This window comes from Gadus morhua, chromosome 6 (assembly GCF_902167405.1).
Source record: "Gadus morhua chromosome 6, gadMor3.0, whole genome shotgun sequence".
Lineage (NCBI taxonomy): Eukaryota > Metazoa > Chordata > Actinopteri > Gadiformes > Gadidae > Gadus > Gadus morhua.
In genome coordinates, this window is record NC_044053.1 from 396,949 (window position 1) to 466,580 (window position 69,632).

Below are 69,632 nucleotides of genomic sequence, written 5' to 3' on the forward strand. Positions count from 1 at the left end.
ATTTGATGTTGTCGATAAGTACGACAGCTCTCTTTTACAAAGACGACAAACTGCCTTGTCTTTGTTTGTGACTTTTCCACCCACGGTGTAAAAGCCAAAATGCTTCCATACGCTGCTTTTTATATGTGATGGTGTCGGTATGGTCCGCTCAGCATTGTACTCCTCACAATTCTCCATTTTTAATAGCAATTTTTTAATAGCTGTATCTCGGTTCGCGTTCTCTTCAGTTACGTTTTGTTTCAAAGCCCTCTTGGCCTATCTGTATCGAATGTTGATTCAACATTCGATACTAGAGGTGTCCGATATTATCGGCCCACCGATATTATCGGCCCACCGATATTATCGGCCCGATATTAGCATAAAAATGTAATATCTGTCAATATCGGTATCGGATTTTCTTTGCCTTAAACCGATTTTATTTTATTTTTTTATTTTTTTATAGCTCAAATAAATGTTTTCAAAATTGTGCAGTACAGTGCACATTGTAATTGACTCATATTTGTGCATTTATTCAATTAAGGTTATTGAGTTTTAGTTAAAGAAACATACTGCTATGTTGCATATAGTTGTTCAGGTACAATGCTTTATCATTTGTGAAGTCAAGTTTGCCCTATTTGTTGTGGGCATCGTCAAGATTATCTCAGGGAGAGTGTAATCCAAACTGTTGTCTGAGACCATTAAAAAAATAAAAATAAACATGGCACTTTTCCCTTAAATTAAGTTGAAGTATTTTTCTTATTTTGCACAGACAATGTTAACATTTGGAAAGCCTTGTTGCATTCAAGAATGCATCCAGTGGGGCATCACAATAACATTAAGCATGTTGTGTTAATTCCACAACAGGAGATATGTAATGTTACCTAAATTAGGTTTGAGGAAAAATAACCCAAATATCGACATCGGTATCGGCTGATATCGGAATCGAAAATTTAGAGTTGGACAATATCGCATATCGGATATCGGCAAAAAAGCCAATATCGGACATCCCTACTGTCAGCCCATGATTGATTGACAATGACAAACATCGACCAATAATATGTGTAGATGCTGGCAACACACTGCTAGCCCTCTGTAGCCCATTGGACGGCCCAATTGGAGGGAATTTAGAGAGAGAGAAAAAAACAAAACATAGCGGACCGGACCGCTGTGAGGAGAGGCCACCAGACTGAAGGAGGAGATCCAGCTCAGGGTTAGTTGATCTCAAAGCTGCGGATGAGGACGCCCTTGTTGAGGTTGAAGTCCTTGTACTCAGACGCCCCCATGCGGTTGGGGAAGTGGATCTCAGAGCCATCGCTCAGCAACACCAGGAACTCCGCACGGGTCAGGGTGATGGTGAACTATAGAGAGAGAGAGACACCGGGACACAAAGAGAGAGAGAGAGAGAACAGCGCTTCTACAAACCCACCTAAACTCACCTAAACTCAACCAAACTCACCCAACCACACCCAAACTCAACCAAACTCACCCAAACTCACCCACGACCCAAACTCACCCAAACTCAACCAAACTCACCCACGACCCAAACACACCCAAACTCACCCAAACTCACCCAAACTCACCCACGACCCAAACTCACCCAAACTCAACCAAACTCACCCAAACTCACCCACGACCCACGACCCAAAAACACCCAAACACACCCAAACTCACCCAAATACACCCAAACTCAATTAAACTCACCCAAACTCCCCCGCGACCCAAACACACCCAAACTCATCCAAACTAACCTAAACTCCCCCAAACTCCCCCAAACTCACCCAGACTCCCCCAAGAAAACACACCCAAACTCATCCAAACTAACCTAAACTCCCCCAAACTCCCCTAAACTCACCCAAACTCACCCAAACTCCCCCAAGACCCAAACACACCCAAACTCATCCAAACTCACCTAAACTCACCCAAACACATCCACGACCCAAACACACCCAAACTCACCCAAACTCACCTAAACTCACCTAAACTCACCCAAACTCACCTAAACTCACCCAAACACATCCACGACCCAAACACACCTAAACTCACCCAAACTCACCTAAACTCACCCAAACTCAATTAATCTTACCCACGACCCAAACACACCCAAAGACACCCAAACACTCCCAAACTCACCCAAGCACACCCAAACACAAACTCACTCTGTCGTGCTCAGTCTGCGCTGAGCTGCTTTCCTGTCATGCGTCTCGCGTGCACTGGCGTTCTTTGGCCGCGCACAAAGGTTCTGGATATTTAGGATTGAATTATAATATCTCAAAAGTGAAGAACCGGATTAAAGTTTCAGAGATGGCTGATGGTAAATCAATCAAAACTTCCTAATCCGCCTTCAGAAAGGTTCGTCATGGGCCTCCCTCTCTGAGGTCACCCCATCAGATCTCTCTCACCCCCCTCCCTCCCTCATCCCCTCCCTCCCCTTCCCTTTCCCCCCTCTCCCTCCTCTCTCCCTCCCCTCTCTCCCTCCCCCCTCCAACCCCTCTCACCTTAAAGAGCTCATCGTAGTTGAAGGGGAACCCCCACTCTCCCTCCTCTCTCCCTCCCTCCGCCTCTCCCTCCCCCTCCCTTTCCCCCCTCTCCCTCCCCCCTCTCCCCCCCTCACCTTGAAGAGCTCTTTGTGTTTGAAGGGGAACCCCCCCTGGAAGACCTCGGTCCCCCAGACCCCCGCCTTGAGCGAGTTGTAGACCACAATTGTTTCGTTGAACCGCACGCTCATGTGGAACGCAATGTCAGACCCGGAATGGATGTCAAATGCAAACCTGGAGGAGGGGGAGGAGGAGGAGGAGGGGGAGGAGGAGGGGGAGGAGGAGGAGGAGGGAGGAGGAGGAGGAGGAGGAGGAGGAGGAGGAGGAGGGGGAGGAGGGAGGAGGAGGAGGAGGAGGAGGAAGGAGAGGAGGATAAGAAGGAGGACGGAGAGGAGGAAGAGGAGAAGGAGGAAGAGGGGGAGGAGGAGGAAGACCACCCGGTACTCATTAGTCACTACAGCTGCAGTACAATAACCGCGTCACGCACGGGACTGAAGCTGCTCCAGTCACCGGTTCAGACCCCGATCCATCGATGAGTCGACTCATCGACTTCACGCTGATGTTACTTTACAGCATCTTTAAGATTGTGGAGAGATTACCGTGAGGGTTGTGGATTCACTTTATCTGAATCATCACAGCGAAACAGCTTCAAATAACATTCAACCCCAGGAGAACAGACTAGCAGGTGTGCTTGTGTGATTGATTGATTGATTGATTCTTTTCCAGCCAGGCTGGTGGAATTTGTTTTCAGCTTGGTACAGGTTCCAACTTACAAAACATATAACACAGAAATACATACAGAAATACACACTACACAATACCTAAGGGCCGTGCTTAATCCTTAACGTTCAGAGTTCAGAAAGTTTATTGCAGTTGGGATGAAACTGTTTTTTAACCGGGTTGTTCTGGAGGGAACTGTCCTGTAACCTTTGGCCCCTGCACCCGCCCCCACCATCATGATTAACCTCTGAACTCCAGAACTGGACTTTGAAGGATTTCTATTGCAGTTCAACTTCCTTCAGTAAAATGACAAAAAAAAACAAGGAAACGTTCCAAGCTCTTTGTTTTAAACGTATGGAGGAAAGATTCATGGGCTTTCTGCTCGTGGAGGACACCGCCCTCTAGTGGGTGAAAGTGTTAGCGCGGCGGGATGGTGGATCCACTGATACTCACCGATCAGCACCCGCCGTGGGGACCCCGGTGACGGTCAACGTGTGGCCCACCTTCAGGGGCATGTTATTCACCGTAATGTTCTGTTAGAGAGGGAGGGAGAGAGAGAGAGAGAGAGAGAGAGAGAGAGAGAGAGAGAGAGAGAGAGAGAGAGAGAGAGAGAGAGAGAGAGAGAGAGAGAGAGAGAGAGAGAGAGAGAGAGAGAGAGAGAGAGAGAGAGAGAGAGAGAGAGAGAGAGAGAGAGAGAGAGAGAGAGAGAGAGAGAGAGAGAGAGAGAGAGAGAGAGAGAGAGAGAGTGAGTGAGTGAGTGAGTGAGTGAGGGTGAGTGAGTGAGGGTGAGAGAGAGAGGATTTAAGCAGCAAACTTCCTGTGTCCACCACCGCTTCAGACCAACGTAATGCTCTCCATTAGCAGACAGATTAGCTCTCCATTTGCAGAGAGAGAGTGAGAGTGAGAGAGAGATATATGGTTTGAGCAGCAGACTTCCTGTGTCCACCACCGCCTCAGACTAACATATGCTCTCCATTAGCAGACATGAGAGTGGACCCTCTCAGACAGTCCGTCTGCTGGCTTCCCTGGGTGGGGTCTGGCCTCTAAACTGAGGCCTGCTAATACTGAAACTACTCACTCCTGATTCTACTACTGCTAATCTTTAGTTCTACTGGTCACACTTCCTCAGGTTGTACTGGAAGAAGGAAGGTAGTATGATCTCAGTCAGATGTTGGCAGCTTTTTTTGGGTTTGAGATTAGTACATTTTTATGAAAGGTTAACTTTTACAAACATTTTACGAAATGCATGTCAGTATATCGACATGAGAACGAAAAGGTGTGGCATGTTTTTTACAGTGGTAGATAAAAACTACACTCACTTAAAATACGTATCAGTTTAAATATAACTTTCTCAAACTATCTTTAAAGAGTCGCACAAACGTGTTCTGAGTTTTCACCGGCCAGGTGATGTTTAAGCTGTCGAACCAATGACAAGATTGGATGTCTCGATCAATTGCCAAGCCAGCAAATACTTTGATGATAAAAGGGAATAAAACAAATTCACAAAAACACACCATGTTATGAAAAGTTATGAATGATGCCCCGAGAAGTGATCTCATCACCTCAAAAGACAACTATTGGTTCTGATCCGCGCGTCTGGAGAGGTGCCCACATTTATACCAGGTGTAATGACACGCGTAATGACAGCTGTCACTCCATTCAGAGCAGAGCAGCAGTAAAACCACACTAAGTGAACCAAACACAACTGATGTCCAGAGAAACACTTCAGGGATCAGTGGAAACGCTCGTTTCTTTATACTCACAGCCATGTTGCCGTCTGATCGGTTGAGTTTACGCGCAGGGAGGAGAGGAGGCAGTAGAGCAGAGTCCTGCCTGCTGGGAGGGTATTTATAGAGAGACGCGCTGAGTGATTCAGTGATTCAGGAAGATATTCTGAAAAAAAAATCCTACCCAGCAGACATTTAAACGACCTGTGTCGCAACCCTGTCTCATCAAAATTATGTTCCCAGAGAACTATTCAGCATTCTCAATTACGTTTGTCAAAAAATGTATTTTGTCCGTGATGACGTTTTAATTAATGTATCGCAAATACGTTCGTTCTCAGCCTATTTTTTGCAATTTATTTACCTCTCGGATTATGTTTGGTTGAAACGTATCCCAGATATGTTAAATGTCAACGTATACCACATTATTGTTATTAAGGCATATTTCCCTTTCGGGGAACGTTTCATTTAACGTATTTTATTGAACAACCAACAAGGTTATAAAATACATAAATTCCTGGTTATATAGGCCTACAATGGATGAATTATAATTATTTGGAAACGTCCCATCGCTGCCAGTACGGGTAACTGTTTTCTTGGGTATTCAAAACCCAGCGCAGAAACAGTTGGGGTGTAATATGTATTGTATAATCTTCTTGAAAACTCAGTCAGAAGAACTATTAAAAACCAGAGGATGGGCGGGGTTGGGCAGTGGACACACACATGCACCAACCCGTATCACGCCAAGGCGTGAAATAGATACGTTGGTCCACATCGCAAGGCTTACACGCTTTCTTCTCCATTCTAAATGAATGGGGGAATAGCACCAACAGGGTTCTCCTAGCATTTGGTGAAAATGTTACGTAGCCTATATTAATCTTTAGTATCTGAATTTAGTATCTAAACGTGTTTCTAATAACCTTTCTAGCGAGAAATATACCTTTTCCTTGCATAATAAGTGAATGTGTAGCCTATGTTCTTTATTAATCTTTATTATCTGAATGGGAAATGCAATATTTTAGGACAGATTCACCATTAAACGTGTTTCTAATGACATTTCTAGCGAGAAATGTACTTTTTCCTTTAATAATCTTGAGTCAGTGATTGTGTATGATCTTTAGTTTTATAGTTATTAGGAAGATTCAATCGGCTCGCTCGCATGTTTCAACGACGTCAGGTTGCTTTCGCTAAACTAGCAGCTCACGTGCTTCCTGCGTTTGTGTTATTAAACCGTTAGTTTATGTAACTTTGAATGATATAATCTTGTTAGAAACACGTATATCTGAGAGCCAACCCAGTCGCCAAAATAAAACGTTGACAGTGTACGTTTTCGTGAACACTGGATTACGTCGCATTTCAACATAAAATAGCGTGTTATAAGCCTACACACACACACACACACACACACACACGCACGCACGCACGCACGCACGCACGCACACACACACACACACACACACACACACACACACACACACACACACACACACACACACACACACACACACACACACACACACACACACACACGCACACGCACACACACACAAGGCATTTCGCTGCTAAAACAACAACAAAAAAATATTCCCCTCAAATATTATTACTTACAAAACATTGGCCAAATGGAATATCTGTTTTATTCGGGCTGCTTCTAGGACATTTTAGGTGGATTTTGAACGGTATGTGGGCAGGACGTTTTTTGCAGGACCTGGCAACCCTGCGCTGTTGCCCGAGGCGCTGAAATGCTCCGGAACAGATCTGGATCCACTATGGCCAAAAGACTTGTATGCCCCCGCTCTATGGAGTCAGTTTCCTGCCATAATTCAAACCTGAAAAAAAAAGTTTCAAAGGCTTGTAAGTCTGGGTTTGAAAACTCAACACCTTGTAAAAAAGGTTTTGCAACACTGAAAAAAGAGATTATAACCTGAAAAAAAATAAAACTAAAATTCAAACATCTGTAAACATGATTTTGTGTTCTATATTATCTTCTTCATCATTTTCAGCAACACATTTTCAAAGTTCAAACAATTTCACCAGCGCATTGGCAGAGTTTCAAATCTGGCACTGTTCTAACGGTGTATTTCATTGTTGCCCGGTTTTGAAACCTTGTAAATGGGATTCTGCAAACAGGTGTTCATACATTGAGAAATACGTTTTGAAAGGTTGAATATTTAGTTTTAAAAACTTGTAAAGGTGTACGTTTACGACATTGCAACGTATTTTTTCAGAACTGACTTTTCAGCACTGACTTTTCAGAGATTTGAGCGCAAGCTTTGAGTCACGTGAATAATGGCAGTGTTCTGACGCCACTCGTTTTGAAACTCCTGACAGTCGAATCTGAAAACGTTCCTGGGGGCGGGACCATTTAGCTCTAAACCTATTGGTTGCTCTCGGCTGACGTACATTCCAATCACATGTGCCGTTCACCGGGCTGTTCTTGATCGACAGTGCTCTGCCGATGACACGAATAACAACGGGTTGATTTTGATTTCCATTTTCTGGAACCAGAGTCTCATCTCCATAGGACGCGACTAGCAAGGAAGCGTCCTAGCAAGGTTGCAGCCTTCACTTTGGGAAACAGCCATGGTTCCAGAAAATGGAAATCAAAATCAACCGCGAAAGTCGCTTGTTATTTGTGTCATCGGCAGAGCACTGTCAATCACGCACAGCCCGGTGAACTTCACATGTGATTGGAATGTACGTCAGCCGAGAGCAACCAATAGGTTTAGAGCTAAATGGTCCGGCCCCCAGGAACGTTTTCAGATTCGACTGTCAGGAGTTTCAAAACGAGTGGCGTCAGAACACTGCCAATATTCACGTGACTCAAAGCTTGCGCCTGTGTGGTCAAATCTCTGAAAAGTCAGTGCTGAAAAGTCAGTTCTGAAAAAATACGTTGTAATGTCGTTAACGTACACCTTTACAAGTTTTTAAAACTAAATATTCAACCTTTCAAAACGTATTTCTCAATGTATGAACACCTGTTTACAGAATCCCATTTACAAGGTTTCAAAACCGGGCAACAATGAAATACACTGTTAGAACAGTGCCAGATTTGAAACTCTGCAAATGCGCTGGTGAAATTGTTTGAACTTTGAAAATGTGTTGGTGAAAATGATGAAGAAGATAAAATAGAACACAAAATCATGTTTACAGATGTTTGAATTTTAGTTTTATTTTTTTTCAGGTTATAATCTCTTTTTTCAGTGTTGCAAAACCTTTATTACAAGGTGTTGAGTTTTCAAACCCAGACTTACAAGCCTTTGAAACTTTTTTTTTCAGGTTTGAATTATGGCAGGAAACTGACTCCATACCCCTCCCCCCTTAAATAAATACTTTGGCAGAATAAAGAATAAATTCATGCATTATCATTCAACCTGAACATGTGTATTTACAGTATAGAGCTCGTAAGTCGCCATTGCTCATGGGACCTATGAGACCGAAATGAATGGGAGTCAATGGAGAGAAAGTAATTATTTTCTGATCCCAGTCTTTATATGCCCCGGATTACACATATGTTGTTTGTGGATTTAAATGACAATTTTTCATGCAAAGAAAACTATGATTTAGCGGGTAGGAGTTTGATACAGTTAGTTTTTGTGTGGGGCGCTTTGTGGACTACAACTCCCGCTGCTCTCGACTAGGAGTGCGAACAGTTACAAAAAATTGTAAACGGTTACACGACCCCTTTTTTTTCGTGTACACGGTTAACCGTTTTTTTTCTCTACAACAAAGCATCACAAATGTGTGAAAAACTCAACCTGTCTCCAATTGAAATGCCTCGGGTTCGAAACCCTCCCAAACGCCTGGCTGGCAAGGCTGCTGCCCATGTACCTCCCTCCTCAGTCGACTACTTCAGAACAGAATTTTTCAAGGTTCTGGACACTTGGTATGTTGTTCTGGTGTCACTCCTCTTGCCTGTACTGCTGCTGAACTCCCCATTTCCGACCACATGTTTATATCTTTTACTGTCAACCTTACACTTTCCATTACAAACCTGCCCCGTGTTATATCATTCCGCAACATTAAGAACATTAATTTAAATACACTCTCTACTGGTATCAACTCCCTCCCCAGCACTGACAGTCTGTCCTCCACCTACAATCTGGTTTCACATTACAACAACAGTCTTCATGATCTTCTTAACACCCTGGCTCCCATTAAATCCCGCTCTGTTTCCTTCCCTCACTCTGCCCCATGGTATACCACTGAACTACGCAAACTCAAGGAGAAAGGCCGTCAACTGGAACGCCTCTGCAAGAAAACTGGACTTGTTATACATAAAGAAATATATCACAACCACATTCTTCACTACAAGGACACTCTTTCTACAGCCAAATCTACCCACTACACCAATTTGATCAGTTCAGGTGACGGAAATACACTTTTTCCACTTTCTCCGCCCCTGTCTCCCGTCTACTCTCAAGCTTCACACTTCCCTCCGCTGAGGAAATCTCTGACCTCATCCGGAAATCCAAACCATCCACCTGCCAGCTGGACCCTATCCCTACTGTTTTAGTTAAAGGCTGCCTACCATCTCTTTCCCCCCTAATAACGTCCATCATACACTCCTCCCTCAGCTCCGGCCTCGTACTAACCCTAACCCTAACCCTAACCCTAACCCATACTCAAGACACCTGGTGCTGACCCCAATAACCTCAACAACTTCCGTCCTATCTCAAATCTCCCTTTCATATCAAAAATTCTGGAAAAAACAATAGAATCTCAGGTTCAAGCTCACTTATCCTTCAATAATCTCTACGAACAATTTCAATCTGGTTTCCGCCCCCTCCACAGCACAGAGACAGCCCTGATTAAAATCACCAATGACCTTCTCATGGCAGCAGACTGCGGCCTTCGACACCATTTCACACAACATCCTCCTTGCAACCACAAATCTCTTTCAATATGAAACACTGCACTCGAAACTATGTTCTCTCTTCTCAAAACATATATATATATATATATATATATATATATATATATATATATATATATATATATATTTACTATATATATATATATATATATATATATATATATATATATGTTTTGAGAAGAGAGAACATTTTTAATTTAGAATTTCTATTTGTGTATGTGTATACAATAGAGAAAAACAGCAAATTATATGTATTGTAATTTGCTCAAAAATTACTTAGAGAGAGAGGGAGGCGACAGAAACAGAGACATAGAGAGAGAGCGAGAGAGAGAGAGTGACAAAAAGAGACTGACAGACAGAAAGATAATGAGAGAGAGAGAGAGAGAGAGAGAGAGAGAGAGAGAGAGAGAGAGAGAGAGAGAGAGAGAGAGAGAGAGAGAGAGAGAGAGAGAGAGAGAAAGAGAGCGCACTTCGACTACATTGAGTATACTGTATATCTCATACTATTGGTGGTGGTTAGTGAGGTCCCCCCTTCACTGGAAAGCGTCTTTGAGTGTCTAGAAAAGCGCTATATGAATTCATCCATTATTATTATTATTATTATTGAGATAGTGTTGTAGAGTAGATAGTATAGAATTGACATAGCATTGCATATTAGATATTATAGTATTGAGAGAGTACTGTAGTGTATAGTAGATTTTATAGTATTGAGATGGTATTGTGTTGTATAGTAGATAATATAGTATTGAGCCCTTTCCCTTATATGCAGCTTAAGTTAAGGGTACACAGAATAGAAACTTTCACATCAATGGAAATGCCATTTTTTCCATGCCATTAGGTAAAAAAACTACACACAAACACACACATAGTCACACACACACACACACACACAAAAAATGGTGGACAAAGACAACTTGATAAATAAATCACCAGATGCTGATTATCATTGCTAAAGAAATCCTTTTTAATACACATCAGTTTGACGATTCAAGGATGGGGCTGACGGGCAACAGATGGAGAAGATGGCCCAAGACAGGCCAGGGAGGAAGCGATTCATCAATGGCCGATGTTCCCAAAGGAATACAAAGGCCTAAACAAAACAAATCAATCAGTTTTACCATTGCAGAAAAAGCTTTGTAAAGAACATCTAACACAGGGATGTCAGAGGTTGATGTAGTGAGTGGTTCTCATCTGCCTGTGAACCGGTCTGCTGTGAGGAGAGACCACCAGACTGAAGGAGGAGATCCAGCTCAGGGTTAGTTGATCTCAAAGCTGCGGATGAGGACGCCCCCTTTGAAGGAGAAGTCCAGGTACTCAGACGCCCCCAGGCGGTTGGGGAAGTGGACCTCAGAGCCATCGCTCAGGATCACCAGGAACTCCTCATGGGTCAGGGTGACGGTGAACTACAGAGAGAGAGAGAGAGAGAGAGAGAGAGAGAGAGAGAGAGAGAGAGAGAGAGAGAGAGAGAGAGAGAGAGAGAGAGAGAGAGAGAGAGAGAGAGAGAGAGAGAGAGAGAGAGAGAGACCGGGACACAGAGAGAGAGAGAGAGAGAGAGAGAGAGAGAGAGACCCTAAGAAAGTAAAGTATACAGAGACATCTCTATCTCTGGGGCTTTGAGAGTATAATCAACAACTCAACACAACCAATATTTGCAGAGCAGAGAGCGATAACCACAACAAGCCGTCCCTGAAGTAGCTCACAGCTCTGCCCAAACTCACCCAAACTCACCCAAACTCACCCAACCACACCCATAGTGTTTACATGTGGTCGATAGGGTTTACATGTGGTCCATAGTGTTTAAATATGGTCGACAGTGTTTGCATGTGGACTGTGGTCGATAGTGTTTATATGTGATCGTTAGTGTTTAATTATGGTCGATAGTGTTTAAATGTTCCTTTCCCTCTCTCCACCTCATCCCTCACTCTCCACCTCAAGCTGGTGTGTGGTGAGCGTTCTGGCGCAGATTGGCTGCCGTGCATCACCCAAATGGCTTCCCTTCAGTCCTACGTCTGGGTTTGCTGTATATTCCTGGGTTTTCTCTGTCCAAATTTTGTGCGTCCAATCAGCGAACAGAGGGAGTGGGTGAGAACAATGACATTAAAGTCATCGCTCGTTGACGGACTTCGTTAGCGATAAGCGATAAGTTATGGCAGATCCAGAGTGGCACTGGGCAGATCCAATGTTTTTGAACTTCAACAGACACCCGCCTTCAAGTGAGTTAACGTTTGTCAATTGAGTGAGTCCAGACTCTCTGTGCAAATGAAAGGAAGTACGAGAGTCTGGTAAAATCAGGCTACCCAAATACACCCAAACACACCCAAACTTACCCACGACCGAAGCACACCCAAACTCACCCAAACACACCCAGACACACCCAAAGTCACCCAGAGTCACCCAAACGCATCCAATACACCCAAACTCACCCGAACTCATCCAAACTCACTTAATCTTACCCACGGCCCAAACACACCCAAAGACGCCCAAACACTGCCAAACACATCGAAACTCACCCAAACTCACCCAAGCACACCCACACACTGTCTTCCTCAGTCTGCGCTGAGCTGCTTTCCTGTCATGCGTCTCGCGTTCACTGGCGTTCTTTGACCGCGCACAAAGGTTCTGGATATTTAGGATTGAATTATAATATCTCAAAAGTGAATACCGGATTAAAGTTTAAGAGATGGCTGATGGTAAATCAATCACAACTTCCTAATCCGCCTTCAGAAAGGTTCGTCATGGGCCTCCCTCTCTGAGGTCAACCCATCAGATCTCTCTCACCCCCCCTCCCTCCCTCATCCCCTCCCTCCCCCTCCCTTTCCCCCCTCTCCCTCCTCTCTCCCTCCCCCCTCACCCTCCCCCCTCCAACCCCTCTCACCTTAAAGAGCTCATCGTAGTTGAAGGGGAACCCCCACTCTCCCTCCTCTCTCCCTCCTCTCTCCGCCTCTCCCTCCCCCCTCTCCCCCCCTCACCTTGAAGAGCTCGTTGTGTTTGAAGGGGAACCCCCCCTGGAAGACCTCGGCCCCCCAGACCCCTGACATGCGCGAGTTGCAGACCACACTTCCTAATGTGAGCCGCACGCTCATGTAGAACGCGATGTCAGACCCGGAAAGGATGTTCACCTCAAAGCTGGAGAGAGGAGGTGGAGGAAGAGGAAGAAGAGGAGGAGGAGGAAGAGGAGGAGGAGGGAGATAAGGAGAAGGAGGGAGAGGAGGAGGAGGAGGAGGAGGAGGGAGAGGAGGAGGGGGAGGAGGAGGAGGGAGAGGGAGGAGGAGGAAGACAACCCGGTACTCATTAGTCACTGCAGCTGCAGTACAATAACCGCGTCACGCACGGGACTGAAGCTGCTCAAGTTACCGGTTCAGACCCCGATCCATCGATGAGTCGACTCATCGACTTCACGCTGATGTTACTTTACTGCATCTTTAAGATTGTGGAGAGATTATCGTGAGGGTTGGGGATTCTCTTCATCTGAATCATTACAGCGGAACAGCTTCAAATAACATTCAACCCCAGGAGAACAGACTAGCAGGTGTGCTTGTATGGTGGCTAGGCTAACTCAAGGATTTAAATAGAGAGGCAAACTGAAGGGGAGGAACCTTTACAGCTGGCCCCTGAACCCAGCCCCCACCCTCATGATTAACCTTTGGCCCCTGCACCCGGCCCCCACCCTCATGATTAACCTTTGGCCCCTACACCCGGCCTAACCTTCCCGATTAACCTTTGACCCCTGCACCAGGCCCCCACCCTCATGATTAACATTTGGCCCCTGTACTCAGCCCGCACCCTCATGATTAACCTTTGACCCCGGCCCCCACCCTCATGATTAACCTTTGACCCCTGAACCTGCCCCCACCCTCATGATTAACCTTTGGCCCCTGCACTCGGCCCCCACCCTCATGATAAACCTCTGAACTCCAGAACTGGACTTTGAAGGATTTCTATTGCAGTTCAACTTCCTTCAGCATAATGAAAAAATCAAACAAGGAAACGTTCGAAGCTTTTTTTTTTATCGTATGGGAGGATAGATTCATGGGCCATCTGCGAGTGGAGGACACCGCCCCCTAGTGGGTGAAAGTGTGAGGGCGACGGGACGGTGGATCCACTGATACTCACCGATCACCAATCGTTCACTGTTCAACTCACCGTCCATCACCAGTCTTGGGGATCCCGGTGATGGTCAACGTGTGGCCCACCTTCAGGGGCCGGTTATTAACCTGCATGTTCTGTTAGGGAGGGGGAGAGAGAGAGAGAGGGGGAGAGAGAGAGAGAGAGAGAGAGAGAGAGAGAGAGAGAGAGAGAGAGAGAGAGAGAGAGAGAGAGAGAGAGAGAGAGAGAGAGAGAGAGAGAGAGAGAGAGAGAGAGAGAGAGAGAGAGAGAGAGAGAGGGAGAGAATAATCAATTAGGAGAGTGAGAGAGAGAGTGGGAGAGCGAGGGACATTTGAGCTGTTTGATATAGAAATACACTGGTTTATTACAGGTTGAGATATGGTTTGAGCAGCAGACTTCCACCGGCCAGGTGGAGTTTTCACCGGCCAGGTGAATATACATAATATTTAATATCCCATTTTTAAGATGTCTAACCAATGATAAGACTGGATGTCTCAATCAATAGGCAAGCCAGCAAATAGTTTGACGATAAAAGGGAATAAAACAAATGCACAAAAACACAACAGATTATGAAAAGTTATGAATGATGCCCGGAGTAGTGATCCCATCACCGCAAGAGACAACTATTGGTTCTGATCCACGCGTCTGGAGATTTGCCCACGTTTAAACCAGGGGTAATGACACGCGTAATGACAGCTGTTACTCCATTCAGAGCAGAGCAGCAGTAAAACCAGGCGGAATGAAACAAACACAACCGATGTCGAGAGAAACACTGCAGGGATCAGTGGAAACGCTCGTTTCTTTATACTTACTGCCATGCTGTCGTCCAATTGTTTGAGCATACTCGCAGGGAGGAGAGGAGGCAGGAGGAGGAGGAGGAGGAGGAGCTGTTTGATATATAAATACACTGGTTTATTACAGGTTGAGACATGGTTTGAGCAGCAGACTTCCTGTGTCCACCACCGCCTCAGACCAACATATGCTCTCCATCAGCAGACATGGACCCTCTCAGTCCGTCTGCTGGCTTCCCTCGTGGGGTCTGGCCTCTAAACTGAGGCCTGCTAATACTGAAACTACTCACTCCTGATTCTACTACTGCTAATCTATAGTTCTACTGGACACTCATGTTGAACTGGAAGAAGGACGGTAGTTTGGTCTCAGTAAGATGTTGGCACCTTCTGTTTAGTTTAAGATTTGTACATTTTTATAAAAGGATAACTTTTACAAGCATCACTTATCAAATTGTGTGTCAGTAAATCGACATGAGAACGAAAAGGTGTGTCATGTCTCTTACAATGATAGAGTAATCCTACACTCACTTTAAATAGGTTACAGTTTAAATATAACTTTCTTCAAACTATCTTTAAAAAGTCTTTTCACCGGCCAGGTGAATATACATAATATTTAATGTCCCAATTTTAAGATGTCTAACCAATGAAAAGACTGGATGTCTCAATCAATAAGCAAGCCAGCAAATAGTTTGACGATAAAGGGGAATAAAACAAATGCACAAAAGCACACCAGGTTATGAAAAGTTATGAATGATGCCCGGAGTGGTGATCCCACCACCGCAAGAGACAACTATTGGTTCTGATCCGCACGTCTGGAGAGGTGCCCACGTTTAAACCAGGCGTAATGACACGCGTAATGACAGCTGTCACTCCATTCAGAGCAGAGCAGCAGTAAAACCACACAGAGTGAAACAAACACAACTGATGTCCAGAGAAACACTGCAGGGATCAGTGGTATCAGGCTCTTTTCTTTATACTTACAGTCATGTCGTCGTATAATCGGTTGAGTTTACGCGCAGGGAGGAGAGGAGGCAGCAGATCAGAGTCCTGCCTGCTGGGAGAGTATTTATAGAGAGACGCGCTACGCTTTTTCTTCTTCTTCCAAAATGAGTGACGTATTCAGGAAGATACTCAGAAAAAAATCCTACCCAGCAAGCATTTAATCGACCTGTGTCGAGGCCAACAAGTCCATTAGACGTCGAGTAACAACAGGACTTAATTTCGAGCTTTTGCCGACATGAAAACATAATCTTAGAGGAATGGTGACATTAAGGAAAATTTACCGAATAAACACTCCCAGCTAAATGTCTGCATCCAACAAGTCTAATGTAAGTTGAGTCACAATGTGACTTTATTTCAACCATGTGTGCGACATGAAAACATGCCTAGGGAAATTGTGATTTCGAGGAAAGCTTGTTTGACAGTGTTGTGACTAAAATTAACAAAGATATAACACTGTAACATCAGTGTGAACGGTAATGTTTTACACATGAATTGTGTTATTGAAAAGTGTTATTTCTGCTATCACTATCACAAAGTGCTATCACTGCTATGCTGACGACACTCAGCTATTTCTCTCTTTCCCCTCATCTGATAAAGCCCTGATTGCAACACGCATATCGGAATGTCTGGCGGACGTCAGCACCTGGACAACTGCCAATCACCTGAGGCTTAACCTCAACATAACCGAGCTCCTCCTAATCCCAGGGAAAGATAGCCCACACATGGACTTACTGGTCACCGTTGAGAACCTCACTGTATCTCCCTCTCCAACTGCCAGAAACCTCGGTGTGGTATTGGACAATCAGTTATGCTGCACCGCAAACATCACTGCGGTCGCCCGATCCTGCAGATTTGCACTTTACAACATCTGCAGAATCCGGCACTTCCTCTCAAGGGAAGCAGCTCAGCTTCTAGTCCAATCACTGGTTATCTCCCGCCTCGACTACTGCAACTCACTCCTGGCTGGACTTCCTGCCTCTGCGATTAAACCCTTGCAGCGCATCCAGAATGTGGCAGCGCCCCTTCGTGTTCAACCTACCGAAGTTCTCCCATGTGACCCCCCTCTTCCGGGAGCTTCACTGGCTCCCTGTAGTAGCTTGCATCAAATTAAAGACGATGGTACTGGCATACAAGGCAGTCGATGGAACTGCCCCTGCCTACCTCCAAGAATTGGTAAAGCCACACACCCCAGCTCGATCCCTCCGCTCAACTACCTCAGCTGGACGCCTGGTACCGCCATCGCTAAGAACTAGCAAAGGTCGATCAGCAAAGTCACAACTTTTCTCTTTTTGGGACCTCAGTGGTGGAACGAGCTCCCTGCCGTTCTCAGGACCACAGAGTTGCTCACTATCTTCCGAAAAAGACTCAAGACTCACCTGTTCAGAGTCCACCTAGACTTTGCATAGCCACCCTCCCCCTTCTGGCCACCATTGTACACTGTATTGTATTGTGTTGTATTGTATTATAGTACTTAACTGTGTAGCAACTGCAGTAGCTGCTATCATTGCATGGCTCGGAAAGCTAGCACGCTAACATTAGCTTAGACCCGAAAAGAGACGCAGCTACTTGCAACATCCCGTCTAGGGATGCTATGTTAGCTGTGCGTTGTTGAAAATAAAACACGTGAATAGTCGGGTGGAAAGCACTATTTCCGTGCATTAATCCTGTGAAGTTAATTTTGGGACCCATTCTTCTATTTTTCCGGTGATTATTAATAGCGAGAGCGGTGATAGTTTCTGATGTTGCTAGCTAAATGGACTTGATGTAGCCAACAGTTAGCCCTTTAGGCTGGCGGCCTCGATGTTGAGACTGTGTCTTCGTCCACTGAGCCTAGCACCAGTTAGCCCTTTAGGCTGGGAGCCTAGATGTTGAGACTGTGTCTTCGTCCACTGAGCCTAGCACCAGTGTGTTGTTCAAATGAACAAGTGGTGACTCTGTGGTATCTGTGACAATGGCTTCATGGGGGGGGGGGTTCCTCCCATCGCTCTCCAACTACAGATGAGGCCTACAGTGGTCTTGAGTAAACGGCAGCTCCAGGCTAAAGTGTGGGTTTGAGAGAGAGAGAACTGGCTTCTGGCTTCCATAACAATCTTCGCTATTGCAGAAAATTCTAGTGAGAAATGATTCGGTTTTTATTTTTCAGCTGATTAAGCTCCAAATAGTTAATTACAGATTTCAAAGTCAAGCCTGTACGTACATACACTAGTCAACGTATGTTATAGTTCAAATGGCATTATTAAGAGTGTCCTCTGTGGGGCTTATTGACAAACCCTTGTGTATTTTGGCAGTCAAACTTCTCACCCTTCCCCATCCTGGTACTGGTGTTTTCATGCACAAGATTATCGATGGCAGGAAATCTTTGTTTTGGGGGTTGACAGACTAAACATGCTCCATCATCAGAAGACGTGCTCTGTTGAGATGAATATCATTTTTTTATTGTTCCTTCTTTCCAGCTGCTGTGAAGAGATCAAATTACAAGACCACAGATACAGAAATCCAAGTAGCCATGAGTTTACCCCTGAAACATGCACCCGCCAGGACTGGCGGGGGTGGGATTTTGGTCCCAATAAGGGGACCAAAAATGAAATTTAATTTTTTTTCTTCTTTAAAGAAGATGTAGGGCCTACTTGGGTGAAAATAAAAATAAAATGTTTTGTATATTGCACTTTATACCCTGACATCTGTCTTTTGTTGAAGAGTATTAATGCTTGATTTAGAGTATTAACTAACTATTAACTAACCCTATATTATAGACAGATCTATCCAGCTCAACATTCAGACATGCAAGCGGAGCGCTTTTTGCCGCGAGTCACTTTGTTATCATACATTTTGGGGACCTGTGTGGTTCGTGCAGATCCGAATAATTTTTTGGGGGGGGTCAATCGGTGCGCACGTGCAGGTGTCAGTAATCCGTATTCTGACTCCATAACCACGGAGACCCCTTGAGCCTTCGGAGTAAGGAAAAGTGATTCTGGAAATGATTTTGTTAGGGGACCTATCACAGCCCTTGCCGTCTCTGCTGCGTCGACAGATAGTTAAAAAATATTGGATGTGCATGCGCACGTAGAAATCGGAAAGATTGACACATAAATAACTAGAGGGTGCACTGTACTGTCTGCGCGAACCATTCTGCATCCTCTCTCTCTCTCTCTCTCTCTCTCTCTCTCTCTCCCTCTCTCTCTCTCTCTCTCTCTCTCTCTCTCTCTCTCTCCCTCTCTCTCTCTCGTTTCGTTTTGTGGAGCACGTTAATTGTCTGAGAAATGCATGTTTTGTGGAGCACATTCGTTACAGTTTTTTTTTACAGCTCATTATAATATTGACATATTATAATGAGCTGGGTTGATGAGGTTCTGGTTCTGGTTCTGGTTCTATGAGACAAGTTTTGCAAAAAACGTGTGTAACGCTGTGTAGTGGCACCTGTGGTAAGAACAATGTTGTTGTATGGTCTTTAAGATAACACAAAATGAGCCAAGATAAGACGGGCAATCATAACTTAATCACTGGAGGGGAGGGCTGAGGATTACACTGGCACTGCGGAGGCCAATGTTCGGTGGCATGAAGACCTGCTTCTTCCTCGCCTGACATTGGATTATTTGGGAGGACATGCGGCAGATCATCATGACTGCACATTTAGGGTACAATTACAGTATTTGTTGTTACTAAAGTATTGTGTGTTGTTTGCTATTTGAGTTCACGTTAAATCTTTATAGGTAACATTTTACAGTTTTTCTCAATCGTTTAAACACGTTTCCTGCTACTATGGCTAAATTTCTCAAAACTCTAACTCTTTACCATTTTGTCAAAACTCCACAAATCTCTTTCAAAGTGAAACACTCCACTCAAAACATATTCAAATGTATAGAATTGAAATAACATTATAAAGACTGTTGCAATATCGTAATACAATACTGTGAATATATGATATAAAATATTGCATTGAGACTATCATATCAGAATAGGTCACAATGCTTATTTGTCAATCCAATGAGCTCCAATGGGCTAAACTCAGAATCCCAGATTCCCAGAGTCATACTGTACACCTATAGTTGAAACTGCAACATTGTTGGAGTTCTGAGAATACACCAATGACACCTATGTTGGCAAAACTCACAGTACAGTAATTGGACTGATAAGTTAAATGAAAAACACAACAGTTAGAAAATGTTTAGACTCTTTCAGGGGATGTAATTATGAATTCATTGCACAAGTCCAAAACGGTAACAAAGCAAATATTTATTTTTTACAGTAATACAGTAAAATGTTCAGCTGAACTGACTGCAAAAATGCTTTTCGTAGGCCAAAAAATAAATAAAAAAGAATATCAATGAGGTGAAACAGGTTTAAAATCAGTCTGAATCCCACTTCTGATCCTGATCAGTAGGAGCTCATCTACAACACAGCAGAGCTTACCTGGGGCGCTCTCCCACATGACTGCAGTGTTTTTCCAGTTGAGTTTGAATAGTTGAGAGCTGGGTGAGTCCAATTGGTAATTGGGTGTGGCGTTTGGAAGACCAGCGTTCTCGTGGTGAACCAAGTGGGCTAAATGAAGAGATTTTTTGCTTAGAGTTTTGCATAAAATGTCATTTAGAATTTCTACATGCGTGAATACAATGGAATAGTCCAAATTACTTTGAGAGAGAGAGAGAGAGAGAGAGAGAGAGAGAGAGAGAGAGAGAGAGAGAGAGAGAGAGAGAGAGAGAGGGAGAGAGAGAGAGGGGGAGAGAGAGAGAGAGGGAGGGAGAGAGAGAGAGGGAGGGAGGGGGAGGGAGGGAGGGAGGGAGAGGGAGAGAGAGCACTTCAAATACATTGACGTACAGAATGTGATTGGAGGCCCATTGTGTCAGAGATAGTATAGTTATAGTACAGGTACAGCGATAGTATTTTGTATTGTATAGTAGGTAGTATAGTATTGAGATAGTATTGTAGTGTATATATTCGATACGACAGTTTATAATTGAGAGAGTTTTGGAGTGTCTAGTAGATAGTATAATATTAAGATAGTATTGTAGAGTATATTCTAGTATTGTGTTAGTATTGTATTGTATAGTAGATAGTATAATATTGAGATAATATTGTAGTGTATAGTCTAGTATTGAGATAGTATTGTAGTGTATAGTAGATAGTATAATATTGAGATAGTATTGTCGTTTATAGTCTAGTATTGAGATAGTATTGTAGTGTATAGTCTAGTATTGAGATAGTATTGTTCCCCTACAACACAATCATTTAGAAGATCACCCTTGCAGAATTACACACAGTATGAAACTATGAAGTTATATTATTAGCTAGTTATTGTAAATGGTAATATTTCTCATGGCATGGTCATCGTGTTATTTTCAGGCCAGACAAGCGTGTGAGATAGAGTTGTATCAAGGCCTCGACTCCAGGCTAGGGCATGAACACCAAGGTGCGGGTTCGATTCCCAAAAGGCCAACTCCTGCACTGCATCAAAAATGTATACTGTGAGAAGTATTAATACTATTAAGGAACCCTTTCCCATACATGCAGCTTCAGTTAAGTATGTACGGAATATGAACTGCCACGCCAATGGAAATGCTTATTTATCCATACCATAAGCTACAGAAACTACACACACAAACACACACACATTTACATGCACACACACACACACACACACACACACACACACACACACACACACACACACACACACACACACACACACACACACACACACACACACACACACACACAAAATGACTGCGACAACTTGATAAATAAATCATCAGATGCTGATTATCATTGCTAAAAATAATAATTTTTAATTCATATCAGTTTTAAAATTCAAGGAGGAAGGGCTGACGGGGCAACGGATGGAGAAGATGGCACAAGACAGGCCAGGGAGGAAGCGATTCATCAATAGCCGATGTTCTCAAAGGCAGTGGCGTCTTTGCATTAGGGGCCAGTGGGGCACGGCCCCACCAGAGAATGCTGCCGTGCAGGGCACGATTATACTTTTTTTTTTTTTTTTCAAAAATGTCATTAAGCATAAGTTAATAATACATTAATTGTTAATAATTAATTACATGTCCGCAGTTTTAATTTGATGAACGCAATTGTTGTAGTGTAGTAGTTGTGTGTGAAATAGTTCGTTGCTCCGTCTCGTCTGTTCCGCTCGGTGGGGCCCAGCCGAGATGGCCCTGTCTGCTGCAGTGTAGAAAACTGGTGCTGTTGCGCGAGCAAGCGCGTGCGCAGCGCCCGCTTCTGTTTCGGCGGTGGGGCCAGAAGTTTAGTGCCCCAAAGCTCTTCTCATTGGCTGATTTGTAGAAAGGGCGGGGTTTACGGCGGGAGCCGATCAGATCTTGCTAGCTAGCTAACGTAGTTACTGTAACAGTTAGTTACTGTTACAGTAAATAACAACAAATGGACGTTTCATTCATTGAATGATGAATCGTGTTGAGTATCTGTCTCATGTGAGATTTAGCACAGATTTAGAAGTTGGAGATAAAACGTTTGGGACCACATCGCCCGACGGATTTAATCATTATTCAAGAGGGAAAGGACAAGAATAGATCGTTCAACCAGGAGTGGTTCAAGCGGAAAAAAATGCTTGTGTTTCACCTCAGTCACACAAAGGAGACCAGACAGCACTGTCCTTAAAGCACAGGTAATTACCATCTTAGCCCAAACTTACTAAAATTTTCACCCAGGATTATCCAGGTCTGAATAGGCAACCACTCGATCAGGCTAGATTCATTGTTAATTGTACAGTATGGTGGCCTGCAAACAACTTAAACCATACTTCTTCTTTTTTTGGTATATTGTGAGTGGTGGCTTTGTATATTGATTGCTGTGTAAAGGGTGTGCGCCGTTGTGTTTTTATTGTTGCCACGTTGTTGTTTTCTTGAATTTTGATATTGTGAGATCTTGAACGCTGCCATTTGGTGGTGCTATTGCTATAATAGCCTATTATGTCGTCAGATTCGTGTTTGAGTGATGGCATTATTCAGCTGTAATTTTGGTCCCCTCTGTCACTTGCTACTGTTTTTGTGGTGATGGTAGTAATAGGCCTATGTGGTATTTCTGGATTGCGTTATAATATTTTCCTGCATGGGCCCCACCAGAGTTTCCAAACCAAAATCGCCACTGCTCAAAGGAGTACAAAGGCCTAAACAAAACAAATCAATCAGTGTTACCATTGCAGAAAAAGCTTTGTAAAGAACATCTAACACAGGGATGTCAGAGGTTGATGTAGTGAGTGGTTCTCATCTGCCTGTGAACCGGTCTGCTGTGAGGAGAGGCCACCAGACTGAAGGAGGAGATCCAGCTCAGGGTTAGTTGATCTCAAAGCTGCGGATGAGGACGCCGCCCCAGAAGGAGAAGCTCTTGTACTCAGACGCCCCCAGGCTGTTTTGGAAGTGGATCTCAGAGCCATCGCTCAGGAGCACCAGGAACTCCTCACGGGTCAGGGTGACAGTGAACTACAGAGAGAGAAACACACTGCATTCCAGCATGCACTTTTGCTCCAATTACATGTGACTTTCTTTTCAACATGGACCATTCCCATATCTTGAAGTAGGTCTACAAACAAACCCAAACTCACCCAAACTCACCCAAACACACCACAACACACCTAGACATACCTAAACTCACCCGCGACCCAAACACACCCAAACTCTCCCAAGCACATCCAAACTCACCCCAACTCACCCTCGACCCAAACACACCAAAACTCACCGAAACACACCAAAACACACCTAGACAAATACTCACCCCTGACCCAAACTCACCTTAACTCACCCAAGCTACCCCAAAGACATCCAAACACAACTGCGCTGAGCTGCTGTCCTGTCATGCTTCTCGCGTTCACCGGCGCTCTTTGACCGCGCACAAAGGTTCTGCATATTTACGATTAGATTATGATATCTCAAAAGTGAAGAACCGGATTAAAGTAAACTGCATGTTCACACCAAAAGCTATAAAATATGAAAAATCACTGAATAGCTCAAAACGCAACGCTGTCCAAAATATTTACAGCTCGTATCGCTCTTGCTATTTTGCTTTTCCATTTAAAGGAGCCGCGCTTTTTGCCTGCACGCTCGTAGTTGAGGCAAGTGCTGCTGCTGATGCCGAGACACAAAAACACAAGATAGTCATAAGTTTGGTCAATAGAAAAATAATAAGCAGAAATGCATGAAACACAGAATAACTAATTAATGGAGCGATTGCTTAGATGCTAGATTATAGCTTGGTTGATCGCTAGTGTGTGTGTGTGTGTGTGTGTGTGTGTGTGTGTGTGTGTGTGTGTGTGTGTGTGTGTGTGTGTGGTATTGTTTATTATGGATAAGATCCGCTCAACGAGAGCATTTGTGGCAAGCAGACACACGGCAAACTGACAAATTAGAAATAGATTTTTGTGCGGCATCTCCCTGCTTCTGAAATGCGCGCACATCTCCACCCACCGCTCGTCTGCTGGTTTCCATCAGCGTTCCACTGTGCGACCATCCCTGTTGTGTAATGCGGATTGCGTATGCTCTCATTCATTGTTGAAATCATATGCTGGATGCTTTATTCTTTCTATGTGTTTTTTAGTTAATGATCGGGCTATAATACGACCACGTTGGCTATGCAATCGTGGACAAATACGATGCCCTGCAATCAGGGGCGCCGAAAAGGGGGGGTAAAGGAGACGGATTCTAGGGGCCCATGATGGAGGGGGGCCCAGAGAGGCCCCTAATGATGATGAAATTATAATACAGAAAAAATAATGACACTAAGTAAAGATTATTTTCATGGGGCCCAAAATCCCTAGCGGCGCCCCTGCCTGCAATAGCCGCAATTATTCTCTCACGCACCATGATGAAGGAACAAATGTGTGGTAGGAAATAGGAACTAAAGTTCTCGCGTATGTTTACTGGGGCCCATGCCGGCGAGAGACATCTACATTCCGATTGGCTGGCGGTCATTTACAGCTGAAACGCTACTAGCTCATTTGCATAGAGTTTAGCTGTTTTCAACTCTCATTTACAGCTTTAACGCTATCGCTCAAGCGTTTTGTCGCGCAAGCGTTTTATCGCTCATGTCTAATAGAAAGTGAATGGGCGTTCATCGCTGAAAACGCTTTACAGCTTTTGGTGTGAACGCACAGTAAGAGATGGATGGCTGATGGATAATCAATCAATACTTCCTAATCCGCCCTTCAGAAAGGTTCGTCATGGGCCTCCCTCTCTGAGGTCACCCATCAGATCTCCCCTCTCTGTCTCTCCCTCCCTCATCCCCTCCCTTTTCCCTCCCTCCCTCCCCCCTCCGTCTCCCTCTCACCATAAAGAGCTTGTCGTAGTTGAAGGAGAACCCCCCTCTGCCTCCCCCCTCCCTCACCTTGAAGAGCTTGTTGTATTTGAAGGGGAACCCCCACTCTCCCTCCCCCCTCCCTCACCCCTCTCCCCCCCTCTCCCTCCCTCACCCCTCTCCCCCTCTCCCTCCCCCCTCTCCCTCCCTTACCTTGAAGAGCTCGTCGTATTTAAAGGGGAACCCCCCCTCTCCCCCCCTCCCTCACCCCTCTCCCCCTCTCCCTCCCTTACCTTGAAGAGCTCGTCGTATTTAAAGGGGAACCCCCCCTGGCGGACCTCGGCCCCCCAGCCATCCGCCAGCTCCGCGCTGCAGACCACCTGCCTCAGGACACCTTTGTGGTTGAACCGCACGTTTATGTGCAGTGCTTTGTAGGCCCCGGAGAGGATTTCCACCACGAAGCTGGAGATAGGAGGAGGAGGAGGAAGAGGAGGAGGAGGGAGAGAAGGAGAACAGAGAGGAGGTGGAGGAGGAGGAGAAGGGGGAGAAGGAGAAGGAGGAAAAGGAGGAGGAAGAAGCGGAGGAGGAAGAGGAGGAGGGAGAGGAGGAGAAGGGGGAGGAGGGAGAGAAGGGGGAAGAGGAGGAGGAGGAAGAAGCGGAGGAGGAAAAGGAGGAGGGAGAGGAGGAGGAGGAGGGAGATGAGGAGGAGGAAGAGGAGGAGGAGGAGGAGGAGGCGGAAGACCACCCGGTACTCATTAGTCACTACAGCTGCAGTACAATAACCGCGTCACGCACGGGACTGAAGCTGCTCCAGTCACCGGTTCAGACCCCGATCCATCGATGAGTCGACTCATCGACTTCACGCTGATGTTACTTTACAGACCAACTTCGGAAAACTGTAGTTCCACCATAGAAACGCTAGAGGTCAGCAATAATCCCCGTCGCACAATGACGTCGGTTAGGAAAAGTGGAGTCGAATTCATTTTAAACAGCGCTGTCTTTTTCCTGGAGAAGGCGTATGACCGGGTCCCCCGGGAGAAACTGTGGGAGGTGCTGCGGGAGTATGGGGTAAGGGGGTCTATCCTCAGGGCCATCCAATCTTTGTACTCCCAAAGCGAGAGCTGTGTTCGTGTTCTCGGCAGCCAGTCAGTTTCGTTCTCAGTGGGTGCTGGTCTCCGCCAGGGCTGCGCCTTGTCACCAATCCTGTTTGTGATATACATGGACAGGATATCGAGGCGTAGTCGTGGTGGGGAGGGGTTGCAGTTCGGTGGTCTGAGGATCTCGTCACTGCTTTTTGCAGATGATGTGGTCCTCATTGGATCATCGGCCTGTGACCTTCAGCACTCACTGGATCGGCTGGCGGCCGAGTGTGAAGCGGCTGGGATGAGGATCAGCACCGCTAAATCTGAGGCCATGACTCTTAGCAGGAAACCGGTGGATTGCTTACTCCGGGTAGGAAATGAGTCCTTAGCCCAGGTGAAGGAGTTCAAGTACCTCGGGGTCTTGTTCGCGAGTGAGGGTACTATGGAGCGTGAGATTGGCCGGAGAATCGGAGCAGCGGGGGCGGTATTGCGTTCGCTTTACCGCACCGTTGTAACGAAAAGAGAGCTGAGCCGCAAGGCAAAGCTCTCGATCTACCGGTCGATCTTCGTTCCTATCCTCACCTATGGTCATGAGGGCTGGGTGATGACCGAAAGGACGAGATCGCGGGTACAAGCGGCCGAGATGAGTTTTCTCAGAAGGGTGGCTGGCGTCTCCCTTAGGGATAGGGTGAGAAGCTCAGCCATCCGTGAGGAACTCGGATTAGAGCCGCTGCTCCTTTACTTAGAAAGGAGTCAGCTGAGGTGGTTCGGGCATCTGGTAAGGATGCCCACTGGGCGCCTTCCTTGGGAGGTGTTTCAGGCACGTCCAGTGGGGAGGAGACCCCGGGGAAGACCCAGGACTAGGTGGAGAGATTATATCTCAACACTGGCCTGGGAACGCCTCGGGATCCCCCCGTCAGAGCTGGTCAATGTGGCCCGGGAAAGGGAAGTCTGGGGCCCCCTGCTTGAGCTGCTCCCCCCGCGACCCGACCCCGGATAAGCGGATGACGATGAGGATGATGAGGATGTCTTTTCCTATGTTCGAAAGGAAGCACATTTTCATCTCTCCTTGAACCGATGACGTTTTCCACAAAGGTTAAGTAAAGGAGGCATAAAGGTTAGGAGATTTGACTATTAGAGGAATTGGGACACAGCTAGTCTCACAGCGAGTCTCACCGCGTCCGCCTTCTTGTCGTCACGTGACAGCACTTGGACGTTGGATGTCCATGTCCTACAGGCTGCAGCGAGACTTTACTCCTCGGGTTGGGCGGCCCAGGGGAGAGGTTGTGGAGGGCGTGTACCGCCTATATCCAGCAGATGGAGCCAGAGGACGTCCATTACGTCACCCTAATCGGCCAGATAGAGAACACCTGCGGTGGGTAACGAGGAGGAGGAGGTACCCTTTAAAAGGCTGTGTCACCTGTCCTTAACGAGAGCTGGAGACACGGGAGGACCAGAGAACCCCCAGAACCCCGTATGGACGAGAGGACGACAGGAGTTAACTGAGCCGTTCCCAGGACATCCCAAGGAGGACGCACGCCGACCAAGGACCGACGCCGTAGATCGGAGCCCCGATGAGATCGACCTCCCTCTCCCGGAGAGACCAGAACATTGACCCCTTTTTTCATGGCTCACGGAGTCACCGTATGATTTTCGTTTTACCCGAGTTGGATCCTCTTTCACGCTTTTATCGACCTTTTTTCCTGGCTTTCAACAAGCCGTGATGTGTGGTAATTCCTGCCTGACCGAGACATTCCACAGCGCGCATCCGCCGTGTTGATAAACAAATAACCCCCCTATTGAACAATTTTGCGGTCACGGTGAATGAATGTTCAATCCAACCATAACTTCCTCAACTCTTCTTTCTTGGCCAAGAGGTCTCTCTCTCTCTCTCTCTCTCTCTCTCTCTCTCTCTCTCTCTCTCTCTCTCTCTCTCTCTCTCTCTCTCTCTCTCTCTCTCTCTCTCTCTCTCTCTCTCTCTCTCTCTCTCTCTCTCTCTCTCTGTGATGGACAGTGCTGTTAGCCAATCAACGGTGATTTATTTGCATGTCATGAATATTCATTCATAAATTATTATTTTTTTCCCACCAAAACAGACTCGGAGTGCATTCATTCATTGCTATTAGTGACCATCACAAAATTAATGAAAACGATGCAATGACACCTTTTAAGCAATATAACATGAGTGTGAGTGCGGTTAGCTTATTTATTATGGGGGGCGCTGTCATGCCAAATTTGTACCGGCTGCCAAATTTGTACCGGGCGCGTCATCCATACGTAATCCATTCCAAACCTGCATGGCAGCAGATGATCGCGTCGTCCGTTGCCGGGCAGGTTTCAAAAAACATTCGCGCTCATTAACCCTAACCCTAACCCTAACCCAAAGAGGAAATAACATAATACAGTTAACGGATCGCTAGATAATGTAATGTTTTGTTGGGTTCCTTAATAAACACACAATGTATCTTGGAACAGACATCAACATGCAGCGCGCCAATCCATGCTCCGTGTGACGGTCTAATAACTGATGTTGATATCATTACAGACAACACTTGTTTTTACTTTATATTTGTATTGTATTTAATTGTTTAATCAAATTTAGCAAGTAACCTGAGTGTTTAAAGCAGGTCAAGGACGAAATAGCACAATACAGATAACGGATCGCTAGATAGAAGGTTCGCGAATGTTCACGTCATTCGACGCGATCGTTGCCAGGCAGATTTGGAGTGGATTACGTATGGATGACGCGCCCGGTACAAATTTGGCAGCCGGTACAAATTTGGCATGACAGCGCCATAGAGTCAGGGTAAGCTCAGGGGGCCGTTTGCTCAAAAAAGGTTGAGAACCACTGGTACAGGAGGAGTGATTCATGGGCCATCTGCGCGTGGAGGACACCGCCCCCTAGTGGGTGAAAGTGTTAACGCGACGGGACGGTGGATCCACTGATACTCACTGATTTGTACCCGCCTTGGGGATCCCGGTGACGGTCAACGTGTGGCCCAACTTCAAGGGCATATTCTTTACCATCATCTCCTGTGAGGGGGGGGGTGGGGGGGGGAGAGACGGAGACTGAGAGACAGAGACAGAGACAGACAGACAGACAGACAGACAGACAGACAGACAGACAGACAGAGTTTAAATATAACTTTCTCAAACTATCTTTAAAAAGTCGCACAAACGTGTCCAGAGTTTTCACCGGCCAGGTGAATATATCTAATATCTAATATCCCATGTTAAGGCTGTCTAACCAATGATAAGACTGGATGTCTTGATCAATGGCCAAGCCAGCAAATAGTTTGACGATAAAAGGGAAAAAAGCACAACAGGTTATGAAAAGTTATGAATGATGCCCGGAGTAGTGATCCCATCACCGCAAGAGACAACTATTGGTTCTGATCCGCGCGTCAGGAGACTTGCCCACACTTAAACCACGCTTCATGAAACGCATAATGACAGGCCTAATGGCACCCGTAATGACAGCTGTCACTCCATTCAGAGCAGAGCAGCAGTAAAACCACACGGAATGATACAAACACAACTGATGTCGAGAGAAACACTGCAGGGATCAGTGGAAACGCTCGTTTCTTTATACTTACTTCCATGTTGTCCTCCGATTGGTTGAGCATACTCACAGGGAGAAGAGGAGGCAGGAGGAGGAGGAGGAGGAGGAGCTGTTTGATATAAATACACTGGTTTATTACCGTTGAGATATGGTTTGAGCAGCAGACTTCCTGTGTCCACCACCGCCTCAGACCAACATATGCTCTCCATCAGCAGACATGGACCCTCTCAGTCCGTCTGCTGGCTTCCCTCGTGGGGTCTGGCCTCTAAACTGAGGCCTGCTAATACTGAAACTACTCACTCCTGATTCTACTACTGCTAATCTATAGTTCTACTGGTCACACTTCCTCAGGTTGAACTGGAAGACGGAAGGTAGTATGGTCTCAGTAAGATGTTGGCACCTTCTGTTAAGTTTAAGATTTGTACATTTTTATAAAAGGTTAACTTTTACAAGCATTATTTAACAAATTGTGTGTCAGTAAATCGACATGAGAACGAAAAGGTGTGGCATGTCTCTTACAATGATAGAGTAATCCTACACTCACTTTAAATAGGTTACAGTTTAAATATAACTTTCTTCAAACTTTCTTTAAAAAGTCTCACAAATGTGTCCAGAGTTTTCACCGGCCAGGTGAATATACATAATATTTAATATCCCATTTTTAAGATGTCTAACAAATGATAAGACTGGATGTCGCGATCAATGGCCAAGCCAGCAAATAGTTTGACGATAAAAGGGAATAAAACAAATGCTCAAAAGCACACCAGGTTATGAAAAGTTCTGAATGATGCCTGGAGTAGTGATCCCATCACCGCAAGAGAAAACTATTGGTTCTGATCAGCGCGTCTGGAGAGGTGCCCACATTTAAACAAGGCGTAATGACACGCGTAATGACAGCTGTCACTCCATTCAGAGCGGAGCAGCAGTAAAACCACACAAAGTGAAACAACCACAACTGATGTCCAGAGAAACACTGAAGGGATCAGTGGAAACGCTTGTTTCTTTATACTTACAGTCATGTTGCCGTCTGATCGGTTGAGTTTAGGTTCAGGGAGGAGAGGAGGCAGCAGATCAGAGTCCTGCCTGCTGGGAGGGTATTTATGGAGAGACGCGCTACGCTTCTGTTTTCCAAAATGAGTGACGTATTCAGGAAGTTATTCAGAAAAAAAATCCTACCCAGCAAACATATAAGGGGCCTGTGTCGAGGCCAACAAGTCCATTAGACGTCGAGTCACAACTGGACTTAATTTCGAGCCTTTGCCGACATGGAAACATAATCTTAGAGGAATGGTGACTTTAAGGAAAATTTACCGAATAAACACTCCCAGCTAAATGTCTGCATCCAACAAGTCTAATGTAAGTCGAGTCACAATGTGACTTTATTTCAACCATGTCCGCAACACGAAAAAACATGCCTAGGGAAATTGTGATTTCGAGGAAAGCTTGTTTGACAGTGTTGTGACAGAATAAACACTGTTTAAATTAACAAAGATATAACACTGTTACATCAGTGTGAACGGTAATGTTTTACACATGAATTGTGTTATTGAAAAGTGTTATTTCTGCTATCACTATCACAAAGTGCTATCACTGCTATGCTGACGACACTCAGCTATTTCTTTCTTTCCCCTCATCTGATAAAGCCCTGATTGCAACACGCATATCGGAATGTCTGGCGCACGTTAGCACCTGGACAACTGCCAATCACCTGAGGCTTAACCTCAACAAAACCGAGCTCCTCCTAATCCCAGGGAAAGATTGCCCACACATGGACTTACTGGTCACCGTTGAGAACATCACTGTATTTCCTTCTCCAACTGCCAGAAACCTCGGTGTGGTATTGGACAATCAGTTATGCTGCACCGCAAACATCACTGCGGTCGCCCGATCCTGCAGATTTGCACTTTACAACATCCGCAGAATCCGGCCCTTCCTCACAAGGGAAGCAGCTCAGCTTCTAGTCCAATCACTGGTTATCTCCCGCCTCGACTACTGCAACTCACTCCTGGCTGGACTTCCTGCCTCTGCGATTAAACCCTTGCAGCGCATCCAGAATGTGGCAGCGCCCCTTCGTGTTCAACCTACCGAAGTTCTCCCATGTGACCCCCCTCTTCCGGGACCTCCACTGGCTCCCTGTAGTAGCTCGCATCAAATTTAAGACGATGGTACTGGCATACAAGGCAGTCGATGGAACTGCCCCTGCCTACCTCCAAGCATTGGTAAAGCCACACACCCCAGCTCGATCCCTCCGCTCAACTACCTCAGCTGGACGCCTGGTACCGCCATCGCTAAGAGCTAGCAAAGGTCGATCAGCAAAGTCACAACTTTTCTCGATTTTGGGACCTCAGTGGTGGAACGAGCTCCCTGCCGTTCTCAGGACCACAGAGTCGCTCACTATCTTCCGAAAAAGACTCAAGACTCCCCTGTTCAGAGACCACCTCGACTCTGCATAGCCACCCTCCCCCTTCTGGCCACCATTGTACACTGCATTGTATTGTGTTGTATTGTATTATAGTACTGAACTTTGTAGCAACTGCAGTAGATTCTATCATTGCTGTAACACAGGGTATTGTTTAGCCTAGCGATTGTTGTACTTGCACTTGGTTCTATGAACATCCTCACTGTACCGACAGCGATATATTGTTGCACTTCGCTTTGGATAAAAGCGTCTGCTAAATGCCCTAAATGTAAATGTAATTTTTATTTATTTCAAACGTAAGGTTTGTGGTATGGTTGTTTATAGCCAATATAGGGGCTAAAACTCGAGCATTACCTCGAGTTGCATGTAGGAAAAATCCGGTCATTGCCCACCAACACGTAATCCCTTTGGCCTCCAACGCATGGGCAGCAGGTGAGATCAGTTCGCCGTCAATTTCGGCAGGCATGCGAGTTGCAGGTGAGCTTTGAAAAGACACTCCAATTTAAACTGCAAATGTGTTTGTAAAGACATTATCCTTTTATCATTTGCATGCTAAACTGTTGAATTTGATGCGACATGGCGTATTCTCATAGTTTGTTTACGTATATGTAACCTTACATACGAACTGGGGGCCACGGAAAGCTAGCACGCTAACATTAGCTTAGACCCGAAAAGGGACACAGCTACTGGCAACATCCCGTCTAGGGATGCTATGTTAGCTGTGCGTTGTTGAAAATAAAACACGTGAATAGTCGGGTGGAAAGCACTATTTCCGTGCATTAATGAGCCTAGCACCAGTTAGCCCTTTAGGCTGGCGGCCTCGATGTTGAGACTGTGTCTTCGTCCACTGAGCCTAACCCTTTAGGCTGGGGGCCTAGATGTTGAGACTGTGTCTTCGTCCACTGAGCCTAGCACCAGTTAGCCCTTTTGGCTGGGGGCCTAGATGTTGAGACTGTGTCTTCGTCCACTGAGCCTAGCACCAATGTGTTGTTCAAATGAACAAGTGGTGAGTCGGTGGTATCTGTGACAATGGCTTCATGGGGGGGGGGGGTACCTCCCATCGCTCTCCAACTACAGATGAGGCCTACAGTGGTCTTTAGTAAACGGCAGCTCCAGGCTAAAGTGTGGGTCTGAGAGAGAGAGAACTGGCTTCTGGCTTCCATAACAATCTTCGCTATTGCACAAAATTCTTGTGAGAAATGATTCCGTTTTTATTTTTCAGCTGATTAAGCTCTAAACAGTTAATTACAGATTTCAAAGTCAAGCCTGTACGTGCATAGACTAGTCAACGTATGTTATAGTTCAGACAAAACATGCTCCATCATCAGAAGACGTGCTCTGTTGAGATGAATATCATTTTTTTGTTGTGCCTTCTTTCCAGCTGCTGTGAAGAGATCAAATTCCAAGACCACAGATACAGAAATCCAAGTAGCCATGAGTTTACCCCTGAAACATGCACCCGCCAGGACTGGGGGGGTGGGATTTTGGTCCCAATAAAGGGACCAAAAATGAAATCTAAATTTTGTTCTTCTTTAAAGAAGATGTAGGGCCTACTAGGGTAAAAATAAAATGTTTTGTATATTGCACTTTATACCCTGACATCTGTCTTTTGTTGAAGAGTATTAATGCTTGATTTAGAGTATTAATAATTAAGCAAAATATTATAGACAGATCTATCCAGCTCAACATTCAGACTTGGAAACAGAGCGCTTTTTGCCGCGAGTCACTTTGTTATCATACATTTTGGGGACCAGTGGGGTTCGTGCAGATCCGAAGAATTTTTGGGGGGGGTTCAATCGGTGCGCATGTGCAGGTGTCAGTAATCCGTAATCTAAATGTAATGTAATCTAAATGTAAATGTAATCTGACTCCGTAACCACGGAGACCCCTCGAGCCTTCAAAGTAAGGAAAAGTGATTCTGGAAATGATTTTGTTTGGGGACCAATCACAGCCCTTACCGTCTCCGTTGCGTCGACGGATAGTTCAAAAATATTGGATGCGCATGCGCACGTAGAAATCGGAAATATTGACACATAAATAACTAGAGGGTGCACTGTACTGTCTGCGCGAACCATTCTACAGCCTCTCCCTCTCTCTCTCCCTCTATCTCTTTCTCTCTCTCTCTCGTTTCGTTTTATGGAGCACGTTAATTGTCTGAGAAATGCACGTTCTGTGGAGCACATTCGTTACAGTTTTTGAGAAGGTCTGCTTAAAAAAATTGAAATATTGACATATTATAACGAGCTGGGTTGATGAGGTTCTGTTATTATGCGTTCAGCAGCTTTGCAAATGTTCACATGCGTTGGGTTATGCCCTGATGTTATTAGTAGAGGTTGATGGGGGATAGTCTCACGAGAGGGGGGGGGAACGTGAGGGTCAGGGTCCGGAAGTGCATTGCATTCAAAATGCATCGGTTTACATTTCGTTCTGTGTTGCACGAAAACATCAGAGAAACGCTCCCATTCAGAATCTATTGGCAGATAATCATGACTGCACATTTTGGGTGCAATTACAGCATTTGTTGTTACTGTAAAGTATTGTGTGTTGTTTGCTATTTGAGTTCACGTAAAATCTTTATATGTAATATTTTACAGTTTTTCTCAATCGTTTAAACACGTTTCCTGCAACTATGGCAAAATTTCTCAAAACTCTAACTAAAAACAGCTAACCACGAATCTCTTTCAAAGTGAAACACTCTACTCAAAACATATTTAAATGTATAAATTTAAAATAACATTATGGAGACTGATAAGTTAAATGAAAAACACAACAGTTTGATAATGTTTAGACTCTCTTTCGAGGGATGTAATTATGAATTCATTGCACAAGTCCAAAAAAATGAAAAAAATGAAAAAGAATATCAATGAGGTGAAACAGGTCTACATGTAAATCAGTCTGAATCCCACCTCTGATCCTGATCAGTAGGAGCTCATCTACAACCCAGCAGAGCTCACCTGGGGCCTCTTCATGCTCTCCCACATGACTGCAGTGTTTTTCCAGTTGAGTTTGAATAGTTGAGAGCTGAGTGAGTCCAATTGGTAATTGGGTGTGGCGTTTGGAAGACCAGCGTTCTCGTGGTGAACCAAGTGAGCTAAATGAAGAGATTTTTGCTTAGAGTTTTGCATAAAATGTGATTTAGAATTTCTGCATGCGTGAATACAATGGAATAGTCCAAATTCCTTTGAGAGAGAGAGAGAGAGAGAGAGAGAGAGAGAGAGAGAGAGAGAGAGAGAGAGAGAGAGAGAGAGAGAGAGAGAGAGAGAGAGAGAGAGAGAGAGAGAGAGAGAATAGTAGTCGATACTCGATACTATACTATAGATAGTATAGTATAGAGATAGTATTGTAGTGTATATTAGATACGACAGTTAATTATTTAGATAGTATTGTAGTGTATAGTAGATAGTATAATATTGAGATAGTATTGTAGTTTATAGTCTAGTATTGAGATAGTATTGTTCCTCTACAACACAATAATTTAAAAGATCATCCTTGCAGAATTACACACAGTATGAAACTATGAAGTTATATTATTAGCTAGTTATCATAATTGGTAATATTTCTCATGGCATGGTCATCGTGTTATTTTCAGGCCAGACAAGCGTGTGAGATAGAGTTGTATCAAGGCCTGGAGTCCAGGCATGAACACCAAGGTGCACCGCACCAAATATGTATTCTGTTAGAAGTATTAATACTACTAAGGAACACTTTCCCTTATTTGCAGCTTAAGTTAAGGTAATATGGAATATTAACTGCCACGCCAATTGAAATGCTTATTTGCCCATGCCATTAGCTACAGAAACTACACACACACACACACACACACACACACACACACACACACACACACACACACACACACACACACACACACACATATACATGTACACACACACACACACACACACATATACATGTACACACACAGAAACACAAACACACACACACAACACAAAAAATGTTGGACAAGGACAACTTGATAAATAAATCACCAGATGCTGGTTATCATTGCTAACCAGCATTGATAACCAGCAGATTTTAATACACATTCTGATGTGTATTAAAATCTTTTTTAATCCACATCAGTTTTACGATTCAAGGAGGAAGGGCTGACGGGCAACAGATGGAGAAGATGGCCGACGACAGGCCAGGGAGGAAGTGATCATCAATGGCCGATGTTCCCAAAGGAATACAAAGGCCTAAACAAAACAAATCAATCAGTGGTACCATTGCAGAAAAAGCTTTGTAAAGAGCATCTAACACAGGGATGTCAGAGGTTGATGAAGTGAGTGGTTCTCATCTGCCTGTGAACCGGTCTGCTGTGAGGAGAGGCCACCAGACTGAAGGAGGAGATCCAGCTCAGGGTTAGTTGATCTCAAAGCTGCGGATGAGGACGCCCCCATTGAAGGAGAAGGTCTTGTACTCAGACGCCCCCAGGCGGTTGGGGAAGTGGATCTCAGAGCTATCGCTCAGAACCACCAGGAACTCCTCACGGGTCAGGGTGACGGTGAACGAGAGAGAGAGAGAGAGAGAGAGAGAGAGAGAGAGAGAGAGAGAGAGAGAGAGAGAGAGAGAGAGAGAGAGAGAGAGAGAGAGAGAGAGAGAGAGAGAGAGAGAGAGAGAGAGAGAGAGAGAGAGAGAGAGAGAGAGAGAGAGCAGCAGGAAGAAAATGAATGTTCATACACATGTATAAACAGAACCAGTTTTGCATGAAAGTTTGTATCATTAGTATCATCAATTAGCTGCCATGATTTTGGTTGAGGTTCAAGAGTGTAAGAATTAAAATAAAACATCTTGCCTTGTCTCGGCCGTTCTTCATTTGGGCCGTGGTACAGAGGATGAGGTCAGCTCGACTCGCCTCCACAAAAAATGATTGTGTTTATTTTACCATACAAAAATTCCTTCTAAATTAAGAAAATGGTACTAGGAAACGAAAATAACCTTTATATGTAAAGAGTAAACTTAAATAGCAACAAACTAAACTGAATAAGCGCGGTCTAAGTACTATTTTAAGCTACCGCCTCTTTCCCTTGACATTCAGTGTCTGACAAACACACACCTGGCCTCATATTACCTGGGCGGAGCAAAGCCCGCACACTATAAATGCAAGAAATACATTTCCAGCATGCACTTTTGCTCCAATTACATGTGACTTTCCTTTCCACAGTGACTGTTACCATATCGTGGCGAGGACATCGTATTTTCATAAATAATAAAATGATAAAAAGTCAGACCCAAAGAAAGTATAAGAGGAGATCAATAGCCTCAATAAAACGGCTGTGACATCTCTATCTCTGGGGCTTTGAGAGTAAAATCAACAACTCAACACAACCAATCTTTGCAGAGCAATAAACACAACAAGCCGTGCCTGAAGTAGCTCACAGCTCTGCTGAGCTTCAGCTCTTACACAGAACAGAGTTTCTACAAACACACCCAAACTCACCCAAACACATCCACGACCCAAACACACCCTGTTTTCATCAGTCTGCGCTGAGCTGTTTTCATGTCATGCGTCTCACATTCACTGGCGTTCTTTGATCGCGCACAGAGGTTCTGCATATTTACGATTCGATTATGATATCTCAAAAGTGAAGAACCGGATTAAAGTTTAAGACATGGCTGATGGCTAATCAATCAATGGACCTCTGAGGTCACCCCATCAGATCTCCTCTCTCTGTCTCACCTTGAAGAGCTTGTCAGAGTTGAAGGGGAACCCCCCCTCTCCCTCACTCCTGATCCCCCCTCTCCCTCCCCCCTCCCCCTCCCCCTCCCTCACCTTGAAGAACTCGTCGTAGTTGAAGGGGAAGGTCCTATGAATGACCTCCTCCCCCCAGACCTCCTCCAGCAACGAGTTGCAGAGCATCACCCTCTCGTGAGAATTGAGGTTGAACCGCACGTCCATGTGCAGCGTGATGTTGGCCCCGGAGTAGATATCCAACGCAAAGCTGGAGAGAGGAGGAGGAGGAAGAGGAGGAGAAGGAAGAAGAGAAGGAGGAGGAAGAGGGAGTAGAGGAGGAGGAGGAGGAGGAGGGAGAGGGGGAGGAGGAGGAGGAGGAGGAGGAGCAGGAGGAGGAGGAGGAGGAGGAGGTGTACCCAGAGGAGGAGGAGGAGGGAGAGGAGGAGGAGGAGGGAGAGGGGGAGGAGGAGGAGGAGGGAGAGTAGGAGGGAGAAGAGGAGGAGGAGGAAGACCACCCGGTACTCATTAGTCACTACAGCTGCAGTACAATAACCGCGTCTCGCACGGGACTGACGCTGCTCAAGTCACCGGTTCAGACCCCGATCCATCGATTCATCGACTCATCGACTTCACGCTGATGTTACTTTACAGCATCTTTAAGATTGTGGACTGATTGTCGTGAGGGCTGGGGATTCTCTTTATCTGAATCATTACAGCGGAACAGCTTCAAATAACATTCAACCCCAGGAGAACAGACTAGCAGGTGTGCTTGTGTGTGGGCTAGGCTAACTCAAGGCTTTAAATAGAGAGGCAAACTAAAGGGGAGGAGCCTTTACAGCTGGCCCCTGAACCCGGCCCCCACCCTCATGATTAACCTTTGACCCCTGAACCCAGCCCCCACCCTCATGATTAACCTTTGGCCCCATCCTCATCGATAGCTGCATTTTTTAGAATTGAGTGGGACACAGAGTGATCAGCTGACTGGAGGCAGGCAAGCTTTCCTTGCAGCCTCAGTCCTGTCCAGCGCTCCTTTCTCTCTTGCTCTCTGAGCGTTAGAAGGTGCGCGCGCGCGCCAATGGTGGGGAGCACGCTGGATGTTCCGTCGCGGCTCACTGTTGCGCGCACATTTATTGACAGGTCCGTGGTCACAGACTTGGAGACGGTCACCGTCTCGATGTCCGCTTTTTCCACTCCAGGGAAACACCAGTCCAGTCACACAGGTCGTTCAGATCGGGCCAGTCAGAGTTTACGCCAAACCTTGGTGCATTGGTGTCCAGTTTACCACTGGGCTTCTTTTTAAACCCAAGGAAGCTGGGGGGGGTCGCTCGTTTTCGGGACCTTGCGCCGCTCCAGGTCGAGAATGAGCGAGGCTCTGGTGATCTCTCTGACTGCCTGATCGTCGCTGTTAAGCATGTTTAATAAATGGGCAATAGGCCTATATACACGGATCGGCTTTTTTGTGCAATAAATGTTCCCCTAAATGCATTTGAAAACAGGGTGCACTGACACATGTAAGGGATAACGGCCGACGAGGCTTAGAACTCTGGCGACGAGCGCAGCATGAAGCCAGAGTTGCCTCTACCTGTCCATTATTTCCATCGAACCGGTCGACCTCGAAGGCCGTTATCCCGCTTATCACCCGTTTGTATTTATCTCCCGTATATTTAGAATATAATTGTATCAATTACTTTCTTTAAATTTAGGAATCGTGCGCTTGAACTTCAGAAAACAACCTATTACAGCTACCTCATTGGCTCGGGCAGCACTGGAGAGAATGCATTCCGCTGGGTCCTAAACACCCTTTGTATCGGACGTAGGCTACAGTAGGCAAAATACGCTACATAAGGCAATGCCTTCATGAAACCGAAATCCGCGGATCTCCAGAATGCTCCGAACTGTGGTAAACGAACCGAACGGATTCGGATACAATTCGAATCCGCTGCAGGCCTAATACACACACACATATGCATGTACACACACACACACAGACACAAACACACACACACACACACACACACACACACACACACACACACACACACACACACACACACACACACACACACACACACACACACACACACACACACACACACACACACACAGAACCAGAAACATGCACGAATATACACACGCAGACACACACATAAAAAAACACGCAAAATGGTGGACAACGACAACTTGATAAATAAATCACCAGATGCTGATTATCATTGCTAAAAAAATCTTTTTTAATACACATCAGTTTTACGATTCAAGGAGGAAGGGCTGACGGGGCAACAACTGGTGAAGATGGCCCAAGACAGGCCAGGCAGGAAGCGATCATCAATGCCGATGTTCCCAAAGGAATACAAAGGCCTAAACAAAACAAATCAATCAGTGGTACCATTGCAGAAAAAGCATTTTAAAGAAAATCTAACACAGGGATGTCAGAGGTTGATGAAGTGAGTGGTTCTCATCTGCCTTTGAACCCGTCTGCTGTGAGGAGAGGCCACCAGACTGAAGGAGGAGATCCAGCTCAGGGTTAGTTGATCTCAAAGCTGCGGATGAGGACGCCCTCGTCGAAGGAGAAGTCCTTGTACTCAGACGCCCCCAGGCGGTTGGGGAAGTGGATCTCAGAGCCATCGCTCAGGACCACCAGGAACTCCTCAAGTGTCAGGGAGATGGTGAACTACAGAGAGAGAGAGAGGGAGAGGGAGAGAGAGAGAGAGAGAGACAGAGAGAGAGAGAGAGAGAGAGAGAGAGAGAGAGAGAGAGAGAGAGAGAGAGAGAGAGAGAGAGAGAGAGAGAGAGAGAGAGAGAGAGAGAGAGAGAGGGGGAGGGAGGGAGGGAGGGAGAGAGAGAGAGAGAGAGAGAGAGAGAGAGAGAGAGAGAGAGAGAGAGAGAGAGAGAGAGAGAGAGAGAGAGAGAGAGAGAGAGAGAGAGAGAGAGAGAGAGAGAGAGAGAGAGAGAGAGAGCAGCATGAAGAAAATGTATGTTCATACACCCCCTCTCCCTCTCCCCCTCTTCCTCACCCCTCCCTGCCCCCTCTCCCTCCCTCCCCCCCTCTAGCTCCCCCCTCCATCCCCCTCTCACCTTGAAGAGCTTGTCGTATTTGAAGGGGAACCCCCCGTGGCGGACCTCGTCCCCCCAGACCCCCCCCTGGTACGAGTTGTAGATCACCGCGCCGTGGAACTGCACGCTCATGTGGAGCGCATGGTCGACCCCGGAGCTGATGTTCACCACAAAGCTGGAGGAGGAGGAGGAGGAGGAGGAGGAGGGGAGGAGGAGGAGGGAGAGGAGGAAGATGAGGAGGAGGAGGAGGAGGAGGTAGGAGGAGGAGGAGGAGGAGGAGGAGGAGGGAGAGGAGGAGGAGGAGGAGGAGGAGGAGGAGGAGGAGGAGGAGGAGGGGAGGAGGAGGAGGGAGAGGAGGAAGAGGAGGAGGAGAGAGAGGAGGAGGAGGGGAGGAGGAGGAGGGAGAGGAGGAAGAGGAGGAGGAGGAGGAGGGAGAGGAGGAGGAGGAGGAGGAGGAGGAGGAGGGAGAGGAGGAGGAGGAGGAGGGAGAGGAGGAGGAGGAGGAGGAGGAGGAGGAGGAGGAGGAGGAGGAGGAGGAGGGAGAGGAGGAGGAGGAGGAGGAGGAGGAAGAGGGAGAGGAGGAGGAGTGAGAGTAGGAGGAGGAGGAGGAGGAGGAGGAGGAGGAGGAGGGAGAGGAGGAAGAGGGAGAGGAGGAGGATGAAGACCACCCGGTACTCATTAGTCACTACAGCTGCAGTACAATAACCGCGTCACGCACGGGACTGAAGCTGCTCCAGTCACCGGTTCAGACCCCAATCCATCGATGAGTCGACTCATCGACTTCACGCTGATGTTACGTTACAGCATCTTTAAGATTGTGGAGAGATTATCGTGAGGGTTGGGGATTCTCTTTATCTGAATCATTACAGCGGAACAGCTTCAAATAACATTCAACCCCAGGAGGACAGACTAGCAGGTGTGCTTGTATGTGGGCTAGGCTAATTCAAGGGGAGGAGCCTTTACAGCTGGCCCCTGAACCCAGCCCCCACCCTAATGATTAACCTTTGACCCCTGCACCCCCCCCCACCCCCCCCCCCCCCCCCCCCCCCCCCCCCCCCCCCCCCCCCCCCCCCCCCCTCATGCTTGACCTCTGCACTGCAAAATTGGACTTTGAAGGATTTCTATTGCAGTTCAATTTCCATCAGTAAAGTGACAAAATCAAACAGCTTTTTTTTGTGTCCTCCATCTGCGCGTGGAGTACACCGCTCCCTAGTGGGTGAAAGAGTTAACGCGACGGGACGGTTGATCCACTGAGATACTCACCGTTGAACATTCGTCTTGGGGATCCCGGTGATGGTCAACGTCTCGCCCACCCTCAGGGGCCTGTTCTTTACCAGCATGTCCTGTTAGGGGGTGAGAGAGAGAGAGAGAGAGAGAGAGAGAGAGAGAGAGAGAGAGAGAGAGAGAGAGAGAGAGAGAGAGAGAGGGAGAGAGAGAGAGAGAGAGAGAGAGAGAGAGAGAGAGAGAGAGAGAGAGAGAGAGAGAGAGAGAGAGAGAGAGAGAGAGAGAGAGAGAGGGAGAGAGGGAGAGGGAGAGAGGGAGAGAGAGAGAGAGAGAGAGAGAGAGAGAGAGAGAGAGAGAGAGAGAGAGAGAGAGAGAGAGGGAGAGAGGGAGAGAGGGAGAGAGAGAGAGAGGGAGAATAATCAGGAGAATGAGAGAGGGAGAGCGATTTTATATAAAACACTGGTTTATTACAGTTTGAGATCTATTCTACTGGTCACACTTCCTCGTGTTGAACTGGAAAAAGGGAGATATTATGATCTCTGTAAGATGTTTGTCTAGTTTAAGAAGGTTAACTTTTATAAACATTATTTAACAAATTGTAACCTCACTTTAAATAGGATACAGTTTAAATATAACTTTCCTCAAACTATCTTTGAAAGGTCGCAAAAACATGTTCTGAGTTCGGCCAAGTGAATCTATATAATATTGAATACGAATGCACAAAAGCACAACAGGTTATGAAAAGTTATGAATGATATACAGTGATCCCATCACCACCAGAGACAACTATTGGTTCTGATCCGCGCGTATAAGAGATGCCCACATTTAAAACACGCGTAATGACACGCGTAATGACAGCTGTCACTCCATTCAGTGCAGAGCAGCAGTAAAACCAAGCAGGATGAAAGCAACATAACTGATGTCGAGAGAAACACTGCAGGGATCAGTGGTAGCGCTCTATTCTTTATACTTACAGCCATGTCGCCGTCCGATCGGTTGAGTTTACGCGCAGGTAGGAGAGGAGGCAGCAGATCAGAGTCCTGCCTGCTGGGAGGGTATTTATAGAGAGACGCGCTCCGCTCCTGTTGTCCAAAATGAGTGACGTCTACAGCGAGATATTCAGAAAAAATATCCTAATTAGCAAACATTCCAGACTTCGAGTTACAACAGGACTTAATTTCCAGCCTTTGCCGACATGCAAACATAATCTTAGAGGAATGGTGATTTAAAGGAAAACTCATTTTAGAGTGGTGTAACCGAATAAACACTCCCAGCTAAATGTCTGCATCCAACAAGTCTATCAGGCCTATAAACCGAGTCAAAACGTGACTTTATTTCTACCATTTGCCGACATGAAAACGTGCAAATGGTGATTTCGACGGAAGCTTGTTTGACAGTGTTGTAACTGAATAAACATTGTTTAAATTAAAAAGGATATAACTTTGTAACACGAGTGTGAACGGTAAAGTTGTACACATGAATTGTGCTATTGAAAAGTGTTATTTATTCCAAACGTATGGTTTAACTCGAGTTCCATTTTGGGAAAAAAAAGATCAAGTTCGACAGGCATGCGAGTTGCAGTTGAATTTCGAAAAGACACTCTTATTTAAAATGCACATTTATTTCGAAAGACATTATTCATTTATCATTCGCATGCTAAACTGTTGAATATATTTTACAGTATGTGTGAAATTCAGTAGATTCTTAATTGAATTACACTTCATCACATGTGTGTTTATTCGGTTTAAAGTTCAAACAAGTTGTCCTTGAAATCACCATTCCCTTAAGATTATGTTCTCATGTCGGGCAAGGGGTCGAATAAAGGTGCGTTGTGACTCGACGTCTTTTGGTCTGGTTGACGACTCAGTTTGAGGTTTGGTGCGTGTGGCGAGAGAGAGAGAGAGAGAGAGAGAGAGAGAGAGAGAGAGAGAGAGAGAGAGAGAGAGAGAGAGAGAGAGAGAGAGAGAGAGAGAGAGAGAGAGGAGAGAGAGAGAGAGAGAGAGAGAGAGAGAGAGAGAGAGAGAGAGAGAGAGAGAGAGAGAGAGAGAGAGAGAGAGAGAGAGAGAGAGAGAGAGAGAGAGAGAGAGAGAGAGAGAGAGAGAGAGAGAGAGAGAGAGAGAGAGAGAGAGAGAGAGAGAGAGAGAGAGAGAGAGAGAATAGTTTATAGTTTTTTCATCATTAATTAAATATTAGTTGTTTGCATAACCCTAACCAAACCCTAACACACGACCCTAACCCTAACACACGGCCCTACCCCTAACCCAAACCAGCGACCCTCTGTGGTCAGTGAAAAAAAACGATTAACTCGTGCCGAATAGATATTTTTGTAACAATTAACAAATATTAACAAAGGGTAAGGTAATGCCTAGTTTGCTATTTATTATGGCACCTTATTATAAAGTGCTACCAATACATTTAACAGTTTTTCTTTAGAGAGAGGCAGCAGAGAGAGAGGTCATGTTTCCCGAAGCTCTGCTAGGCATTGAAAAAAAACTACTTGATTCATCGTTCTTCATTCATCAATGTATTTTATTTTATTTCATGATCATAATACTCAACCATATATAGTTTGTTTCCGTCGTCCTCCATCGCTCGATTCAACAATACATTTTGGCACTTTTTATGACTCCCGGATCAGACCGCAGCAAAAGCCTTGGACTTTCCTATCGCCAATATGCCTCTGTACACGGATTGAATTAATCTAGATTCATCTAGATTAAAAAAAATTATCTATGCCCACCACTACTAATAATGCAAAAACCCTATTTGCAACTGTTGACAGACTGACCAACCCCCCAACACAAATTCCACCTGATCTCCATTCCACGCAGAAATGCAATGATTTTGCAGCTTTTTATACTGATAAAATTTAAGGCATCAGACGCGCCATCAATATCTTCACTTCAAACAAATATGTTGGACTACCACCCTGTTCAGGCAAAAGTAACGTGGCTGGGATGGCATGCTTTAATGTTATAGATTCTCAAACTCTTGTGGAAACTGTGACACAACTAAAGCCATCCACCTGTTGCCTTGATACTTTACCTACCAACCTCTTTAAGAATATTTTTGACTGCCTAGCAGTAGACATATTGCAGATAGTTAACAACTCTCTCCAGTCAGGCAACTTCCCAAAAGCCTTGAAAACTGCAGTTATTAAACCCCTTTTTAAAAAGCGGAGCCTAGATGCCTCTATTATTAACAACTAAAGACCAATATCAAATCTACCCTTCATAAGTAAAATCATTGAGAAAGTTGTCCTCCAGCAACTTAATCACTTCCTGGCATCAACTGGTTAGTATGACACCTTCCAATCAGGATTTTGACCCCTGCACAGCACTGAGACCGCCCTTATTAAAGAATAATGAATTTTCTTTATTCCATTTGCCCGGGAAGTAATATTCCATTTTTGGGAAGTTAACTGCTCTTGCATACTTCCTGAAACAGTTCTACAATATCATATAATAGAGGCGCCAACAAACCCCCTCTTGATACTTGGCTGTTTTAAATTTGTTTGCGTCTCTATTATATTATTTACGGTAGCAGTTAATCGACTTATATGGACTTCCTGGAAACATGGACCTACAAATAAGGCACAGACTTGGAAAACAGTCTTTTTTTAAGAAACTTCTGGTACGATAACTAAGTTGTTGATGCTTTGTTTTATGTGTAGGTATTAGGGACCCTTATCAATCTACTGCAGAGGTTTGGTGCTATTTTGAGCAATATTAGTGGTTAAAAAATTGCAGATTTAGAATAAGGTGACCAGATTTCTGAAATGAAAATCGGGGACATTTTCAATGCGGCGGGGAAAAATCCTTATATGTTATCATTATGAAATAAAAAATGGGGACAAGTACTTTTTCATGTATTTTAACCAGCTTTTACTACACAAAAGGTCAGAGGCGCCATTAGGGGGCGAAAAGTTAGGACAATTCTGTGGGCCAGTGACTGACAGGGGCCCTGAAAAAATATTAGAACATTAGTTATGTTAATAAAGAAACATCATTAATGGATTTTAATAGAAAATCAAATTTATAATTAAACAAACACTTTATCAGTATGCAGAATGTTTCCTGCATGTCTTCACAGTGTTATATTATCACAGCTCAGTGTCAGCAGATATTGTAAAGTTAGTATCGGACTATAAGATAATTGAAGCCTTCAGGTGTGGTTACAGAAACTGCACATGGTTGGCGTTGCCTGTGTGAGATGGTGGGACCCAGTGTGATATCTTTTCATGGGGCCCAACATCCCTGGTGGCGCCCCTGCAAAAGGTTAATAAATCAAAATATCAGCAACCACAAATATCATGTATCAGTAGTGCACATCAGTGTCAAAAACACAAATATAGAATAATACGTCATGAGAAAAAAATCTCTCTTCCAAAGTTAAGTGTCATGTGCAAAGACAGCTGCCAGACCAGTAGCTAGTAAATATCATCAAGATGTAATTAATAATAATTACCAAAACATATAAAAAGATGTAATACTCTCGTCTGTTCTCTTCTCCTTCAATGCTTTTCTTTTCTTCACCCTTCTTTCTTCTCTCCTTAGCTTCCCTCTGTTGTTTACTTCTTTATTTCCGCCTTTCCACACTATTCTCTGCTCTTTTCATCTTCTCTCCTTCACTGTTGTTTATTTATTTATTTATTTATTTATTTATTTATTTATTTATTATACCTTTACTAAAAACAGTGACACATAAAACAGTGACTCAGGGCATCAGCTAATCAAATGGTCTGCATTTATAACTACTACAGTCATTGGTTACCCACACAGCCCGACACAAAAAACAGCAGCCTAACACACACAACTATCAACCATTGACTTATTATTAATTAATTTATTATTAATTAATAATATCATCATTATTATTATTTTAACAGTCTCAGGTCACTATGCCTACAGGAAAATCATATGCTACCAAAACAGTCTTCCACCTCCCCCTCTTCCAAAACAGAGCCACATACAATGCCATCACCTGGTAATCTCATGCTAACGTTAACATTACAGCTTCACTAATGACAGATATGAAAACATTGTCATGATGTTAACGTTCACTGACTTTTATTACGTTACGTTAGGTCTTCAGTTCAGATAAACAATCATACTTATTTTTTAACGTTACATCACTTCTCACATACACACACACACACACACACACACACACACACACACACACACACACACACACACACACACACACACACACACACACACACACACACACACACACACACACACACAGCCAAGTCTACTGCCAATTCACACAAAATAAATAAGTTCATACACAACATACCATTTATGAGACCGCTGATCTTCTCTTTTTCATTTTTTGCCGCCTCTAGATTGTTGTTGTTTTGGACTGCTGCGTCTGGTCATACGTCCTGATAACGTCTGTACGTCATACGACGTCTTCTCTGGTGATGCGTTAAATGACTACCGTAATAACTGGTGTTTTTGTCTGCGCGCATTTCCCCCCCATTCAGTGTCAAAATCGGGGACATTTCCGGGGACAGCTTTGACCGGGGACAGATCACCGAAAACTGGGACTGTCCCCGGAAATCGGGGACGTCTGGTCACCCTAATTTAGAAGCGTTCGCGGTGCCCCTAAACAATAACATGGAAGCCAAATATTCTGCCGGGCAAACTCTATACTCGATTGGCAATGAAAAAAGTATCTGAAGGGCTTATTTGATGTATGCCAAAACAAAGTCCCTGTGTTCAATTTTCGTCAGATTTACACTTTAAGATAACACAAGAGGAGACAAAATAAGACGGGCAGTCATAACTTAATCAGTGGAGGGGAAAGCTGAGGAATGCACCGGCAGTGCGGAGGCCAATGTTCGGTTGCAGAAAGACCTGCTTCTTCTTGCCTGACAATGGATTTATATGGCAAGACATCCTGCAGATCATCATGGAGTGAAGGCATACATTAAATGAAATAAAGGACATGACTTATTGCCATGTAATAACGTATTACGTTATTGGCTTTGTATTAAAAAATCCTTTGAAAATGTAATAACTAAGCCAATGATGTAATAAGTGAGGTATCACTTTATTTTATCTTCGATTTCTGGAGTGAAACTGTCACACATAGCCTTTATATTGCGTCTTGCAACACATCCTTACATATGTGGTCAGTTTGGATTCATATGTAACTCTTAGGGTTTCGTTATAGTACTCTGTGTATCCAACTCCGTGGCCACGCAGACGCTTCGACGGATCTACAGTTTCTGTTAAAATAAATTGGGTTAAATACGTTTTTAAACGCTCTGATCAACATGTTTAGTACGATTTCGTTGGTTTTATGAGTTCAGGTCTATACGTTCAGCTCTTAATGTTCAGTTGTGATGTGTTAAGTTTGTCTGGGTTCGCTGTGTAGTGCGACCTGTGGTAAGAACATTTTTGTTGTGTAGTCTTTGATATTCAAGATGAGACAAGATAAGACGGGCAATCATAACTTAATCAGTGAAGGGGAAAGCTGAGGAATGCACTGGCAGTGCGGAGGCCAATGTTCAGTGGCAGGAAGACCTGCTTCTTCTTGCCTTGCAATGGATTTATTTGGCAAGACATGCGGCAGATCATCGTGGAGTGAAGGCATACATTTAAAATAAATACAGGACACGGTAGCCCATATCCCCCTGCCGCAAATCTGGTTTGCAGCTTGTAGCAACCAATAATGTAATGACGGCCAATAACGTCATAATCAAAATGTAATAAAGACAATAACGTAATAAATTGTCAATATTGTAATAAAATTGGTTTGGCAATAACGTATGACTTTTTGCCAATAATATAATAACGTATTACGTTACTGGCTCGTTATTGCATTATTGGCTTTGCATTAAAAAAATCCTTTGAAAATGTAATAACTGAGCCAATAATGTAATAACTGAGGAATAACTTTATTTCATCTTCAATTACTGGAGAGAAACTGTCAAGATTAGCCTCAATATTGCAGTTCGACACATGCTTAAATATCTGTTCAAGTTGGATTTATATGTAACTCTTAGGGTTCCGTTAGTACTCTGTGTATCCAACTCCGTGAGTGACCACGCAGACGCTTCAAAAGAGTCCTGAGCCTTTCAAAGTTCTGCGTTGCAGTTCAAAGTATGGTATTGCAGTACACCGCTGGAACACTAGGGGCTGCGGTAAAAAGACGTTAGCTGACCAACGACAGACCCGCGGTCTCCATCGTTCTGAGTGGCTACGGAGAGCACTTTGCGCAGTTTCATAAAAAAGGCTTTACTTTTACTCTAGGTTTCTTCAGAGCAAAATGAGGTAGCTTGCAGATTTGGCTAAAAATGTAATGACAGAGCCGATAATGTCATAATTAGGGCTGGGCAAAGATTAAAAGTTTTGATCCCGATTAATCGAATAGTAACCTATTTCGGTAACACTTGATAATAAGGTGCCATAATAAATAGCAAACTAGCCTAACCCTTTGTTAATATTTATTAATCTTTACTAATATATCTATTTGGCATGAGTTAATCGTTTTTTTTCACTGCTCACTGAGTGTCACTGGTTAGTGTTAGGGTTAGGGGTTGTGTGCTAGGGTTAGGTTAGGGCCGTGTGTTATGGTTAGGGTTAGGGCCGTGTATTATGGTTAGGGTTAGGGCTAGGGTTAGGGTTAGGGTCGTGTGTTAGGGTTAGGCTAGGGTTATGCAAACAACTAATGATGAATGATGAAAAAACTATTAACTATTAACGTGCCAAATAGATATTTTAGTAACAATTAACAAATATTAACAAAGGGTTAGGAAATTACTAGTTTGCTATTTATTATGGCACCTTATTGTAAAGTGTTACCCCTATTTCTCTCCTGAAATTGAAAATAAAATAAAGTGATACCTCAGTATCCCCTCTCTCTCCTTCCTCCCCCTCTCCCCCCCTCCCTCCCTCCTTCTCTCCCCCTACAGATGTGATGTGGCTGCCGGCCAATGGGAACGCTGTAATCCCGCCCTGCAGAAGGCGTGTCACTTCCCGGTGTCAGGGCTTAGGGGCGGGACTTCCTACCGCTTCCGGGTGTGTGCTGTCAATCAAGCGGGCGCTGGGCGCTGGTCCAAACCCACCGCGCCCATCCTGACCTCCGACCCCCTGGAGGCCAGCAGGACCACAGGTACGCACACACGCACGCACACACACACGCACACACACACACGCACCCACACACACACACACACATACACACACAAACACACTAAGAACACACACACACACACTATGGCGACACATTCGTGCCGTAAAGCACTAATGTGATAAAACATGCATTCGGGCGTACATTATTATTTCACAAGCGTAGATATTGACTGCGAGCGCGCGCACTCAGAGCGCTGCTCCCCGAGCGAGGAGAACAGCTCCTCGAGAGCATTACCTCGCTGCAAGCGCGAGGGGGGGAATAACTTCAGTCGCACAAAACAGCCTCTCGCGCTACAGCCGCTCTCGAATGATGTTCTGCTCTCTCGCTCAAATTTAATTTTGGCACTATGGGGGAGGGAACCAAGGCAGGGCGGGCTCTCCTGGGATTGGCCATTTTTGAGGCACGATGGTTGATTGACAGTCCTCCTCAGCTATAACACTCACACACGCACACGCACGAACGTACCCCCGCCTTTGGAATGAACTGCCGCCTTAAATTAAAAAACGCTGCTTCCGTCACCATTTTTAAATGGAGGCTCAAAGCACACCTCTCCTCCCTGGCCCTTCCTCCCCTTTGGTGATATGTTTACTTTTATGTTTTTCATGTACTGTCTATGCATGTGGTATGTGTTCCTTTATATGCCTTTTTGCACCATGCACAGCACTTTGGCAAGGGAAAACTGTTTTTAAATGTACTTACTTACTTACACACGCACCCACGCACACACACATACACACACAAACACTCAAGAACACACACACACACGCACATGCACGCACATACACACGCACCCACACACACGCACACACACACACACACACACACACACACGCTCGCGCGCGCGCACACACACACACACACTCGTTCTGTGGATCATTTAAGTCATGAAGGACGGACTGAAGGTCCCACCAGGAGCTCTCTCTCTCTCTCCCCCTCCACTCTCCCTCTCTCTCCCTCCTCTCTCTCTCTCTCATTCTCTCCCTCTTTTCACTCTCTCTCCCCCTTTCTCTCTCGTCTCGCCCCCCCTCTCTATCTCTCCCTCCTCTCACTCTCTATCCTTCTCCCCCGCCTCTCTCTCTCCCCCTCTCTCTCTCTCTCTCCCTCTCTCTCCCTCTCTCTCTCCCTCTCCCTCTCCCCCTCCTTCTCTCCCCCCCCTGTCTCTCCTTCTCCCCCTCTCTCTCTCCCCTCACCCTAAAACTACTGATGTTTTCACGGCGTTATATAAATGAATCTGCATTCCTGATACTGATACAGACAGGATGGGACCTGTACTGGCCTTCACTACATCTCTACCTCCACTCCCTCTCCTCCCTCTCTCTCTCTCCCTCCCCCCCCTCTCTCTCTCTCTCTCCCCCCCTCTCTCTCCCTCTCCCCCTCTCTCTCTCCCCTCACCCTAAAACTACTGACGTTTTCACGGTGTTATATAAATGAATCTGCATTCCTGATACTGATACAGACAGGATGGGACCTGTACTGGCCTTCACTACATCTCTACCTCCACTCCCTCTCCTCCCCCTCTCTCTCTCCCCCCCTCTCTCTCGCTCTCTCTCCCTCCCCCCTCTCTCTCTCTCTCTCCCCCTCTCCCTCCTCTCTCTCTCTCCCCCTCTCCCTCTCCTCCCCCTCTCCCCCTCTCTCTCTCCCCCTCTCTCTCTCTCTCTCTCTCTCCCCCCCCTCTCTCTCGCTCTCTCTCCCTCCCCCCCCTCTCTCTCTCTCCAGTGGTGCAGTCTGATAGAGGGCAGATCTTCATCACTAAGGACCAGCTGGAAGGTTTGCTGCTTGTTTCTGTCGTTGTCATCATCATCCTCACCTGCGCGGGTTAAACAGTCCGCTCAGGTCAGCCGTTAACCAGTCAACACAGAGCTCGGTCAGCGAGTCAGGTGACAGGTCAGCCGTTAACCAGTCAACACAGAGCTCGGTCAGCGAGTCAGGTGACAGGTCAGCCGTTAACCAGTCAACACAGAGCTCGGTCAGCGAGTCAGGTGACAGGTCAGCCGTTAACCAGTCAACACAGAGCTCGGTCAGTGAGTCAGGTGACAGGTCAGCCGTTAACCAGTCAACACAGAGCTCGGTCAGTGAGTCAGGTGACCTGTTTCAGAGTCAGCTGACCTCTGACCTGCGGGTGTGAGCCCCTCAGAGCAGGCGACCACCAAGTTCAGGATGAGGAGCAGGAGGACACGGGCCTGTTCATGTGATCACCCCCCTGTTCATGTGATCACTCCCCCTGTTCTTGTGATCACTCCCCTGTTCATGTGATCACTCCCCCTGTTCATGTGATGACCCCCCTGTTCATGTGATCACTCCCCCTGTTCATGTGATCACTCCCCGTTTATGTGATCACTCCCCCTGTTCATGTGATGACCCCCCTGTTCATGTGATCACCCCCCTGTTCATGTGATCACCCCTCTGTTCATGTGATCACCCCCCTGTTCATGTGATCACCCCCCTGTTCATGTGATCACCCCTCTGTTCATGTGATCACCCCCCTGTTCATGTGATCACCCCCCTGTTCATGTGATCACCCCCCTGTTCATGTGATCACTCCCCTGTTCATGTGATCACCCCCCTGTTCATGTGATCACTCCCCTGTTCATGTGATCACTCCCCCCCCCCCCTCCCCTGGTTCATGTGACCCCCCCCCCCCTCCCCTCCCCTGGTTCATGTGACCCCCCCCCCTCCCCTCCCCTGGTTCATGTGACCCCCCCCCCTCCCCTGGTTCATATGATCCCCCCCCCAGGTGAGGTGAGGCTGCCCCTCCCCCCCACCCAGCTGACCTCCTGCCAGGTGAGCAGCACCTACCTGGTCCTGAGCTGGAGCGAACCGGACCCCCGCGGACCAGAACCCCTCACCTACTACGTGGAGCGGGTCAGAACACACACACACACACAGGCACGCACACAGGAACACACACACACACACACACACACACACAGGAACACACGCATACACACCCACACGCACATACGCACACAGGAACACACGCACACACGCTCACACACACACGCATACAGACACACACACGCACATACGCACAGAGGAACACACGCACGCGCACACACGCTCACACACACACGCATACAGACACACACACGCACATCGTCATTGGTATGTGTTCTGATGAAATCATGTTGTGTTCTGATGATGTCATGTTGTGTTCTGATGACATCATGTTGTGTTCTGATGACATCATGTTGTGTTCTGATGACATCATGTTGTGTTCTGATGATGTCATGTTGTGTTCTGATGACATCATGTTGTGTTCTGATAACGTCATGTTGTGTTCTGATGAGGTCATGTTGTGTTCTGATGACATCATGTTGTGTTCTTATGATGTCATGTTGTGTTCTGATGACATCATGTTGCGTTCTGATGACATCATGTTGTGTGTTCTGATGACATCATGTTGTGTTCTGATGAGGTCATGCTGTGTTCTGATGACATCGTCCATACCGTGATGATGATGATGATGATGATGATAATGATGATGATGATGATGATGATGATGATGATGATGATGATGATGTGTGTGGATGCTGATGATAATCTCTCCGTTCCCAGTCCATGGGGGAGGGGGGCCGATGGGAGAGGGCCAGTGTGGGCGCGGGGGTCTCCTCGCCGCGGTTCCCCGTCTTTGACCTCCAGCGGGGGGGGCAGTACCGCTTCCGCACGCGCTCCGTCAACAAGCACGGCGTCAGCGAGCCGTCAGAGGCCAGCGGGCTGCTGGAGCTGGCCCCGCCCCCAGGTCAGTCAGCCCCGCCCCTAGGTCACTCAGCCCCGCCCCCAGGTCAGTCAGCTGACCAAAGAGTGGGTCAGGAGGTCAGGAAACCAGTCAGTCAGGTAGTGAGTCGGTGAGTGAGGGAGCTAGCTATAGTTAGAGTAACTTGGTTAGTTTGTTTCTTTGTTTGTTGGTTAGTAGCAATGACTGCATCTTATTTCTACTGCTCTAGAAGGTTGTGTCTGGTGGCCAACTGCTTTAAAAGGTTGTGTTTGGTGGCTAGCTGCTCTAGAAGTTTGTGTTTGGTGGCTAGAGGCTCCAGAAGGTTGTGTTTGGTGGCTAGCTGCTTTAGAAGGTTGTTTTTGGTTGCTAGCTATTCTAGAAGGTTGTGTTTGGTTGCTAGAGGCTCCAGAAGGTTGTGTTTGATTGCTAGCTGCTCCAGAAGGTTGTGTTTGGTGGCTAGCTATTCTAGAAGGTTGTGTTTGGTTGGTAGAGGCTCCAGAAGGTTGTGTTTGGTGGCTAGCTGCTCTAGAAGGTTGTGTTTGGTGGCTAGAGGCTCCAGAAGGTTGTGTTTGGTGGCTAGCTGCTCTAGAAGGTTGTGTTGTGTTGCTAGCTGCTCTAGAAGGTTGTGTTTGTTTGCTAGCTGCTCTAGAAGGTTGTGTTTGGTGGCTAGAGGCTCCAGAAGGTTGTGTTTGGTGGCTAGAGGCTCTAGAAGGTTGTGTTTGGTGGCTAGAGGCTCCAGAAGGTTGTGTTTGGTCGCTAGAGGCTCCAGAAGGTTGTGTTTGGTGGCTAGCTGCTCTAGAAGGTTGTGTTTGGTGGCTAGAGGCTCCAGAAGGTTGCGTTTGCTCCCCCAGAGGTCACGGCTCCTCCCCACTCGCTGCTGGTCTTCAGGGACTCTGACAGCTCGGTGGATCTCCACTGGGAGGCGCCCCCCGGTGGCCAGGAGGTTCTAGGGTACTACCTGTACTACAGCCTGACCGGGTCCGGCCAGTGGAACACCATCAACAACAAGCCCATCTCCAGCACACGGTACTAAAGGGACACTAGGACTACTGCCAAAGAAAAGATACATATATTACTACTGCTACAGGTAAACCTGCTAGCTCGCCTCGTATTGGTGTTGCATGTCCTCATATTCCATCCTGACCTCCCCTGGGAGGAAGGATTCCTCTGGTTTGTTCTCAAGGTTTCTCACCTCTGGGTTGGAGAGTTCCTACTCATTGATTCAAGGTTCAGGGTTAAGCGCTGCTGTGAGGTCATTTTCCCGAGACTGTAACTGCTATAAGGGACCTCTGCAGACTCCACCAAAGAGGCTTTAGAGAAGGCCATGTTCTGCGTACCGGAGAATACTCTCCTCCTGTTCTCAGACTGCATTCTGTTCATTTTCAGGTCCCATTAAACAAACACGCAGGACTCTTCATTAGTCGTCGTTAGGAAACTCTCTGGATACTAATAAGAATCAGAGTAATTAATTGCGTTTACTTAGCACTTTTTCCAGACACCCCAAGCTGCTTTTCGTGTAGTGTGTAAACCTGGGGTGACGCTAGGCAGAAGGCTAACCCCACTCGGGCTAGCACAGTGATGAGGTGAAACCCACAGATAGAAAATACATGACAAGATATACAAATGCACGAGCCCTTCAGGAAGAAACATCTACAGTTGTTTGGTTGCGGGGAAAGGCAGGCATAGACCCTGAGCCAATGAGAAGCCGGTCTTAATGCATGTGAGTCCTGAGCGACAGGTTAAATGAGCCAATGAGAAAGGGTTGAGGTAGAAGATGAAGGCAGCGTAACACAAACACAAGAGGGACCGTGAGGTCGAACGCTGCGCCGGACGCCATCTTTAGAGGTCGCTGCCTCTGTCTGCTGCCTCCGCCTCACAAGATGCCGCCCGGCACAAACCAAACCACAGACCAGGGCCGGGAGAGTAACCAGGTCAGACTAAAGCGTGTTCCCGTGTGTGTGTGGGTCCCCCCGGTCCAGTTTCACGGCCCACGGCCTCCAGACCCAGCAGGACTACGTGTTCCGGGTGAAGGCGGTGGGCCGTGCTGGGACCAGCGCTTACTCCCAGCAGTCCCCCCCCGTCCGGGTCCGGGCCGCCATCCGTGAGTACCAGCGTGGGGAGGGGTCAGTCAGAGAGATAGGGCCCGATAGTCAGAGATAGTCCTCCTCACTGGAACCAGGGGCCCTTGTGTTTCACGGACCCCCTTGAAGACCCCCCTGAGGGGCTAGTTCCACCCTGCGTTCCCAGTGATGAGGTGGAGATGATCCTCCTGTTCTCTGGTTCAGTGAAGGAGGATCATCTCCACCTCATCACTGGGACCACAGCTGTACTAACAAACATCCCGTCGGGCTGCAGGTGTCCCATCACCGATCAGAGACGTTAGACGACACCCAGATTGGCCGAATGCCCACGCTGAACGAGCATGTGATCCTTAAGCCAATATTATAACGCATTATAAGACACGCATTAAGGGAACTCTCTGGTCGAATGAGGAGCTCGTTATTCTGCTGTTATTTTATTTGTGGCGCACAAATTAGATTCTCCTCGCGTTAAGGTCTGCCCTCCATCTGTGGTCTGTCACAGACAAAGCAGAGTTACATCAGCGGCCAATAACGGGCCAATAGCAGGATTAGGTAGGGGTTAGACGGTACAGAGACAGGTCGTTAAGGAGCAGGTAGGGGTTAGACAGTACAGAGACAGGTCATTAAGGAGCAGGTAGGGGTTAGACAGTACAGAGACAGGTCGTTAAGGAGCAGGTAGGGGTTAGACAGTACAGAAACGGGTCATTAAGGAGCAGGTAGGGGTTAGACAGTACAGAGACAGGTCATTAAGGAGCAGGTAGGGGTTAGACAGTACAGAGACAGGTCATTAAGGAGCAGGTAGGGGTTAGACAGTACAGAGACAGGTCATTAAGGAGCAGGTAGGGGTTAGACAGTACAGAGACAGGTCATTAAGGAGCAGGTAGGGGTTAGACAGTAGACAGGTCATTAAGGAGCAGGTAGAGGTTAGACAGTACAGAGACAGGTCATTAAGGAGCAGGTAGGGGTTAGACAGTACAGAGACAGGTCATTAAGGAGCAGGTAGGGGTTAGACAGTACAGAAACAGGTCATTAAGGAGCAGGTAGGGGTTAGACAGTACAGAGACAGGTCATTAAGGAGCAGGTAGGGGTTAGACAGTACAGAGACAGGTCATTAAGGAGCAGGTAGGGGTTAGACAGTACAGAGACAGGTCATTAAGGAGCAGGTAGGGGTTAGACAGTACAGAGACAGGTCATTAAGGAGCAGGTAGGGGTTAGACAGTAGACAGGTCATTAAGGAGCAGGTAGAGGTTAGACAGTACAGAGACAGGTCATTAAGGAGCAGGTAGGGGTTAGACAGTACAGAGAAAGGTCATTAAGGAGCAGGTAGGGGTTAGACAGTACAGAGACAGGTCGTTAAGGAGCAGGTAGGGGTTAGACAGTACAGAGACAGGTCATTAAGGAGCAGGTAGGGGTTAGACAGTACAGAGACAGGTCGTTAAGGAGCAGGTAGGGGTTAGACAGTACAGAGACAGGTCATTAAGGAGCAGGTAGGGGTTAGACATTACAGAAACAGGTCATTAAGGAGCAGGTAGGGGTTAGACAGTACAGAGACAGGTCGTTAAGGAGCAGGTAGGGGTTAGACAGTACAGAAACAGGTCATTAAGGAGCAGGTAGGGGTTAGACAGTACAGAGACAGGTCATTAAGGAGCAGGTAGGGGTTAGACAGTACAGAGACAGGTCGTTAAGGAGCAGGTAGGGGTCACTGGAACCAGGGGCCCTTGTGTTTCACGGACCCCCTTGAAGACCCCCCTGAGGGGCTAGTTCCACCCTGCGTTCCCAGTGATGAGGTGGAGATGATCCTCCTGTTCTCTGGTTCAGTGAAGGAGGATCATCTCCACCTCATCACTGGGACCACAGCTGTACTAACAAACATCCCGTCGGGCTGCAAGTGTCCCATCACCGATTAGAGACGTTAGACGACACCCAGATTGGCCGAAAGCCCACGCTGAACGAGCATGTGATCCTTAAGCCAATATTATAACGCATTATAAGACACGCATTAAGGGAACTCTCTGGTCGAATGAGGAGCTCGTTATTCTGCTGTTATTTTATTTGTGGCGCACAAATTAGATTCTCCTGCTAGCGTTAAGGTCTGCCCTCCATCTGTGGTCTGTCACAGACAAAGCAGAGTTACATCAGCGGCTTAACGGGCCAATAGCAGGATTAGGTAGGGGTTAGACGGTACAGAGACAGGTCATTAAGGAGCAGGTAGGGGTTAGACAGTACAGAGACAAGTCATTAAGGAGCAGGTAGGGGTTAGACAGTACAGAGACAGGTCATTAAGGAGCAGGTAGGGGTTAGACAGTACAGAGACAGGTCATTAAGGAGCAGGTAGGGGTTAGACAGTACAGAGACAGGTCGTTAAGGAGCGGGTAGGGGTTAGACAGTCAAGAGACAGGTCGTTAAGGAGCAGGTAGGGGTTAGACAGTACAGAAACAGGTCATTAAGGAGCAGGTAGGGGTTAGACAGTACAGAGACAGGTCATTAAGGAGCAGGTAGGGGTTAGACAGTACAGAGACAGGTCATTAAGGACCAGGTAGGGGTTAGACAGTACAGAGACAGGTCATAAAGGAGCAGGTAGGGGCTAGACAGTACAGAGACAAGTCATTAAGGAGCAGGTAGGGGTTAGACAGTACAGAGAGGTCATTAAGGAGCAGGTAGGGGTTAGACAGTCCAGACAGGTCATTAAGGAGCAGGTAGGGGTTAGACAGTACAGAGACAGGTCATTAAGGAGCAGGTAGGGGTTAGACAGTACAGAGACATGTCACTAAGGAGCAGGTCGGGGTTAGACAGTACCAGACCTGGTCCAGACCCCACTGACCCCTCTCTCCGGCACCCAGGGGCCCCCGGGCCCCCCTCCGGCCTCTCCCTGCTGACGTGCTCGGGGTCTGGGATGGTCCTGAGCTGGAGGGCCCCCGCCTGCGACGGGGGGTCCCCCGTGCTGGGCTACTACCTGGACCAGAGGGGCCCCGACCAGGACCCCTGGAGAGAGGTCAACCAGAGACCCGCTGAGACACGCCTCCACCATGTGGGTCCCCGATATCATCCATCCCCACCGATCAGTCATCAGTATCATCATTAACCATCAATCAATCATTAGTATCATCATTAACCACCAATCAGTCATCAGTATCATCATTAACCACCAATCAGTCATCAGTATCATCATTAACCACCAATCAGTCATCAGTATCATCATTAACCACCAATCAGTCATCAGTATCATCATTAACCACCAATCAGTCATCAGTATCCTCATTAACCACCAATCAGTCATCAGTGTCATCATTAACCACCAATCAGTCATCAGTATCCTCCATCACCACCGTTCGTCCTGGTTCTCTCTCAGGTCCTCAGCCAGTCCTGGTTCTCCCTCAGGTACTCAGTCAGTCAGTCCCGAGATTAAAACAAACAACTGCTTGTCAGAAGAACCTACTAGAACCTGGCAGGACGTCCATGTCGACCTGGTCTCCAGGCAACAGGCTTTGTCCATGTCGACCTGGTCTCCAGGCAACAGGCTTTGTCCATGTCGACGCAGTGGCTCCTGGAGGCGGGCCGTACGTTAGTGACCCTTAAGACAAATGCTGCGTTCGAGTATTCTCTGCGAACCGACTCGGATCTCGGATCTGACGCCACGCCCACACTTCAAGCGTTTTATTATTTCGCTCGGTCGTTGGAGGAAAACATGGACACCACCCTGTTGTCGCGGTAGCATTGGCCGAGGACCAGGCGCTCCAAAATAAGTAGGCTATAGGCCATAGGCAGAGATACGGACGCAGTAAGGTATTGCAGTAATACGAGTGATTGAAATTGCCATTTAAACCACCAAAGTGGTCCAAGCGCAATGAAAACAGTTCATACTTCAAGTCACAATGGGCGCAGCCATCTTGAATTCTGTCTCGGAATTTTGCTCGGTCACCACTGAGTTCAACCGAGATGGGGAGTTCGCCGTCCGAGGAAAAGGGGCGTGTTTGTCCAGGAGCCACTGAGTTCAACCGAGTTCGCCATCTCGGTTGTTTGTGCGTGTCGCTAGGCAACGTCCTCGGACCTCCGAGACGGATGGATATTAAAACGCAGCATCAGACCAAGGAGAATGACGAGTGTTGTGGGCGGGGCTTTGTCTGAGTTCCTGTAGTCGTTCAGCCCCTCAGGGAAGAAGAAGAAAAGAGAGAAAGAAAGAAAGAAAGAAAGAAAGAAAGAAAGAAAGAAAGAAAGAAAGAAAGAAAGAAAGAAAGAAAGAAAGAAAGAAAGAAAGAAAGAAAGAAAGAAAGAAAGAAAGAAAGAAAGAAAGAAAGAAAGAAAGAAAGAAAGAACGGGCTAGAAGAGGAAGAGATAGAGAAGTCACTCCCTCACTCTCTGAGTGATTCAGTATGTCTCCCGTCCCGCTCCTTGTTAGAGTAAGAGCTTGCCGCCATCTGGTGGTGGAGAGCTGAACTGCGGCCCATCGATCGCTGGATCCTTTCTATGATTTGGCGGCCGGTGGAGGCGGACTATCGATCTGGAAGGGGGAAGACTCCTTCTGCAGGAGGAACAACAAGAGCAGCATCTACCTCAGACACCGTTTAATACAGCTCGATCCTTAGGTAGACCAAAGGCTTTTAAATAGAAGGGGTAACAGAGAAGTCCTTTATCTGGGTTTTAGATAGAGGGGGATTAGAAGCAGGGGTTTAAAGATAGGATAGTTTAAAATAGAAAGGTTTGAATAAAGAGAGGAAACAGGGTATTATGTTTTTTAGAGTCGTTTAAAAGGGAAGGCGTTTAAACATGAGGTTTAATAGAATTGGTTTACAATTGAAGCGGTTGTGTGGAATGTTTTCAACGGTGACGGTTTTAGAAGCGGCTCCAAGAAAAGGAGATGCCCATTCACCCTGTCACTCTCCTCGCATGATGAACCATTCAGCCTGTCACTCTCCTCGCATGATGAACCATTCAGCCTGTCACTCTCCTATCATGATGAACCATTCACCCTGTCACTCTCCTCACATGAGGAACCATTCAGCCTGTCACTCTCCTCGCATGATGAACCATTCAGCCTGTCACTCTCCTCGCATGATGAACCATTCAGCCTGTCACTCTCCTATCATGACAAACCATTCACCCTGTCACTCTCCTCACATGAGGAACCATTCACCCTGTCACTCTCCTCACATGAGTAACCATTCAGCCTGTCACTCTCCTCACATGATGAACCATTCACCCTGTCACTCTCCACACATGACGAACCATTCAGCCTGTCACTCTCCTCACATGATGAACCATTCAACCTGTCACTCTCCTCACATGACGAACCATTCAGCCTGTCACTCTCCTCACATGACGAACCATTCACCCTGTCACTCTCCTCCCATGAGGAACCATTCAGCCTGTCACTCTCCTCACATGATGAACCATTCAGCCTGTCACTCTCCTCACATGATGAATCATTCAGCCTGTCACTCTCCTCACATGATGAACCATTCAGCCTGTCACTCTCCTCACATGATGAACCATTCAGCCTGTCACTCTCACACACTCACAATGTGTGCGTGTGTGTGTGCGTGTGCTTCCCTGTGTGTGTCTGTTTGTGCGTGCGTCCGTGAGTGTGTGTGCGTCCGTGTGTCCCTGTGTGTGTGCGTCCGTCCGTGCGTCTGTTTTGTGTGTGTGTGCGTCCGTCTATGTGACTGTGTGTGTGCGTGTGTGCGTCCATCTGTGTGTCTGTGTGTGTGCGTCCATCTGTGTGTCTGTGTGTGTGCGTGCGTCCATCCGTCTGTGTGTCTGTGTATGTGCGTGTGTGCGTCCGTCTGTGTGAGTGCGTCCGTCTGTGTGTGTGCGTGCGTCCGTCCGTCTGTATGTCTGTGTGTGTGCGTGTGTGCGTCCGTCTGTGTGTCTGTGTGTGTGCGTGTGTGTGTGTGTGTTGCAGGTGTCTGACCTGGCCCCCGGCGCCTCCTACCAGTTCCGTGTGTTCGGGGCCAACCTGGTGGGGCTGGGGGCCCCTTCGGGCCCCAGCGAGGCCTTCCTGTGTGAGGCCTGGACCGGGGAGCAGCCAGGTGAGGCCCCGGGGGTCCGGGTCTATAGGGGCCCCGCAGAGAGGCCCTCCGTACCGTTCACCAGGAGGGGCTTTTATCTCGACATTCTTTGGACATTTAAGTGCTTAACAAATTGGTCAAGCAGCTAATTAGGAGATCCGATTAAAGCCTCTCTCTGCTCACTTCTCTAACTTCTGTTTTACATTTTATAATTTATGAACTAGCCTGCAGATAGCACCTAGCATGCAGATAGCCCCTAGCACACATATAGCACCTAGCATGCAGATAGCACATAGCATGCAGAGAGCACCTAGCATGCAGATAGCACCTAGCATGCAGATAGCCCCTAGCTTGCAGATAGCACCTAGCATGCAGATAGCCCCTAGCATGCAGAGAGCACCTAGCATGCAGATAGCACCTAGCATGCATGATAGCACCTAGCATGCAGATAGCACCTAGCATGCAGATAGCACCTAGCATGCATGATAGCCCCTAGCATGCAGATAGAAGGCTGCACACGCTGCATGTAGCCGGCAGATCTCATCTAGCACACAGAAAGCATGTAGCAGATCTATATCTCTCTCACTCTCTCACTAAGACCTAAAAATGAACACGTGTGTGTGTGTGTTTGTGTCTGAGTGTGTGTGTGTGTGTGGTGTCTGTGTGTGTCTTTGTGAGTGTTACTGTGTGTGTGTGTGTGTGTGTGCGTGTGTGTGTGTGTGGTGTCTGTGTGTGTGTGTGTGTGTGTGTGTGTGTCTTTGTGTGTGTGTGTGTGTGTGTGTGTGTGGTGTTTGTGTGTGTGTGTGTCTGTGTGTGTGTGTCTGTGTGTGTGTGTGTGTGTCTGTGTGTGTGTGTGTGTGTGTGTGTGGTGTCTGAGTGTGTCTATGTGTGTGTGTGTGTGTGTGTGTGTGTGTCTGTGTGTGTCTGTGTGTGTGTGTGTGTGTGTGTGGTCTGTGTGTGTGTGTGTATGTGTGTGTGTGTCTGTGTGTCTGTGTGTGTCTGTGTCTGTGTCTGTGTGTGCGTGTGTGTGTGTGTGTGTGTGTGTGTGTGTGTGTGTCTGTGTGTGCGTGTGCGTGTGCGTGTGCGTGTGCGTGTGTGTGTGTGTGTGTGTGTGTGTGTGTGTGTGTGTGTAGGCCCTCCCTATGACCTGCAGCCCCTCCAGGTGCGGTCAGACTCGCTGCTCCTCCGCTGGGTCCCGCCCCTCTACCTGGGGGCCAGCCCTCTCATTGGCTACCAGCTCCACGTCAGCCAAGACGACCAATCGGAGAGCTGGACCGTGCTCAATGACCAGCCAATCACAGACACCTTCTACCAGGTGAGACGCTTTCTGTTCCCAACATCTGACCGCCTGGGATAGCCAGTCTGCCATCGCACAACTGGGATGAGGGTCTCACTGGGATTAGGGGTACTGGTCTCATTGGGATGAGTGGTAGTGTCACTGGGATGAGGGTACTGGTCTCACTGGGATGAGTGGTACTGGTCTCACTGGGATGAGTGGTACTGGTCTCACTGGGCTGAGTGGTACTGGTCTCAATGGGCTGAGTGGTACTGGTCTCATTGGGATGAGTGGTAGTGTCACTGGGATGAGCGGTACTGGTCTCACTGTGCTGAGTGGTAGTGTCAGATCATGATTGACCATTCAGGTTAACCATCTCATCCCATCCAGGCTTCAGGACTCAAGACCGGACAGACCTACCGATTCCGTGTGTCGGCTGTCAATCAAGCAGGAGTGGGCGGGGCTTCCCTTCCCACTGAGCCAATTACAGCTCTGACCCCACCAGGTGAGCCGATAGAACGGATCAGGAACACCAATCTCTTTTCTCTTTTCGCAGATTGGCTCCCTACTCCCCCAATCACATCCAACAGTAACTACAATCTAAAATCTAACTGAAATTATTACTTGCTTTGAAATGAATTGCCCATCATTATAGTCCAATAAATGAATAACCCCGCATCTGGCAATGGTTTTGAGCGAATGATTCAACAGTTATGAGTGTGCTCGGCCTTGCTTTAGATCTCTGTTTGAAGGAGTGATTTACGACGTGTTGAAGCAGATTTAGGGTGCACTCACATTAGGCCATCTGGCGGTGGCCGTTGGCCGTCGCAACTGTGGCCTGGCCACGGTAGGCTCTTGTACATACGTCATCACGTCGTAACACGTCATCACCAAGCGTCCGCTGCATGGACAATAATAAAGTCTGCCGCCAGTTAGAGTTTTAACAACAATGGACAACAACACAGAGAACACACCAACAGTTGAACCGCTTGACGCCATGTTTACCGTTTAATGTCCGTGGTCGTCGCATGGACTATGCGTCATCCAGCTCAGGTTGCGTAGCTGTGCGTGTGCGAGTGTCGGCTCATTAGCATCTGTACCGTAGCGGCCCGTACCGTAGCAGCACACCTCTCCCAAGTGGCCAAATTGGCCTGGCCAGACTGGCCACACTCACACTGGCAGATTTGAGCACGGTTAGGTGTGAAAACGGCCACGGCCAGATGGCCTAGTGTGAGTGCACCCTTAAAGTCTGTTCAAGTGTGTGCCATGAACTAAGCCTAATGAATGACCTGGGAGGGTTTCCAACCGAGAGATCTGCTGGTTTCATCTCCCCCTTTAATTTAATGAGGAATCTGTACCTTTAAGAAGGTATATATTATGGGATATAGCCAGGGTTTCAGTAAATGAAGGCCCGGCCCATGGATTTGCTCCTGGAGGGGGTGCACCACCACCAGCGGCGTATCTCAGCTCGTCTTCATCAAACTGTCTGAATACCAGCTGCCCTCCTGCTCATATTCTAGTGGATACTAAACAGTTCATCTGTATTCTCTCACGAGTCTGGAGGACTCTGGGACGAGACGCCCAGTGTCTCTGAATACGTTATCGTCTGTTGGTCTGTCTGTTTAGTTTATTGATGATGTCACAGAGTCCGTCGTTAGCCATGGAACCCCAGTCCTCTCTGGGGTGAACCCCGGACCCCCCAGAGGGAATAGAGTCCCGGGTCTCACGAGGGTCTAACCTGTCGTTAGCCATGGACCCCCAGTCCTCTCTGGGGTGAACCCCGGACCCCCAGAGGGACTAGAGTCCCGGGTCTCACGAGGGTCTAACATGTCGGCGGCATGTGGCCTACGAGGCAGAGAGGGTCGGCCGGTCACCGGAGGGTTGCTGGTTCGATCCCCGGAGTGTGGAGGTGTCCCTGAGCAAGCCCCCCAACACTGACTGCTCCTGACCAGCTGGCTGTCGCCCTGGGGGGCTGACTCCGGGGATGTGTGGATGAATGGGTGAGTGTGAGGCGGTGTTGTACAGCGCTCTGAGCGGCCCCCGGTCAGAGCAGCGCTGTGTCGGTGCAGTCCGTTCACCCTTTAACCCCCGCGCCCCCCAGGCACCCGGGAGGTGGAGGCGGGCGTTGACCATGAGGGGAGGGTCTTCCTGTCCTACGAGGTGCCTGAGGCCACGCCCACTGACTCCACCCACTTCCTGTGGAGCAGGAAGCAGCGTGAGGCCATCGCCGCTGAGAGGGCAACCCTGCAGGACCGAGGAAACCGGTCAGAACCAGATAGGACTAGACCATAGACTGGACCATAGACCATAGACTGGACCATAGACTGGACCATAGACCATAGACTGGACCACAGACCATAGACTGGACCATAGACCATAGACTGGAACATAGACTGGACCATAAACCATAGACTGGACCATAGACCATAGACTGGACCATAGACTGGACCATAAACCATAGACTGGACCATAGACTGGACCATAGACCATAGACTGGACCCTAGACTGGACCATAGACCGGACCATAGACCATAGACTGCCCCCGGTCCAGTGGTAGAACGAGCCCCGGTCCAGTGGTAGAACGAGCCCCGGTCCAGTGGTAGAACGAGCCCCGGTCCAGTGGTAGAACGAGCCCCGGTCCAGTGGTAGAACGAGCCCCGGTCCAGTGGTAGAACGAGCCCCGGTCCAGTGGTAGAACGAGCCCCGGTCCAGTGGTAGAACGAGCCCCGGTCCAGTGGTAGAACGAGCCCCGGCCCAGTGGTAGAACGAGCCCCGGCCCAGTGGTAGAACGAGCCCCGGTCCAGTGGTAGAACGAGCCCCGGTCCAGTGGTAGAACGAGCCCCGGTCCAGTGGTAGAACGAGCCCCGGTCCAGTGGTAGAACGAGCCCCGGTCCAGTGGTAGAACGAGCCCCGGTCCAGTCGTAGAACGAGCCCCGGTCCAGTGGTAGAACGAGCCCCGGTCCAGTGGTAGAACGAGCCCCGGTCCAGTGGTAGAACGAGCCCCGGCCCAGTGGTAGAACGAGCCCCGGCCCAGTGGTAGAACGAGCCCCGGTCCAGTGGTGAACCTCTCTCTCTCTCCAGGTCGGTGCTGACCTTCATGGCAGCGTCTCAGGAAGACCTGGGACTGTACTCTGTGGAGCTCAGCGACCGGCCGGGCCTCTCCTCCAGCTACACGCTGACCGAGGCAGAGCTCCAGAGACTGAGCCAGCTCAGCCTGCAGATCAGGAACCCACGTACGCACCTCCAGAAGAACCAAACAGGCGAACACTCTCTTCTGCTGGGACTCTACCCTGATCTCTACTGTCATCTAATATCATATGAACTACTAGATGATACTCTACTCAACTAAACTGTACTCTAATGTACTCTACTCTAATGTACTCTCTACTCTACACTACTCCACTCTAATCTACTCTACTCAATACTCTACTCTTCATTCTACTCTAGTCTGATGTTTGATGTGTGTCACATTACTCTACTCTACTTGTACGTTGACTCTACTCTGATCTCTACAGTAATCTAATATTTAAAATACTAAATTATACTATACTCTGTAGTCTACTCTATATACCAGCCTACAAACTATATTCTATTCTACTCAATTTAACTCTTATCTCCTCTAGCATCAAGAAACTCTACTCTATTTAACACTATCTAATCTCCTCCAGCATTAATGGCGCGTTTCCATTGCAGGTTGCGGTACGGTTCGGTTCGCAAAGGTGCGGTACGAATTGCGTTTCCACCGCCAAAAGTGGGCGTGACCCGGACTGAGCCATACTTGTTTTTCCCTCGTCTTCAGTACTCCTCCGTTGGGGTACTGAGACGCCTGAAAGGGTGCCGGAAAATTCGAGCTACACACCCCCTCCGTTAATTGTTCGACAGAATCGTCACTTCCGGGCGACGTGGGGATAAAAACAAACAAACAGTAGCCTCGAGGTATTGTTCTTTACAATGAACATGTCGCGTAAAACGCTTGCTTGGGCGAACAAGGAGGTGGAGACGTTCCTCTGCATTCTTTGGGAGGAAGACGTGCAGAGGAGGCTTGATGGAGCAGTGAGGAACGAGGCTACACTGTGTCGCACTGCTATGATGTCACAATGTTTACGTAGCTGCCATGGCGATCGACATCCGGCCTACCATAAAGGGTTCTGTCGGCGGTGGAAACGCCACCTCGGAACTGAGCTGGGCTATACCGCCCCCTCCCTACCGGACTGAGGCGAACCGAACCGTACCGCACTCTGCAGTGGAAACGCGGCATAAGACACTCTGCACTCCACTCTACTCTAACGTATCAGCTCTGCTGACTCATGTCCGCCATGTTTTTCCCATGATGCTCTCTGCCAGGGGTGGGGCTGCGGCTGGGCTGGCAGGTGGAGGTGACGGAGGATGGGGCCGTTCGTCTCTGGCTGCAGACGGAGCCGCTGAGCGCAGAGGCGGAGCTACGCCTCGTCCTCAACGACCGGGAGATTGCCAGCACGCCGGTGAGCCAATCACAGTGCCGCGTTGAGGTCATGTGACGGTGTTCCTCTGAAGTAATGCCGTCTTCAAATCGCTCAGAATTAGCGGCGTTTCTGAGGTTTGGACCTTGAGCTCGGAGGAAAGTGTTTTAAACACTCTGTTGGGTCGGTCATTACATTAAATTAAACTGAAGTGAACTTGCAGCAAGCACTAAGAGGCGAACTTCACACCCATTCTAACATTTGCATTACGATACATTATAGCTTACAATTATAAACATCACCTGATAAAGTCTCGCTCATGTTCAACCATCGCAAGCAATTCTGATTACTGATTCCTCTGATTCAGCAAAGAAGCGCAAAGCGGTCCCTGCGGGCATCCATACTTGTTGCTGTTCCGCTGTCTAGTCTCACGAACGATCAGTTTTACCAGTATTATGTCATAGTCTCCAAACTTCTGAGGGGCGTTTCCTGAACACTCTTATTTCGGAAGAGGAGAAGGTTTACGTAAAGACCCGAAAGAGTTTCGCTCGCTCGTTGGAGGAAAACATGGACGCCACCCGGAAAGCTGTTGTCGCGGTAGCATTGGCAGAGGACCAGGCGCTCCAAAAAAAGTAGGCTAGTATAGGCCATAGGCAGAGATACGGACGCAGTAAGGTATTGCAGCAATACGAGTGATTGAAATTGCCATTTAAACCACCAAAGTGGTCCAAGCACAATGAAAACAGTTCATACTTCAAGTCACAATGGGCGCAGCCATCTTGAATTCTGTCTCGGAATTTTGCTCGGTCACCACTGAGTTCAACCGAGATGGCGAGTTCGCCGTCCGAGGAAGAGGGGTGTTTTCGTGCGTGTCGCTAGGCAACGTCCTCGGACCTCCGAGACGGATGGATAATAAAACGCAGTAAAGAGCTTGAGGAGAAGCGTGTATGATCCGTACTCTTCCTGAAACCGTCATTCAAGAGGGGCGGGACGTTCCTCCAAAACAAAAGCTGGAAGAATGTTAGATAACGCTTTTATTTTAGTGGAGCATGATCAAAATGTAAATAGAGAGAAGAAGGGGAACTTTTATTACATAAAACGTATTACTCTTATTACATATTACTTTTATTACATACACACTAACATGCACACACTGACACGTGACCTCTGCCCCCCCCCCCCCCCAGCGGCGGCGCTGGCGCCTGGACCGGGCGGGGGGGCTGGTGGAGGTGATGCTGGACCCCCTGGGGGCGGAGGACCAGGGCTCCTACACCGCCCAGCTGAGGGACGGGCGGAGCCGGGGCCAGTTCACCCTGCTGCTGGTGGAGCAGCGTGAGGCCCCCCGCTGGCGCACACACACACACACACACGCACACACGCACACGCACACACGCACGCACAGGCACGCACGCACGCACAGGCACGCACGCACGCACAGGCACGCACACGCACACACGCACACGCACGCACGCACGCACAGGCACGCACGCACGCACGCGTGCACACGCGCACACGCACGCACAGGCACGCACGCACGCACGCACACAGGCCCTCACACACACACATTTACGTAAGAGGTCAGTGACAGAGAGGTCGTTCACACACACACACACACACCTTCATTACCTCATAAACACACACACCTTCATTACCTCACACACACACACCTTCATTACCTCACACACACACACACCTTCACCTCATAAACACACACACCTTCATTACCTCACACACACACACACACACCTTCATTATCTCATAAACACACACTTCATCCTCCTGTTCTAACCTTCTCCTCCTGTTCTAACCTTCTCCTCCTGTTCTAACCTTCTCCTCTTGTTCTAACCTTCTCCTCCTGTTCTAACCTTCTCCTCCTGTTCTAACCTTCTCCTCCTGTTCTAACCTTCTCCTCCTGTTCTAACCTTCTCCTCCTGTTCTAACGTTCTCCTGTTTCAACCTTCTCCTCCTGTT

At 47.1% G+C, this 69,632-nt stretch overlaps 6 protein-coding genes and 1 long non-coding RNA gene across 7 annotated transcripts in view; 1 reads left to right on the forward strand and 6 right to left on the reverse strand.

Annotated features, from left to right (window-relative positions):
- Nucleotides 1-1,090: 1,090 nt before the first annotated feature.
- LOC115545326 (beta-galactoside-binding lectin-like) lies at nt 1,091-5,130 on the reverse strand. The gene is made up of 4 exons (XM_030358353.1): nt 4,997-5,130; nt 3,687-3,766; nt 2,591-2,747; nt 1,091-1,337 (listed from the first exon to the last, which is right to left on the reverse strand). Exons 1-4 carry the CDS (start codon nt 5,000-5,002, stop codon nt 1,191-1,193), a joined length of 390 nt encoding a protein of 129 aa, XP_030214213.1. The 5' UTR covers nt 5,003-5,130; the 3' UTR covers nt 1,091-1,190.
- A 5,643-nt stretch (nt 5,131-10,773) lies between these two features.
- LOC115545321 (beta-galactoside-binding lectin) lies at nt 10,774-15,842 on the reverse strand. Its single transcript, XM_030358349.1, has 5 exons — nt 15,713-15,842; nt 14,753-14,827; nt 13,977-14,056; nt 12,803-12,959; nt 10,774-11,236 (listed from the first exon to the last, which is right to left on the reverse strand). The coding sequence occupies exons 1-5, from the start codon at nt 15,716-15,718 to the stop codon at nt 11,090-11,092; spliced, it is 465 nt and encodes a 154-aa protein (XP_030214209.1). The 5' UTR covers nt 15,719-15,842; the 3' UTR covers nt 10,774-11,089.
- Nucleotides 15,843-22,721: 6,879 nt separating this feature from the next.
- Nucleotides 22,722-30,713, reverse strand: LOC115545317 (beta-galactoside-binding lectin-like). Its single transcript, XM_030358340.1, has 5 exons — nt 30,640-30,713; nt 29,661-29,735; nt 29,018-29,133; nt 25,276-25,444; nt 22,722-23,175 (listed from the first exon to the last, which is right to left on the reverse strand). Exons 1-5 carry the CDS (start codon nt 30,643-30,645, stop codon nt 23,029-23,031), a joined length of 513 nt encoding a protein of 170 aa, XP_030214200.1. The 5' UTR covers nt 30,646-30,713; the 3' UTR covers nt 22,722-23,028.
- Nucleotides 30,714-36,266: 5,553 nt separating this feature from the next.
- Nucleotides 36,267-38,587, reverse strand: LOC115545734 (galactose-binding lectin l-1-like). The gene is made up of 3 exons (XM_030359153.1): nt 38,556-38,587; nt 37,820-37,987; nt 36,267-36,555 (listed from the first exon to the last, which is right to left on the reverse strand). The coding sequence occupies exons 1-3, from the start codon at nt 38,585-38,587 to the stop codon at nt 36,408-36,410; spliced, it is 348 nt and encodes a 115-aa protein (XP_030215013.1). The 3' UTR covers nt 36,267-36,407.
- A 1,339-nt stretch (nt 38,588-39,926) lies between these two features.
- Nucleotides 39,927-43,165, reverse strand: LOC115546185 (beta-galactoside-binding lectin). The gene is made up of 4 exons (XM_030359897.1): nt 42,972-43,165; nt 42,037-42,116; nt 40,795-40,948; nt 39,927-40,390 (listed from the first exon to the last, which is right to left on the reverse strand). Exons 1-4 carry the CDS (start codon nt 42,975-42,977, stop codon nt 40,244-40,246), a joined length of 387 nt encoding a protein of 128 aa, XP_030215757.1. The 5' UTR covers nt 42,978-43,165; the 3' UTR covers nt 39,927-40,243.
- A 2,835-nt stretch (nt 43,166-46,000) lies between these two features.
- Nucleotides 46,001-47,574, reverse strand: LOC115545692 (uncharacterized). Its single transcript, XR_003977138.1, has 2 exons — nt 47,299-47,574; nt 46,001-46,265 (listed from the first exon to the last, which is right to left on the reverse strand). It is a non-coding gene; the product is annotated as an uncharacterized LOC115545692 (long non-coding RNA).
- Nucleotides 47,575-49,278: 1,704 nt separating this feature from the next.
- Nucleotides 49,279-69,632, forward strand: part of myom3 (myomesin 3) — a 32,498-nt gene continuing 12,144 nt past the window's right edge. The window contains exons 1-15 of the mRNA XM_030359154.1: nt 49,279-49,283; nt 49,925-50,124; nt 51,862-51,912; nt 52,880-53,007; nt 53,701-53,884; nt 54,712-54,886; nt 55,840-55,961; nt 58,782-58,969; nt 61,841-61,967; nt 63,080-63,261; nt 63,613-63,727; nt 65,324-65,486; nt 66,304-66,455; nt 67,567-67,703; nt 68,849-68,993. Of these exons, the coding sequence (XP_030215014.1) occupies nt 49,279-49,283; nt 49,925-50,124; nt 51,862-51,912; nt 52,880-53,007; nt 53,701-53,884; nt 54,712-54,886; nt 55,840-55,961; nt 58,782-58,969; nt 61,841-61,967; nt 63,080-63,261; nt 63,613-63,727; nt 65,324-65,486; nt 66,304-66,455; nt 67,567-67,703; nt 68,849-68,993 (2,074 nt within the window). The remainder of the gene's footprint in view (nt 49,284-49,924; nt 50,125-51,861; nt 51,913-52,879; nt 53,008-53,700; nt 53,885-54,711; nt 54,887-55,839; nt 55,962-58,781; nt 58,970-61,840; nt 61,968-63,079; nt 63,262-63,612; nt 63,728-65,323; nt 65,487-66,303; nt 66,456-67,566; nt 67,704-68,848; nt 68,994-69,632) is intronic.

Bases quoted from the DNA above. Each gene is read 5' to 3' on its own strand.
- LOC115545326 (XM_030358353.1), bottom strand. The intron at 2,748-3,686 runs GTGAGTATCAGT...CCCCTCCTCCAG, and splicing joins CCCACGGCGGGTGCTGATCG to GTTTGCATTTGACATCCATT. The intron at 1,338-2,590 runs GTGAGGGGGGGA...CTCTCTCTATAG, and splicing joins AACACAAAGAGCTCTTCAAG to TTCACCATCACCCTGACCCG.
- LOC115545321 (XM_030358349.1), bottom strand. The intron at 14,057-14,752 runs GTAAGTATAAAG...CCTCCCTAACAG, and splicing joins AATTGGACGACAGCATGGCA to AACATGCAGGTTAATAACCG. The intron at 12,960-13,976 runs GTGAGTTGAACA...TCCTCTCTCCAG, and splicing joins CCCAAGACTGGTGATGGACG to CTTTGAGGTGAACATCCTTT.
- LOC115545317 (XM_030358340.1), bottom strand. The intron at 29,134-29,660 runs GTAAGTATAAAG...TCTGTCTCTCAG, and splicing joins AATCGGAGGACAACATGGAA to TCTCCGTCTCTCCCCCCCCC. The intron at 23,176-25,275 runs GTAAGGGAGGGA...CTCTCTCTGTAG, and splicing joins AATACGACGAGCTCTTCAAG to TTCACTGTCACCCTGACCCG.
- LOC115545734 (XM_030359153.1), bottom strand. From the start codon at position 38,587: ATGAGGGTGGGGGCCGGGTTCAGGGGCCAGCT. The intron at 37,988-38,555 runs GTAAAGGCTCCT...TCCTCTCTCCAG, and splicing joins GCCGGGTTCAGGGGCCAGCT to CTTTGCGTTGGATATCTACT. The intron at 36,556-37,819 runs GGTGAGGGAGGG...TCTCTCTCTCTC, and splicing joins AACTACGACGAGTTCTTCAA to GTTCACCGTCACCCTGACCC.
- LOC115546185 (XM_030359897.1), bottom strand. The intron at 40,949-42,036 runs GTGAGTATCTCA...CTCCTCCTCCAG, and splicing joins CCCAAGACGAATGTTCAACG to CTTTGTGGTGAACATCAGCT. The intron at 40,391-40,794 runs GTGAGAGGGGGA...CTCTCTCTGTAG, and splicing joins AATACGACAAGCTCTTCAAG to TTCACCATCTCCCTGACACT.